We start from the raw sequence: 70,012 nt of genomic DNA, 5'->3' as shown, positions 1-70,012 counted from the left end.
AGAGAGAGAGAGAGAGAGTGAAAGTAAAGAGAAATGATATTAATCGATATTTATATATCACAAGATAATTTATTGATCAGATACATTTTCTAGTACAACAGCTTGACCATCTTCATATCTATCTCCACTGATAATTTATTTTAGATGATATATATATGCTACCATTCACATCATTATTTCATAGAACATGCGGTATGGAACAACATCACTCAATCTTCATAGTTCACACACTCCTATAAATGCATAATTACCCATGCAAATAATTGATTATGAAGCATATTATATATAGATATAGTTGCTAATTTGATTTAGCAAGAATATAATTATAATTAGCAACTAGGGTAGGGAACACCACAGGCACTAGCAACCTTTCTAGCACCAGGAGAGGACACAAACTGCTTGAGGGCTGGATCCTTGAGATATCCACAAAGACAAGGCTTCTGCTCCTTCAATTTGCTGCAGCAGGTAGTTGATGGCGGTGAAGAGGACGAGATTGCTGGTAGGCATGGGCTCAACTGCGCTGGGTTGCAGGTCACCGCTTGTGACACTTTTGCTTCAGCTAATAACATTACCACCACCACCATAGTTACGAGGAGAGACGCCTTCTTCATCTTCAATAATTTTGTTATTGCTATTTTTTCTTTTCTTTTCTTTCAATGTCCAAGAAATGATGCATCAGGGCAGGAGTCTGTACAAGAATTTATAGAAGGGCGAGGGTGATAGGAGCTCGTGGGGTCTATAAGTCGAGTATGCGTGGCCAGAATTTCGGGTCCTATCCTTCCAACGAAGTCGTACGGAGGGGTGGAATTATGATTTCTTAAGAGGGGGGGGGGGGGGGTCAAATAAAAAGACAACTGATGGGCTGAGTTTCAAAATTAATAAACTCGGAAACATCAAAGAAAAAAATATATATGATTTTTTGGGTGGGGATGCTTAATTGAATTGAAAATTTTCAAAAAAAATTAGTTTTCAACCCGAACTGGTTTGAAAGATTCATGACCCAATGCATGATTTTAATTATATTTTTAATTGAATTGAACAATATATTTATTTAATAAAATCTAGTTGATTTTATCAGGTTTTTAATGATTCAACTAAACTCGATTTAAATTAATTGGATTAAAATTAAAAAAAATAATATTATTTTAATAAAAATATTTGACGCAGTAGCTCATGGATTGAAATTATAATCTAATGATTTAGATAATTTTTTAAGTTAGTTTCTCAAATCAATCTAACCAATGTATAGTTTGTTATCTAAATCTAATTTATTCTTTTCGATAAGTATATATATAACTATATTGATAGAAATTAGATATATATAACTAGTTATTTCAGACATAAACCTCGTAGTCTTAGCAACCATATATATTTTTTATTATTTAGAATAACGTCTTTTCTTTAATAAAAACAAATAAAAGTAACTATATTGATAGAAATTAGAGTATATCATTGATAATGAATAGAAGCACCATTAAAATCCTCCAATTAAAACACCTTTATGCTAGAGAGATGAGGAAAATACATGTGAGGCTAGATGTATTCAAACCAGCACATCAAAGCACTTGTAACTAGAAAGCAGCCATCACCATGGAAGTTGCTTGCTTTTTTGTTTTCTTTTCTTACATGATACAATAATTGAATCAATTTCTCTGCACTGAGATTGAGTTTAGCTTCTAACAAAAGATGACATCCACGTCAGAATTAAGATTTTTTGTGAGATTCTAAGACTTAATTTGAGCACCAATTAATTAATTATAGAGGCCACGATCATAGTAAAAGGCGATTAAGGTATGGGAGATTATAGCATGACTAGGATTAGACGAGACCGAGACATCATCAACAAGGAATGATACAGTCTTGTTGATTTTTCGTATTTATTAGAGGTAAAAAAAAAAAAAAAACACTCCGACCAATTCTTGGGTATAATACATGAATATGAAATTGTCTATCATGTACATGTGTATGACTATTCGAACTTTTGTCCTTGCATGTGTTGATTATTGTCGCATTCCTCACTAAATTAAGACCTTAATTCTGGCACATTTTGCGGATTCCAAGTTCTCAATCTTTTCTTTCTTTCTTTCTAATCCACGAATATATAGTTAGACCGATTGACAAATTGTCCCCTGGAAAGTTAGGCAGTGCAGTTTTCTTAGGTTGATCATGCATCAGGACTAGAAGTCAAGAGACTCAATAAAATACAGTGTTGCATGTGTTATTAAACTGAGCCGATCGATCTAGGATTTTGCTCGGGATGGATTTAATAAAAAAATAATAATTTGGTCAAACTCGAACAATTTAATGATCAAACTCGGACAATTTAATAGATTAATTCACAATCTAGTTAACAAACTTGTGTAGTCTTTTGCTGAGGATATAGTTTGAATTGAATATAGAACTCGTTTGACCAGGAAGACTTGATATATTCAATTTAATCATTCAAGTCATATATATATTTATAATAATATGTTAATTTATCATCCAAGATTTGAATCCTAAAAAATAATTTAAAAAAGAATTGTGAATATACATTTACAATTTAAAAAAAATTCACTTTTAGAACTTGAAAATCTGCACAACCATACCCTGATTTTTAAAGGGATTTTTATCAAACACTTTTAAAAACAATCACTACCATACTTTAAACACCTTACATAATAACAATGATTAACTTGATTATCACCATCTTCAATTATCATTATATTTTCTACCCTACCAACAAGCCTCAACACTCACTACTATATGTCTACAAATAATCTAACTAGGGCCCCGTTTGTTTGCAGGAAAGTTGTTTCCTTTTGGAAAGTGAATTCCGGGAAAAATGAATTCCTGGAAAGTGAATTCTGGGAAAGTACTTTCCGATGTTTGGTAGTGTTATGGAAAATGAACTGGAAAACACTTTCCAGTGTTTGGTTATGTTATGGAAAATGAGCTGGAAAATAACTTATTAATGTTTTATTTTTCTCAAGTTTATTAAAATAATGAGGAACAAATCTTACAAATTAAAAAGTTGAATGAGAATGAAATTGAAAAAAAATATAATTTCATAAATTATCTCAAATAAAATAAATAATAATCAAAATAATAGAGATCAAATCTAAAAAATTAAAAAAAATAAAAGGTGAAGAAATTAAAATAATAATAATTAATATTTCATAAATTATTTCAAATAAAATAAGTAACAGTCAAAAGAATGAGGACCAAATTTGATAGATAAAAAATTTCAATAAAAAATGATAAGGAAAAAGCAAATAGCAATTATAAAAATAAGGACCAAAATTAATATAAAAATTAAATTTTAAGAGATAGAATTGAAAAATAAATATTCAAAACAAATTATATATAGCAATCAAAAGTTTGAGGATCAAATTTGATATAATCAGCAAATAATGACATTTCTAAATTTTTCACAACTTCTGGAAAGTGTTTTCCGCCCAAATTTTTCAGGAAAACACTTTCCTGAAAACCAAGCCAAATTTTCCTTTGACTGGAAAGTGTTTTCCGTTGACCAACTTTTCTAATGGCAAACAAACACAGAAAAGTTTGGAAAGTGGTTTCCCGGAAATCACTTTCCGGAAAACAAACACAGCCAAAAGGGAAAACACTTTCCTGAAAACCAAACCAAATTCGAAAAGTGTTTCCGTTGACTGGAAAGTGTTTTTTGTTGATCGAAAAGTGTTTCCGTTGACTGGAAAATGTTTTCCGTTGACCGAAAAGTGTTTCCGTTGACTGGAAAGTGTTTTCCGTTGACCGGAAAGTGTTTTCCGTTGACCAACTTTCCTAATGACAAACAAACACAGGAAAGTTTGGAAAGTGGTTTCCCGGAAAATGAATTCCAGCAAACAAACGGGGCCTAGAAGTAGCTTTGTGTTCAGCATTGCGGTGGCTTAATTAATTATAAACCACCACAATACTAGATCAATTAGGATTAACCAAATTAATTTTTTTTATTCAAACTAAAACCTGATTGAAATCTTGTTTTAGATCATAAATTTTTCAAATCAATCCATTACATTGAGTTGTGCCAAGCTTTAGTTGGATTTTGATTGAAAAATAGTAGGTCTTTTAGCTATAGAGTCGGTTCAAATCAATTGTTTTCATTGAAACGATGTTATATTTGGATTATTTTTGGCTATATCAACTATATTTCTATAAATCCATCTAGATAAATTAATCTTGACTAAGTCAATATTTTTCTATTTAAATTAAAAACCGATTAAAATGTAATTTTAAATCATAGATTTTTCGCCGCATCAAATTTAATAACCAACCAGGTAAATAATAACACGGATCACGAATGATAGAAGTTTATCGGGGTTTTTATTTTTAGATTATTTCAGAGGTGGGATTATGGTGGTCGTTCTCACTTAGACATAACTATCTAATATTATTTAGTGATTGAGGTTAACAAAAGTCAAGATGGCCGAGTTGGTCTAAGGCGCCAGTTTCAGGTACTGGTCCGAAAGGGCATGGGTTCGAATCCCATTCTTGACATACCCTTTTTTATTACTCTCTCGAGTATTTATACTACGCGATTACTCATCTCTCAGGTTTCAATTCAAGATTGATTTTTATTTTTATTTTTATTATTATTATTATTTTAAGAATTAAAAATTGAATTAAAGAAAAAAGAAATTATATCTTCAACTATGGAAATCCCTTGCCGTTTAGCTTGAGACAATGTGTTCTACACTGCAAGATATATCTTTTTCCCCGTGAACTAAAGTGGAGAAGCAGAATCATCAAATACATGATGAACCTTCCTAGTTATTACACGATTTCCTTTTCTTTTGACAACCAATATTAGACATTTCCCTTTTTTTTTTTTTTTTTTATCAAACTGTTAGTGAAATAGATAATAATAACAATAATAAAATTATGTGAGTTCTTTTTTTTTTTAGATTAATATGGGTATCTAATTCAGTTTGCGTACATATCGACTTGAAGTTAACGACTAAGTAAGTCTCTAGTGACTCTAAAGTTTGTGAAACTCCAACTAGTAACTTCTAATAAATAAATTTAAGATCTAATTAATTAAACTATACCTCTCAGAATTAACTCTGTTAAATATTAATATTATATTAAATATTGATAGTACACAAAATTTACCTTAAATTGATAAAAAAATAAAAAATGAAGATTAATGTTGTGGAGAGTCAGCGTCAGGTAGATGAAGGGTGGTGACCGATGGGTGATTTTCGAAGCCAAGAGCCCTTTATGTTGGGGAAATGTTGAAATGTCACCTTCATTTGTTATTTATTTGACCTCCATTTATGTCGGGGATAGAGACATATTGGTCTATTATAATTTGCTTCTCGAAAAAAAAAAAAACAATGAACTAAGGCTGGGGTTATAATATATTTTTAACATGACACATGTTTTTAACATATTACATGGGGTTATATATTGTTTTTAATGCACACTGCAATTATAAATTTAGTTTTGAAATAAATAATTCTAAAACTTTTGATTAATGGGTGTTTTTGTCTTTTTAATTTTTTAGAATTAATTTTTTAGAATAGTGTAATTACTTTAATATTTTTAGAGACAAAAATAATACAACTCTTTTATAAAGATTTTTTTTTTGTCATTTTATATTGGTTTTGTTGTGGATTTAGAAGTTGTTTGGGGGTATTATTGTAATATTCACATATTAAATATTATTTTAAAAAACCAGCATATAAATGGCCCCGTGTTGTTCAAGTGGTGAGTGTGGGGCAATCCAGCCAGAAAATGCCGCTTTTCATTGTGGCGTTTGGTAGATCGAGACTCCCTGAACATAGTAGTGTGGTGCATATACCTAATGTGCAGCTGGTTTGGTGTCAAAAGCCATTGTGTTTTCTTTTTTTCTTCTCCTCTTTCTCATCCTCGTATTTTGTGTCAGCTCCTGTAAAATTTTAGAACAGCCCTTGCAATTGTTTTTTTCTTCACTTCTGATCCTTATGCTTATGATTATTATGTTTTTAATAAGCTATAAAATTATAAATGATTTTCAATTTCACCCCTATTAGTTTTTAATCTATAAATAATCTTTCAAATTACAAATATTTTTCGATTTTACCCTCTCCCATTTTTAAATATATGAATAATCAATCAAATTACAAATCTTTTCTAATTTCACCCACTATGATTTTTTTAATCTTTCAAATTTCATCCTCCTTTGGGTATTTTTTCTATCAAATTTCATTCTTATTCTTTTTCTTGTAATTGGTTTTTCTTTTGCAAGTTTTTTTAATTGATATTTTTTAACTAACTTCATCCTTCAAAATCATGTTGGTTGAGAATTGAGTTTTTTGATTGAACTCGAATCCAAAATTTCACGGGTTGCGAGTTTTAGAGATTATATCAGGTTTAGAAGGTTTGCACCATGTTTGCTTGTTTTTTTTCGTTTGCTTAAACTATTTTATTTTCATTTTCATCGTTCAATATTTATTCAATTAGAGACTATGTCCCATTCTTTTTATTCATTTGCTTTATGTAGAATTGTTTGCTGGTCTTGAAAATAATTTTGATTATCTTGGGTCTTTTTATTTGTCTTTCTTCGTTGGTTTTCTTTCTAATTCCTTAAGTTGATTTTTCATTTTTAATTCTATTCTTCAATATTTTTTAAAACATTTTATAAATTTATAATTGTTTTTCAATTTCACCACCCTTTAATTTTTTAATCTTTCAAATTTAGTCCAATTTTTTTTATTTGAGGCTCCATTATTTTTATTTATTTGCTTTCTGTGAGATTTTTCACTGATTTTGAAAATAACTTGGTTTTTCTCAAGTTGTTCTTGGTTGGATTTATTTTGTCTAATCAATATTAAATTGGTTCGGAATTGAACTTATTGATTCAGTCCGAGTCTAGGATTTAATGGGTTGCAAGTTTAAGACTTTAGCTTATGTTTAGAAGGTTCGCCCGAATTTACTTGGTTTATTTTTCTTTTCATTTTTTACGATGATGTTTTTTTTTCAATTTCATCATTCAACATTTATATAATTAGTGATTAGATTCTGTTTTTTCTTTATCTACCTTTTATGTGATTTTATATGAGTTTTCAAAATGACCCAAGTTGTCTTGGGTATTTTTATTTGTTGTTTTTTGGTTGGATTTACTTTGACAAGTTTTCTAAATTGATATTTTTTATGCTTTGTCCTTTAGCATTAGGTTGTTTTGGAATTTAGCTGTGGTGTTTTCTAATTTGCTTTCTATTCGGTTGTCTCATTCGCAAATCTGGATCACAGGGTTTGGTTTGCTTGGGTTTTTTTTTATTTAATTGACCCTCTTTTCAATTTCATCTTTCGATGTTGGATTTATTTGAGATTCAATTTTAAATTTTTTTTATTTTTTTTATTTGCTTATCATTATCTCATGACCTAACTTACATCTTTGACATGCTCGGTCAAGTTGATCCAAGATGTTTTTTTCTCGGTAGGGTCTACACCCTGAGTTGCATTTTTTAAAAACTTTTTGAAACATGCTTATGTCACTCGAGTATCTTTTTCTTTTACTAATAAAAAAAGTATTATGGCCCGTGAAAAAGTAAATTTTTAATGTTTATATTTCATTCTAGCAAATAGGTGCTTAAATAAGAATGGAGTTTTGATTGATATAAAAACAGAGGGTTGGAAAATGACCCTATGACAAAAAAAAAAAAAAAAAAAACTCCAAATTACAGGTTTGATACATGTTATGGCAATTTTTCTAGTACAAATATTTTTTTAACAAACAAAATATAATTTTTTTCTTTTCAATTTCAAGACAATTTTCTTTTTTTGTTTTTTGTTAATGGTAGAGCATCTTTAAGGTTGCTTGTACATGTATAGATTGAGTCTCTCAATTGGGTTTTTGGTCATCCACATTAAGGTTAATGCATTTTGAGAAAAAGAAATTCTACTTTTTTGAATTCAAACTTAAAATGGTAATTGATGGATTATTGCATTTCATACTGAAATTCATTTCCTTTTAAGGCCTATGACTAAAAGGTCTAAGAGAAAGAAGACCTAACATAAAGGTTCAACAAAAATCAAAACTCGTGAAAAAAGGCTCCGGTAAGATGCCAGATCCAATCCTTTTAGGTTTGACTACATGTATGTGGGTCTGGCAAGATGTCAAACTCAACGTTCTTGTTTCTAGGATCACTTTGGATCTAAGCACCCAACATGGAAATTTAGGATCATTATCTCCCTACACCCTAGCCATGTAAAACAAGTCATCTTAGAGTTGTATGTATGTCAATCAATATTAATGTTGATTATAAAGGTTGATCCCATCGACATTAATATCATATGCAGAATGACGTGTGGTCGCTTTCTATAGGCACGTGGTACTCCCATCAACATTAATATCATATAAGGAGATATTTACATCAACATTAATGTTGAAGCAAGGGTCTCCCTCTCCACTTGGATGTGAAGAAAGAAGCAAGGGTCTCCCTCTCCACTTGGATGTGAAGAAAGAAAAGACATACTACCCCTTGAATAAGAGGAAGAAAGTTCAAGATACAAATGTTATAAATATTCTCTAAACAATCCACATAAAAGGTTCACAATCTTCACTTTCTTGTAACATATTCTTAGCATTTATCATCTATAAACTAAGAATAAACATTCTTACTTTTAGAATTTAATGCTCATTTACTATAATTTTTTATTAAAAAAATCATTGACTTAATCATTAGAGGGTTCTTAAATCCCATAAAAAAAGAAATGTTTTACAGGAATTCAGATCTTTGTCACCAACCTTCCATTATCCAAAAACTTAAGTTCCTAGCATTATGGATTCTAAAGTGTCATCAATAACATATACACCGAATAAGTTCAACATCTAAACCAATACCTCAAGAATCAAGTTGCAACAAATTGTAACCTCGAGGGATACTGTAGCTCAACTGGTCAGACCATGAATTTGGTCCCAGAGGTCGCCAGTTCAAGTGTCACAAATCTCAAGGTTACTAGAGACTTACATTAGGTTGTTTTTTGGTTTTGTTCAACATCTAAACCAATACCTTTAATGTGATTTTTTATGAGTTTTCAAAATGACCCGAGTTATCTTGGGTATTTTTTTTGTTGTTTTTTGGTTTGATTTACTTTGACAAGTTTTCTAAATTGATATTTTTTTATGTTTTATCCTTTAGCATTAGGTTGTTTTGGAATTGAGTTGTATGGTGTTTCTTGGTTTGCCTTCAATTCAGTTATCTCATTCGCATAATCTAGATCACAAAGTTTGGTTTGCTTGGAATTTTTTTTAATTGACCATCTTTTCATTTTTATCCTTCGATATTGGATTTGTTTGGAATTCAACTTTGGATTTTTTATTTGATTTTCTTTCTATTTGCTTATCATTATGTCTTGACTTGGCTTGCATCTTTGACATGCTCGGTCAAGTTGATCCTTGACGTTTTTTTTCTTGGAAGGGTCTATACCTTGAGTTGCATTTTCAAAAAAACTTTTTTAAAATATGCTTATGTCACTCCAGCGTTCTTTTCTTTTACTAATAAAAAAAGTATTATGGCCTGAAAAAAAAACATGTAAAATTTTTAATGTTTATATTTCATTTGCTAGGTGATTAAATAAAAGGGGAGTTTTGATTGATATAAAAACTAGGGGTGTTCACGGTTCGGTTCGGTTCGGTTTTTATCAAAAAAAGTAACCAAACCGAAATTTTTTTTTTTTTAAAAAAAAAACCGAAACCGAACCGAAACCGGTTCAAACCGACCGGTTTCGGTTCGGTTCGGTTCGGTTTTTTAGAGAAAAAACCGGTTCAAACCGGTTTGGCTCGGTTTTTCCGGTTTGGCTCGGTTTTGGCTCGGTTTGGCTCGGTTTTTTCCGGTTTGGCTCGGTTTTTTCGGTTTGGCTCGGTTTTGGCTCGGTTTGGCTCGGTTTTGGCTCGGTTTGACTCGGTTTTTTTTCCGGGTTTTTTTCCGGTTCGATTCGGTTCGGTTCGGTTTTTCCGGTTCCAGGCTTAAAAAACCGAAACCGAACCGAACCGGTCGGTTTTTTTCAAAATTTTAATCGGTTTAATCGGTTTTTTTTTTTTTCGGTTCGGTTTTTTTGGTTATTTTTTTTCCGGTTTTCTCGGTTTAATCGGTTTTTTCGGTTTTTTTGAACACCCCTAATAAAAACAGAGGGTTGAAAAATGACCCTATCACAAGCATCCATATTTGACACAAAAAAAAAACTCCAAATTCTAGGTCCAGTACATGTTATGGCAATTTTTCTAGTAAAAATATTTTTTTTAACAAACAAAATACTATTTTTTCCTTTTCAATTTCAAGACAATTTCTTTTTTGTTTTTTTGTCAATGGTAAAGCATCTTTAAGGTTGCTTTTACATGTACAGATTGAGTCTCTCTGTTGGGTTTTTGGTCATCCACAACAAGGTTAATTCATCTTCAGAAAAAGAAATTCTACTTTTTTGAATTCAAACTTGAAATGGTAACTAAAATCCATTTCATTTTAAAGCCTATGACTAAATGGTCTAAGAGAAAGAAAACCTAAAATAAAGGTTCAACAAAAATCAAAACTCATGAAAAAAGGCTCTGGTAAGATGCTAGACCCAATCTTCTTGGATTTGATTACGTGTATGTGGATCTGACAAGATGTCAAACTCAACGTCCTTGTTTCTAGGATCACTTTGGATCTAAGCACCCAACATGGAAATCTAAGATCATCATCTATGTTGATTATAAAGGTTGATCCCATCAACATTAATATAATATGCAGAATGACATGGAGTCGCTTTTTATAGGCACGTGGTACTCTCATCAACATTAATATCATGTAAGGAGATATTTATATCAACATTAATGTTGATGCAAGGATCTTCCTCCCCACTTAGATGTGAAGAAAGAAAAGACAACCACTCGAATAAAAAGAAGAAAGTTCAAGATACAAAAGTTATAAATACTCTCTGAACAACCCACATAAAAGGTTCACAATCTTCACTCTCTTATAACATATTCTTAGCATTTATCATATATAAACTAAGAACAAACATTCTTGCTCTTAAAATTTAATGATTATTTACCACAATTTTTTACTAAAAAATCATTAACTTAATTATTAAAAAGTTTTTAAATCCAAAAAAAAAAAAGTTTTATTGGAATTCAGACATTTGTCATCAACCCTCCATTATCCAAAAACTCAAAAACTTAAGTTCTAGCGTTATGGATTCTACAGCATCATCAATAACATATACACCGAATAAGTTCAGCATCTGAACCAATACCTCAAGAATCAAGTTGCAACACATTGTTCCACTACTAGGTGGCTTGAAACAAAGGAATTTGTAGTCATGCGCTTGAGTTTTTTTGCTCTAAATTATTAAACAAAAGGGCTTAAAAAAAGGACCAAGGAGAAAACCAAGGAATGCATTTGGTTTGTAGTATTGCATCGGCCCAGAGACGCTTAGATTAAAACTATCTAATTTGAATGTTGCATAAAAAATAAAAGTAGCATTTTCTTGTCTTAAACGTAGTGTTATTAAACCATGTTTAGCCTAACAGATCAGCTCCATACCTACTCTGAGTATGGTTTAAAAAAAATTATTTGAAAATTGATCATGTATAATCCAATAAAGTTGAAAATTGATCATGTATAATCTAATAAAAAATCCAAGTTGATAAGGTATGATCTGATTAAAAATTTGTTGATTTTTTTTTTAAAAAATCAAATTAATTAATTTGTCCAATCACCCAAATTATGTCTAAGCGCCTCTCCTGTTGATCCTCAGGAAGTCTGACGACAGAAAAGGCTATAAATATTTGTAATAAATTAGTTCATTGCCCGTAAAGTAATTACTTATTCTTATCTAAATAAAACGAAAACCTAATTATTGAAAACAAATCATCATATTATGATTTATATGAAGGACACGAAGGGAAAAAAAAGGCAAAGTGATTACTAATAACTGAACAAACTATCTTAAGAAAATATTCAGACACCTTCAAATGCTTTAATTAACGTAAAATGGAGGGGTTTTTTAATTTTACTTCTTTCTTTCACCACACAATCATCTTCTTCAATCAAAATGCTAACCCTATTGCTTAATTTTTGGGGAAGTCTAAGAATACTAGCATTGGCAGAAGGCTCTCTCTTTATTATAATGTCATACTCTTGACAAGAAAAGAACATTTTCTAATAGAGTTCATGACTGACCAAAAACAAGAACGCCTGTCAAAGATGACATTTTTCCAAGGAAGGGTACATTTCAATTTATTCACTAGGCATGTAACATAGCAGGAAGTAGAAATATTGGTGACTAAAAAATATTATGGATTATTTTCTTCCTTTCTGCAGCTACTGGTTGTAGAAACATTCACACTTCAATTGCAATCTACCTTTCATCCTGTTTCACCTATACAACGTAAATTCCTTGAAAAGAAGAAAAAAATTCTATGTTGAAAAGGTCACCCAACTCAAAACCTCGTATATTGGGGAATAAAATCAAAGACCTAGTGCGGGAGATGGAAAACAAGGAAACCCGCAACACACCATCCCATGGGTTCACGTAATTTATTGGCTAGGGTTTGTTTCATCTAGGCCCTTTGTTTTACCTCTAAGCATTTCCGAGAAATTACCTCTCATGATACGCCTGAATCTTGTGTCTTCCGCTTGAAGGGGTGGCACAGCCTTCGGAGAGTCAGGCTGTGGTGATACAGGCTCCGAAGCTTCTTTCTTCCCTAACAGCCCACTGTCTCCAAAGAAACTACTGACTGATGAGGCTAGCCCAAGATGAGCACCCATCGCTTTACTAAGAGCATCTAAAGCTCCACCAGATCTTTCCTTCATTATTATCTCTAGGGCTTCTTTGTGAGCTGGATCTAATGCATCCGGGTCTTTTAACAGGTTTTGTATTGCAGGAAGGAGAAATTCCCTTACACTATTTGCAGAAAGATCTGGAACAAACAAATGAGATTAAACATTTAACACTGACGCATAAAAAATTAAGATTTGGGAAGCAAACTTGTTTAATGTGCAAGAAGCATTCCAGAAGAGAAGGATAATTTATACACATCAGATATAGATGCATCCAAATCATACTGAGTCTACAAAAGGCACATCCATTAACTAGCTGAGGGTAGCAAAAACCACTAAAATAATCAGACTGTGTAATGAGTGCTTGTGAAAACACTAAAGGTATTTTAGTCAGAGATTAATAGAAGTCCTTTGCTAGTTTAGAAGTCACTTGTTATAGTAAATATGAACTTGGGGCGGAGAAAAAAATTGTGGACACTGAAGGTGAATGGACAAACCTGTAGCATCCAGGGCACGGATTGATTCACAGAATGCATTAGCTCTCTCACGGCGACGCATCACATCACTTACAGAAGCTGGCAAGGCTGTAAACTGAAATATCTTGGAAAGGAGATGTTGGAATGTCAAAGAAACAACTGGCATAAGTTAACAACATGTTCATTTAACGTTGGGAGCTAATAGATGCTGGTAAATTGGTGAAAACACAATAAATAATCTCAGCTTGCTGAATAAATATATTTAAACTTAAATTTTTATCTTCTAGTGAAGGTTGAGGATATAATCTCTAAGTTTGTCTGTTGTATGTGGTACTGCCACCAATAAAGCACGGACCACAGCAATAGTAGCTTCATGGGATCCATCTTCAAGAAACGCATCCATTTGGACGCGTATCTTGTCAACAATCTGAAAGATGGCAAATAGTTAACTTACAAAACTTTCTCCTTCAAGATTACTAAAATCACTTCCTGGAAAAGAAAAAAAAAACACACACACACACACACATACCATGTCATTTTTGAAATGCTGTGCAACAGCTCCAAATGCTTCTATGCTGGCATACTTAACATTCAGGTTTGGGTCAGAGCCAAGAGTGATCAGCGCGGGCAAAACGTGAGTGGAAGCAACTTTCGCATCAATATATGGCATCTATTAAATGAATGGGAAAAAAATGTTTAAAACTAGGCTTGGGGTAGCAGGATATGATGATTACAGAGGAACATGCAACTTACAATGGCTTTCAAAAGGTTGGCAGCATTGATTTTCATATCTATGTTGGAGCTGACAACCATTTCCCATAAAATATTGAAAATGATACTGTGGTGCTTCTCAAATGTGCTGCATCATGAAGAAACTGGTATTTATCACTCAAAATTGAAACTGAAGGTAAGTGATACAGTATTACACATAACGGTCTACAAAGTACAAACCAAAGAAACCGAACAGCATCAATAATCTCAGCAGTGTGCTTTGTTGACTGACTCTCTTTCAGGGTGCCATCAACTAGCAGCCCTCTCAAGTAGTTTGCTAACTGTTCATGCTGGCTGGGGGCACCTAAAACACCAGCCAAAAGCAGTGGCAATACGCACATAGTAGCAAGTCTCTCAGCAACAGCAGTTCTTGGCCTCAAACCTGCAATAAAGCAGAAATTAATAAAATACAATAATGTGAAAGGAATTCACTGAAATTTATTATCACACCTTTTATTCTTGGATGGTTGACAGAAGGGAAAAATGACAAATCAGCATTATCTCCAACCGATACCATGAATATGGGCAGCATTATGTGTACCAGATAAGAATCCCCAAAGTATTCACTTACAGCCAGCAAAAACTGCAAACCATTTTAGTTAGAAACAACAGGAAGCACTATACTTAACATCCAAGCACCAAAAAGAAGTCAAGATGACTTAATGAATTAATTCCAAGCAGGAAAAAGCTACCTTTGTAGTTCTAATTCTTAAACTATCTTCTTTCTGAGGTAACATGCAGGTGAGCTGTATCAGATCAGGAAAGCAATCGACATGCATCCAATCAAATGCTGGCCATTCAGCATGTTCCCTAGTATGACAGTAAAATATCTTCAAAGTGATTATGACCATAACTAGGCTCAGTATTATTAGAAGCTACCTTTACCAGGAAATAAACCAAAAAAAAATTATTAAAATTAAATGAAAAGAAAGAATAAAAGAAGAAGAAGAAGAAGAAGACCAGAGCTTACCTTGCATACGTTTCAAGCAAGGAGGTAGAGAACATCATGTCCTTTGACTCTGGGGCTGAAGATAAAGGGCAAGTCTCAACTGCTTTCTGGTGCACAGAGGAAAGCAATTCCACCAGCATTCTTAATAAAACATCAATATTCCAGCGCTCACGTTCCCCTAAAACATGTAGATGTGATTCCATAGAGCCTTCAACCCCGGAGAGAGGAGGACAATGCTGAAAATAGCAGAGAGAAAAATTAAGGAGAAATGTACCAAAAACAACAGAAGAACATCAAGAAGAAAATAACTGCTAGAAACAACCAAACCTGAGCAGAGCTCAAGATGTGGGAGAGCAGAACTCTTAAAATGTGTTCTAGTCTGTTTCCCCACTTTATAACTGCAGGAAGCAGTTCTTTCAATGCAGTATCCACCACCACTCCAGAGGGATCACATACCAATTGGAACATCAACTCCTCTACCTATCAACAAACAATATGAGATACTGAAAAAACTAAATGTTTCAATTTGTTTTACTTCAATATTTTCATTTTCTTCTCAGACATCATATTGTGGCGAGGAAAAGGCTCCATTGCCTAGACCATGTGCCATCAGCCTGTTCTAGAGCTTACATTGTAGCCAATTCGGTCAAATCAGAATTCTTCTCCATGATTGCCCCGAAGCTTATTTAGTGAGGCTGACCTTGAAATATTTGTCCACATTTGGGAATAGTGGAAGTAGCAAAGCCAAATTATGAGCAGCAGCTTCTCGTACAACAGTTGCAGAATCTTCTATCAGCTGTTGCACAATGGACAAAATTAGAGAATCACGAATCTCAGGGCGGACGAATTCTGCAAGCTCTCCACAAGATTGAGCCACAAGCAACCTACGCTCCTCATACATATGGTTTATCTGCAATCCATGTAAAATTGATCCTTAGAAAGCGGGGACAGAAATGAAATGAAAGATGAAAAGACATTTATGGCAAAATTGGAAATTCCCTGCAAAACAACACTGAACTCACTTGTTCCCAACACTGGGGAAGCAATTCCGTTTCTGTTCTCATCTCCCCTACATTCTTAGCAAGACTAACGCATGCCTGAAACAAACCTCAAAAGGCTCAGCATCATCTTCAAATTAGATATACATGTTGCTACAAAAGCTTAAAACTTCAACTTCAAGGAATTCGGTATGATAAAATTATGACCCTACATCCATTATTATTCGTCTCTGCTGCTCATCCGGACGTTTTATCAAATTAAACAGTGTGTGGGTCAAGGAGTCTCGTGTGCCACTATCTGGATGACACTCAATTGCACACATCATTAGGGGAAGAAGCTCCTGAGCAAATAAAACCAAGACAGTATATGAAAAAAAACTTCCCCACAGAACTCAGAGTCAGATGAAGAACAAATGAGTCTAAAGCGTACCTCTCGGTGATTGATCAAAACATAAGGAACAATCTTGGGCAAAGCATCAGCAAGGATCTCAATGGTTCGCAAGCCCTGCAAAGTAAATATATATTTCAGATATAGCATATAAATAAATTACTTCTAAAGAAAAGCATGGAAAAGAAAACCAGGGAAATTATTTTTTGGGTGGTGAGGGAGGTTAGTTTATCTAAGAAATTATGATATTAAAAAGGAAACCCCATTAGGATTCAGGAGAATTCATAGGCCGGAAGGTCTACATCTTATACACGAGGTGCCACCCAATTTAAAGTGAAAGAGAAAATCAACACATGGGAGAGAGTATAATGTCTGATAGGAAGAAGATGAACTTGCCATATTCTCAGAAGCAGCTTTATCACCCAAGTTGTCCGATTCTAGTTGTAACCTACCATCTTCTGATGGTGCTTCACCATTTTGTTTGGTGACTAATACACTGTTATCAACAAGGGCATTTTCATCTGAACAACTGTTCAATAAATCTTCCAAAACTTCCTCAGGTTTATTGGTTTCATTGATAGACAGTGGTAGAACATCTCCATTGCCCAAAACTCCTGCCACATCAACTGGTTGGGAGACTATAGTTTTATCTTCATCTATTTCAACCACTTTCTCTTCAGCCTGACAAGTCTCTTTCTCAGAAGTGGAGTTATCTATGGATTCGGAAGCATATGCTCCCTTTGCCTTCAATCCTGCTATTTCCATCTGCAATGACTTTATTTCTTCCTTGTACTTTTCCAAGGACTGCGATTGAACAGCATCGACATCACTAGCTAACACGTTCATTCCAGAACGGGATCCTTCAATGTGCATTTTTAATGAAGTGATTTCAGATCTGCAATCATTGATTTCCTTTCTTTGGCGCTCCCATGATTGCTTCAACTCTTGTATCTGAAAAAAGAGAGGGAGAGAGAAACTTAAAACACACACACACACACACACACACACACACACCCACACATGACAATAATGTTTTCCTTGCATGAAAATTACTTGGCTCTCCCTGTCCTTGAGATCCTTTTGCATGGCTTCTAAGGATTTAGTTAATCCACTAATTTGATTATCGGACAAATCTTTAGCTATCAGCAACTTCTCCTTTTCGTTATTCAGCCTTTCATTTGTTTTTAGTAATGACTCATTTTCTCGAAGCATAGCAATTTTCTCCTGCAACAAAAACAACAATGTCATTATTGTGCAGTTCAGAACATAAAATCCTACTTCGCAATAAGCATCAGAGCAAATTTGTTCCATAAGTTTTGTCCAAGATGTCTAATCTGAGATCTTCACATGAAAAAAGTATAACATACAGAGAAAAGAATAATATAACTTGTGTTTAAGTTTCAATACAAGCAACAAAAATAAGGATACATGCCTACAACAGATCAGAATGCTAGCGGGTCTTAGACTATAGAGAATCATATGCATACTGAGTTTAGTGATCTAGAAATGACTTTCAGGAATGGTTCTTTTTACTACTTTAGCCATTTTTGCAGGCAGTGACTAAGCATCAGAAAAACCAAAGGAGTAGAGCATGATTCACACATTCAGGTCAGTAATCTTGTGAACTTATAGAGCTCTAAAGTAGAAATGATAATTTTTTTCATATTTTATTTCAGGTGGTCTTCCAGTAGCATTTCACATGATAAGAAAATGCATTACGAAAAGCAAAGCATTGGAAAAAAAAAAAAAGTTATCATTTCATCAAGCCTAATGAAGCATCATCATAAGGTAGCCATTAGCTTCATATATAGACATTTGCCAAAGATATCTTCAAGCATATGTAAACAATAAGTAGCTTATCAAACATGTACAAGAAGAAATACCTCGGCAGCCTCTGAAGTGGACGAAAGGTATTGATAATAATAATGGCGCAAGGCATCTGGGACACATGCAGGTGTATTCTGCCAAACATCTAAATTCTGATCTGTAACCTGAGGTGGAAAAAGTTATCTGACTATGATAATATTTCAAAATAGTTGTACACAAGCGCCCACAAACAAGGGACACACATCCACCTGATTGCAGGTTGTATATTAGCTAAGAGCTACAAGCATTTCTATGCATGGAAAAAAAAATTAAGGTATTGTTTTTCTGATGCAGCCTTCAACAGCAATGAACAGACGAAATGATATTACCCTGTCCAATATGAATTTTACCCCAGGTTCTTTTTTGTCCTTTTGAACTAACTTTCACATGCCAAACTTCAAGAGTTTCCCAACACTGGACTACAATATATGAAATCAATGCAAAGAGCAAGCAAACAGTGACGAGGTAGATTGATCAAGCAGGCTAATCCAAATAACAGTCAGTATGACAGATGTTTGTTTTCAAAGCTACCTTAATACCTAAGCCTACATCATCTTATTCATTCTTAGTTTGCCAAATGCACTAAGGTACTTATCAAAATAAACTTTACATGTCTCAAGACTTTTTTTTTTATCCTTATAAGTTTGCATTATGTTTCACCCCCTTGGATCAGCAGGACAGTAAACGATTGCTGCTGCAACAATAAATTCAATTCAAGGCTTTTATAATGATTTGTGCACTTCTATCAGCAGAATACCCTACAAATTCTAATGCAGTCCCCTACAATCAATTGTTTCTGTCTAATGATGAATCAAATAGAACATAGCATACAACGATCATAAAATAATTTAGAAGGAAAAAGCTTGTATACAGCAACAGAAAAGACTAAACACTGCATTAAATGTCTTACATAATACATACTTCTTCATAAAATGTCATAGCAGCAAGCCGGTACCCTGCTAAAAGTAAATATTCCTTTACAGCACAGTTAAGATCTCTACGCTCATTATCTTTCAAAGGGCCCAAGTCAGAGAGGGAAGCATTCTTCTTTTGTCGCACAACGTCTGGTCCCGGATTAACAGAAAAATTTGACTTCGACTCTGGAAATTCATCCAAGATGAAATATTTATAAAATGACAAAAGAAGTGGCTAAGCAATGAACATTGTTTATGCATGGTAAGTCCCGTAATGCAGCAATATTTACAGTTACATAAGTGATTCCAGACAGGACAACAATTTTACATAATAAATGAAAGCCAAAAGGAAGAAGAGGATGGCCAATTAATCAAAAGATAGTGCAATAAAATATACGAAAATGCCTCGCACAAAAAAGAGTGAGAGATTAATATCGAGCAGATGGAAGAGTTTACCACTCAATTCAGCCAGTGACAAATCTGATTTCTTCTGTAATTCAGTCTTCAACTTAGAAATATCCTCTTGTGCTAAACGAAGCTCGTAAGCAGTAAGTGCTAATTTTTCTTCCATAGCTTCTTTCTCTTCTAACAAACTCTGAGGATCTGCAACTGCTTTTCAACAACAAAGGGGGCAGAAAAGAACATTGCTTACATTCTGTATTCAATATACCATCAATAAAAAATGCAGTAACTCATTGCTGAATAACTCAATCCTAATACTATCTACATGCATTCTACACATTTCTCAAATTATCGAGAAAATAACGCAATAATCATTCATTTCTTTACAATATCATATACCAAACATGACCTAATTAACTTTTTCATTCAAATCCAAATCGGAAAAAAAATCAACAAAAATTTATCAAAATCAGTAACTAACAAGATAAAAGAAGAGTGAGAGAAAACCTCGAAGAGAGTTGAAGCGAGAGATCTGATCAGGAGGGAAGTGAGAAGGGTCAGAGAAGAATTCTTTGAGACGAATAGCGTGATCGTCTCTTCCATCATCTAGTAATTCTTGTAACAATTCAAATGCTGTTAATATGTATTTCTCTTCTAACAAGAAATTCACCACACAATTGCACAGCGACGATCTCTCCACTTCCATTTCTTTTCTTTTCGATTTAATTTAATAAATTTAATTTAATTTTTAATTTCTGTTTTTTGTTATAAAAGATTGAGACGACTCCATTTGATCGAGATCTGTTACGAGAGGGGAGGGACTTCTTGTTTTTGGGAGAGATAGAGAGGGAAGGGAAGGGGTGATACAGTGCTTCGCGGGTGGCTTGGAGGTTTGGGTTTTGAGGTGTTGATTTTGATGTCTTGGGAGTTGGGAGATTGAGAGGATGGTTTGGATCTGTTTGGGTTGGCCTGTGTGTGTGCTGTGCATGAAAGTTGAGTCACCTACTGGAAAGTCAACGGTGAAGTCTTCTTCTGTGATTCGTTACGCTGATGACACCCAATGGGGATGCAACTAAAAATAAAACAGAAGGTACTGTCCACTGTCTGTTAATGAAATATAATAGTAGGATTTTTTTTTTCATGGGAAAAATATAGTGAACTTAATTTATTTTTTTAATTGTAAAGTTGCTTTTGGATTCGCTTACAACTTTTTTGAGGTTAAATTCTTTTTCGAACGATCTTAGAATCACACTTTTTATATTAATCTGTGCATTGAAATAGTATTTTTAATTATTACATCACCTCTTTGAAATTAACAGAAGAAATTATTTATTAAAGTTATTTATGGAGTGATGTACAATAAAATCTATTAATAAATTGTAATTTCATAAATAAATTTTGATTTTTATTGTGTCTATTGCAATCTATTTGTGTTATTTTATATTATCACCTTATATTTTTTTAATTGATTTTTTTTTATTAAATTTTAAATATGTTATTTATCTTGTTATTGGTGTTTGGTGTGACAAGTGGTATTGGTCATGATTAAAGCATTGCACAATTGACAAATTTTAGTTAATCTAAAATAAATGGACGAAGGATTGGAGGTTGAGATGAGAAGTATGACATTGGTTTGGTTTAACTAAATTTATTTAGAAAGATCAATTCTCCAAACTTTATAATGTAAAGAAAATATATTTTTTTAATATTAGGAATATATCTTATATATAAATTTTTAATTTTTAATAAAAAAATAAACAAATTAATTTTTTTAGTGTTTTTAATATTTAGGCCAAATATTCATGATTTTAAAAAACTTATTATTATATATAAGTTTATCATCCCAAATATCAAATATAAAAAGGTAAAAAAATGGTATGAAAGACCTAAAATTAATTGTAAATTGGTCTTCTAAAAATCTGAAAAATTATTAAAATTAGACTAAAACCATGTTTGTTAAAACACAATAATTTATTTTAATCAAACTATTTTAATTAAGATATCAACTAAAACAAAATATTTATTCATCATTTACCAACTGAATAATCCAACAATACCAATAATTCACTTAAATCTTGTTAGTTTCATGAACTTTATTCAAATCGCATACTAATTCAAACCAATCAACACAAACCCAAGTATAATCCATGAATCAATATTCAATGTTCAAATCAACATAAACTCAAGCACAACGCATTAACCAACATTTAATTTTCAATTAGCAATCATTACCTTAAAAATAAACTTACAATCCAACATAAATTAGAAAATCATCTTAAATAAAAAAACACATATCAATTCAAATCAATAATGTCCAAACAATCCAAAAATTATACACAACAATGAGCATTTTGCCCAAAATTTCACAACATTTTAACAATTTGTCAAAAGGTGATTTGAGGTTATGGGTTGACCTTTCGAGGTTATTTGTGTGTTTGGGTCTACTGGAATCAAGCTAAAGGGGTTGTTGGAACAGTAACAGTGCATGTACCCACACGTCACCACCATTGTCGGCTCGTGGTTTCACACGTTGCTGCTGCTGGAGAAGAGTGAGTTGGTGGATCCAAAGCTCTTTTGTGTCCTCTTCACTTCTAGATCGATGGCGAGGCAAACAGATATTTGAATAAAATGATATTTTTAGTTGAAGGTTCAATCCTCTCTCACTTCTTCTTCTTACTCTCTATCTCTATTAGTTTTCACCGCCACCAATTACTACAAGGAGGGAGGCAAGCATGATGGTTTGGAGACTGGTTGACAACATCCAACGATCTTTTTTAATAAAATGTTGGTGGTTTTGTTGTTGTTAAGAAGAACAACATTGATAAAGGTTTAAACTTTGGAATTTCTTCTCCTAACTGCAATTTATGCTACCTTTTTGTCATCATTTCTACTATCGTGGAGGGATTGTGATTGCTGAAGGTTATAAATAACATCGGTTGGTTTGTTGAGGTGGTGTACGATGTAGGAGGTGATCTTTGGTGTGTAAAGGTAGTGATGAGGCTATGATTTTCTACTATAAAAAACTAAAAGGGTTATCTTTTTTTCTCTAAAAAATCTTGAATTTTCTTTTTTTATGTTTTTTTTTTAGAGTAACGGGGGGTACAATTTTATTTTGTTTAAAGAGAGAGATTGACAGGTTGTCTTTTTATTTTACAAGAGGTTAAAGATGAATATGAAAATTAAACATTCTTGGAAATGATGGAGAGAGATGGATTTTTTTATATATGTTTGTAAGAGAAGAAGAATGTGTGTTTTGCAAGTGAGTGGAAAAATGTGGGAGACATTTTTATTTTTTTGGCTTTTTGAGGGAGAGAGGGTTGCGAGGGTCATAGGCTTTTGTGGCCTTTCTTAGTTTGTTTTTGGTAATTTATAGGAGATTAAGTGTTTTGGTATGTACAAGGGATGTTGGTGTGTACGGGGAAGGACAAGGAAAAATGTTTTTGGTGTGGGGTCTTTTTTTGTAGCTAATGCTTTCACCCCCTCCCCTTTTTTTTGTGTGTGTGTGTGTGTGTGTTTATAACAACTTATTTATATTATTTAAAATATTATTTTCACATTTAATCTTTAAAACCTTCCACAATCATCTACTATTTTCTTGGTTTCTCTAAAAACTTCTACCACCTTATAGCTTCTAATTTTTAAAAGTTCCCTATCTTGCCATTCAAATTTCTTTTTTCTAAATTGGTCTTTATATGTGTGTGATTAATTTGTTTGACTACCCTTTTATTGTGTAGCCTGAACCTTGTGCAACAAATGAAGATCTGTTGAGTTGACTATTTCTTGAAATGTGACAAACTCGCGTAGCCATGATGTTGCCTTCTAGTCGAATGGTGCCCTCCAATTATGGTATTCTTGCACCATTGCCCACTCATTATTTATTTTGATGGAAAAGCGGTGCTCCATTACTCTAACTTTCTAAAGGCGTTTATCAAATCATTTATTGTCAATAACCATTTGAAATTTTCCCTTTGGTTATGTGCATCTTTTCAACATTTATTAAAATATTCTTATGTGATAACATATTTATTAAGTATCATAGTCATCTTAAAAGGGTAAACCAGCTCTTATTCATGAAGGTTCCCCCCTATCGTTACTCTCAACTACCGATGGAGTTCACTAAGTCATCTAATGTCATATGCTATTTTTATTTTTTATTAGTTTTTTTGTCAAGAACTTTGAAAAAATAGTCAATTAAGAGTTTTCAAGAAATTATTTTTCATGTTTAGAACCATTTCATAAATTTTAATGATTGCCTTTGCATGTTCTATGATTGGTATGAAATCACTAAGATGTAATTTTAAAAGTATTTATTTGGCCGAGGCCCACACGTCTTTCAATAATGAGATGCAATTTTTTATTGATAATTGGCAAGGTATAGGTTGAGAAGGAAGTGTTAGCTCAAAGTTAGGCTATCCATGGCTCAAATGAATTTCTTATATTTTGAAAATAAAAATTTACCCGATATAAACTTAAAACAATTTTGGTAATGGGGGAAAGACAACGTCATTTGGTTTGTTGAGGTGGTGTACGATGTAGGGGGTGATCTTTTGTGTGTATAAACAATGATAAGGTTGTGATTTTCAACTAAAAAAAAAATGGAAGGGTTGACCCTTTTTCTCTTAAAAAACTTGGTTTTTTCTTTTTTAGTCTTTATGTTTATCCTAGAGAGTGAAAGGGGGTTCACAATTTTGTTTTGTTTAAATAGAGAAATTAACAGGTTGGCTTCTTGTTTTCCAAGAGGTTGAAGATAAAGATGAAATGTTCTTGGAAATAATGAAGAGAGAGGGGCTTTTTTTACATGTTTTCAAAAGAAGGAGAATGTGTGTGTGTGCAGGTGAGTGGGAAAAACATGGGAGATATTTTTTTTTTTTGGCTTTTTTAGGGAGAAAAGGGTTGTCGAGGGAGAAAGGGGTTGTGGGGGTCACATGTTTTGTGACTTTTTTGTTTGTTTTTGGTGGTTTATAGGAGATAGAGTGTTTTGATATGTATATCGGGTGTTGACGTGTATGATGAAAGAAGAGGAAAAATGTTTTTGGTATGGGGCTTTTTTTTTTGTAGCTAATGCTCTCAGTCCCTTTTTTTTTTATGTATAACTCACACCTATTTATACTATTCAAAATATTCTTTTCATAATTAATCTCTAAAATCTTTCACACCTATCAATTATTTTTTTTTATTTCTCTAAAAGCCTCTACCACTTTCTAACTTTTATTTTTTTTAAATCCCTCTCTTGCAATTCCAAACTTTATATATATATATATATATATATATATATATATATATATATATATTGGTCCTTATTATTTTTTCACTAAAAAAATCTTATTTGTTTAATTGATTTATTTTTTGAAATCATCAATACGAAAACAATAAGCGAAATGGTCAAAATTACGAAATGACTAGAAATTAGCCAAATCATGTTGAAAACATTTTTTTTAGAATTTTGATATTTTTTGTATTATTTCTAAAAAAAGATTAAAAAATTAGGTTATGACATAATCAATTACAATTTTACATATTACTTTTCCACCCTATAGGTGTATTTTTTCATGATGAACAGTTTGTACACAATATATATTATTTTATTTACATTCTAACATCATGAAAGAAAGCTAAAAAATTAAAAAAAACAAGGGAGCAACCCTTATTTTAAACATTATGAGAGAAGTTGGGTCTCATTCCAAACGTTTCTCCTACAGCTCCTAAACAATAAAAATTAGAGTTCATACCACTAATTAACATTTAACCATTAAAATCCCTATACATCTCAAAACTCCAATTAATATCCATACATGTTTCAAAAATAAGTTAATATTACAATCCACAATTTAATATTCATGTCATCACATTCAATCCTCACTTAGAACTCTTACATTTTCAAATTCCAATTTAATGCCTAAAACATCACAAACTAATAATATTCAACATGCAATTTCTCACACTTATATAATTCAATTTCTTTCATTTATTAGGGTTGTCATAACAACCTTAAATTTTCATAAGTTAGAGTTATTGTAACAAGCTTAATTCTCTATTTTTTGAGCTGTCATAAAAGTTCAATTCATGATTTTAGGCTACCATAACAACCTTTTTTTTCTACTCATTTCATTTTTCACATGTCATGGATGTTGTAACAACCCTAACGCCCATCATTTAGGATGTCTTAACAATTAAAATGCTCCAATAGTTCATATAACACACACCTACAATCTATCTAAATTCATGTTTTCTTTACCCCTCATCATTTGACAACATATCCAACTTAACAACACATATAACCGCACATTTATATTTTCTTTTTATATCAAAATCCATAAATGAATAACATTTTTGAGACTTTAATATTCATAGAGAAACCAAACAACAATATTGATTCAATTCTTTTTATTTTAATCCAAATGTTAATAGCCGAATTTAATCCCAAACAGACTAATGACTTAGCCTAACATGAACTAATTTAATTTAACATGTCAATTTTTTCCAAACTTGTATACTTAAATTTCATACAATCTAATTTAACAAATTCACATAGTACACTTTTCAACTTTGATATCTAGCAATCATGCTCACACATACAATTTTAACAAGTTCCCATCTTCTTTACATATCATTCAAACCGTAAACCAACAATCCTATTTCAATTAAATTTCTAAAACTTTCACAATGATTCATAAGTATTCAATATCGTAAAATCTCACGTCCACAACTTTTCCAACACATACATGCATGCGGTAATTTACATACTCAAGCCAAAAATTTATCCCAAACACAATTTCTCATGCCTATACATTTAATAAACATATAACATCATAGAACTTAAACCAATTTTTCACACATTCTAATCACTCTCATTCATACAATATAACACACTTATCAACTTCCATAAATGCCAACTATATACTAAACCAATAATTTTACTTCAATTCACCTTCAAAACCCTCACATTAATTTATAGAACATTTAATAACATAATTACACAATTTCATTTTTCCTAATTCCCCCCTTATGGCCGACACTACTTAAACCATTCATTTATTGTTTTTATTCAAAATTTTCTTTGAAATGATAGTTGTCCCAACATATCACATGGAATTTTATTCAATTCCCATCAAACCACATTTCTTGCCATTTTCCAAAGGCCCCCCCACCCCCCGGGCCGGCCCTAAGCATGCTAGTTTTCCATTGATTTATTTCATTTTCTCTTACTAAATAACCAAGGATTTTCAGCACTATTAAAAAAAATTATTTCTACTTTATCAATTTAAGTATAAGAGAATTTTTTAATGGGACTTATTTTATAAGAGAAGGAGGACTACCGGTACACGACCACCTTAAAAAGGAAATCTTCAAATCCCATTAAACAGCGAAAAACCCAAATCTATTTAAAGTTTACATCACCCTTCACTTTCCTCCCACATGGTTGTTCTTCTTCAGAGCTTTGGATAAATTGTTTGCCGGATGATGTTATTGAGGTGGCTGCTCACAGCTCATGCATGATTCTATTTACGCTAAGGATGTGTTTAAGATTGTGATAGTGGTTGCGGTTTAAATTATTTTTCGTTAAAAAATACATCAAAATAATTTTTTTTTTATTTTTTAAAAGTTATTTTTTATATTAGTATATCAAAATAATCTAAAAATATAAAAAATAATTTTTTTTTTTTTAAAAAAACACATTTTGCACGGCAATCCAAACATAACCTAACAAAAACAACCGAGCAACCATGTCTTTGCTCTTGCCAGTCGCGTGGATTATTAGCATTGCATAAACGAGGAGGGTTATTTGCCTTTGATGCGTGGACAGGCTCGACTGTGTCCGCACATAGAATATGCCACTGTCTTCGTGGTGGAGACGAAATATTTTGGTCATCAGCTTGCTTGTCCATTTTCCCCGTTTAACTTTTATAGCAGCAAGGGCACATTTATTTATTTATTTATTTATTTATTATAATTATAATCCCCTTCCTTGCCATGTAATAGATCGAAATTACAAGAACTTCCAAGGTGTCATTTTCGATCAATTCTTCTATGAAACAAACACCAAATCTACAGCTACAGCTAGTTAATTTTCACATGTTAACTGCAATGGTAGAGCATCTTGCATTTTTCTTTTTCTTTTTCTTTTTCTTTTTTAATGCAATGATATTAGGCAGTGAACATAAACAAATTGCCAAATTGAGTACTTTTTTTCCCGAGAAGGGAGCAATTTTATTCTCTTAATTCTCAAATTGGTAATTTCAATAATTTAATTCGGTTCAATTCAAAATAAGAGAAGACATTTTCCATTTTTTAATTTGTTTTGAGCTTTAGGAGATGGAATAAATATTAAAATGAGTTGAATCCTTTATTAAATTTTTTTATCCTTTCTCCACAATCTATGGATTCCCAGATATTATTTCAAGATATGCCCCAACTAAGAGATACATCCTTTCTTATTATTATGTTAACAACCATATAAATTTTTAATAATTTTAATATTTATATTTAAAAAATATATATATATATATATCCTTTATACTAAAAAAAAAAGTGCTCTGAAAACTTCAATCTCTGCTCCTGGCAAGAAATGGACTAATGATAGAGATGATCTTTGCCCCCTTTTCTTTTAAGAACAAAATTGTGAGTCATTGCATATTATTTATTTATTTATTTATTTGAAAAAAATTCTTTTCGTTATCAAATCACAAGTTAATTTAAATTAACTATTTTTATTACCCAACTAAATAAAACCTGAGTTTATAATTTTAAATCCCAACTAAATCAAGCAGATATTTTACCATGTTAGCTAAAAATTTAGCTGGAGTGATTTTAAAATTTTTTCATGTTATTTTACGAGGCTAAGTTCAACAACAACTATTTTTTTTTTTACCATATTAATTAAAAAAAATTAGCTTGAGTCAGATTTTTTTAAAAAAAAATCACGTCATTTTGCGAATGAGTTTAACAACAATTTTTTTTTTTTACACGTGACAGAAAAAAGTTGTAATTTGTCCTGTCCTCCTAGGAAATTCACCAATTCTGGGGTCCACAGTATTAATAATCATCAGGTGGCACCGGCAGCGATTCCTCCAATACCAGCCAACCATCCGGATTCAATTCTTCTTTCTCTCCATTGCCGTTTTCTTTGGCATAATAAACATTCCTTCTCAACTCCAAAAACAACCCCCCTCTCTCTCGCTCTCTAACACTGTCAAGCAAGCACAGTTCAAGCTTCAGCTTACAAATTAAACACGGACTAGACATATATGTAGCAGACTTTGAGGACGTATGATTGGTTGTCTATTAAGACTCCTTGAATTTTCTCAGTAGTTGTACTCTTATGTGCATGCTTTTTTGTTTTTTTTTTCTATTTGAATATTAGTAGCAATTTGACTTTGATTGTACAAGCTTTTGTCTGAGAAAATGTTCCTTTTTTCCCTTGATGGAACAGTGACGAAATGGATAGGAGAGTGTTTGATGACAGGAGGAGAATTGGGACAGTGAAAGCAGCTGTTAATATGTATGGAGAAAGAATTCTTGAAAGTAGTAGCTCTTCACTGAAGAAACCAGCTCAGATGGATTTGCCTGAGGTATGATAAATTTGACACAAATCGAGAACCGCTAAACCCCATTTCTTTGTTAATTCTAAGCACTTTAAGTTAGTTTAAAATGTTTGTTAGTAAATATTGTATTTTTGAATCCATTTAGAAGTCTTCCTCAAGAGCTAAGGATCTGCGCTTTGCTGAGAGAGACTTGGTTAGATATAAAGAGAGTAGAAGGGCTGCAGAGTCGGCAAAAGGCAAAGCAGAATCAAGACTCTCAGAGGCGAAAAGAAAAGTGAAAGATCTTGCTTTACAGATTGAGCAATCTAACTTGAAGGTAAAAGCTCAGATGAGAGACATGGACATGCTAAAGAAGTTGATTAAGCACGAAGACAAGGCTTTGGTTGTTGGGAGTGCTGAAAGCCATCAATATGCTGAAGTGATAAGGGAGTTGGAAGGTGTGAAGCAAGAACTGAGTAAACTTGAGATTGAGATGGTTTCTGTTTTGGAAGAGAAAACGCGGATAGAGAAGGAAATAGCAAGCTCAAATTCTAAATTGTCGTCTAATATGAACCATGTGGAAGCAATCAGGAAGAAAATTGACGAGGCAAATGAAGAGCAAATGCCAGTTGAGTTGACACGGATTGAGGCCTTGAAAGAGTTTGGAGAAATTCAAGCTCAAAGAGAGAAGGAAGCAAGTGAATTCTCGTCTGCAATGGTGGAAAGTAAGAAGAAAATGAAGAATGCCAAAGAGGAAGACAGCAGCTCGAAAGATCTTGAGTCTAAATTGGCTGTTACATTATATGATGCCAATTTGTTACAAAATGAACTAAAGCTTGCTAAAAATATGGACATAAAGGGAAGAAATGACGGTATGAAGCATCTGGGAGACAGTTTCCGGAAAGGCAAGCAATTGGAGGATTCCCCTGCATTGAAGTCCATAACAGAAGAATTGCACGCAGCTAAGAAAGAATTGGCTTCGATTAGGGAAGAGGGTTTTCAGTTCATGACCTCACTGGATATCATAAGGAATGAGCTGAGGCATGTAACAGAAGAAACAGCTCGATTGGAGAAAGAGAAGGAGAAGGCTGATATAACTGCTCAAAATCTGAACTCAAAGCTGCTGAGAGCAAAATCTAAATTGGAAACTGCATGTGCAGTTGAGGAGAAGGCAAAATCAATTTTATTCAGTCTGTCTGTGACACTTGAACAGTTGAAGACCGAAACGGAGTTAGCAAGGAAAGAGAAGAAGCTCATCAGTGAAGAAACTGCAAACATTAAGTCAGAAATCCACAAAACTGAATCTCAAATGGACTTGACTGAGGGAAAATTGCAGGCGGCAATTCGGGAGCTTCAAGCAGTCAAAACATCAGAGTCTTTAGCTCTTGAGAATCTGCGAAACGGTATTGAAAATACCATGAGATCTAGAGCTTCTGCTTCTCAACATAGTTCATCGATTACCATCTTAAAGTTTGAATATGAGTATTTAACTGGACATACAGCCAAGGCTGAAGAAATTGCAGACAAAAAGGTTGCAGGAGCTCATGCATGGATTGAAGCACTGAAAGCCAGCGAAAAGGAGATATTGATGAAAATTGAACTAGCTCATAGAGATATCAGAGAGACAAGGGTAGAGGAGGAGCAAGAGATATATAGAACTGAGAGTTCACTAACTGCTAAAAGAATGGTAGAGGGAGAGCTAAGAAAGTGGAGACAAACGAGCAAAAAAAACACAGAAGCTGAGAAGCAGCAACAGCCATTGCCAAGGAAATCCATGGAAGCTAATGGTAATCAGACTCCATCAAGACGTTCCAAGCTCCGAAATTCTGGTTCTCCAGCAGTTCGAATGACTCCTCGATCAACTTCAATCACTATCAAGAAGAAAGGAACAGTGGAGCCAAATTTAGCCAAGTTTTTCATTGGAAAGAGTTGACAAGGATCCATAAGATGCTTCAAAGTTTTTATGACCATGTGGCATGTGAAGTTACCTTTTTCCTCCTTGTCATTATGTTTCAATTGAAGAAGAAAAAAAATCAAAAGTTCCTAATAAGTGCTAGTCTTCCTAGTTTCATTTGTCTTCACTTCCTTCACTTTCATGCACTGGAAACTAGCAACTGCGGGAGGCATTCTTCACTCTTCAATGGAAGATTGAATGTCTCAAACAAGGCAGTCATGTTTTGGATGTTCTTGTGCATAAATCTAAACCATAGATGCTATTTTTCTTGAGTTGTATTAGCATGCTTTTGCTGTGTCCAAATGCATTTCTGGATCTGGGATGCATCATCCGACATTTAAAATTGCTCTTATACTGCAGTGCAGCTGATGATTTACTGCTGAAATCCTCTACACAAAAATGATCAAGTGCACCTTCCTTATGGCATAAGCGTAAAGCCAATTCACCCTTGCATTGTTTGTCCAGTGTTATTAGGTTCTCATTCAATCTGTGTTGACCCAAAGGAGAGCTGAGGAGCACATCAGGCTATCAAGATATCAAATTTTGGAAGAGTCTTATTGTTATGTTGCCGAAAGTACACATTCTGCAAATGAAATGACACAACTATACAATTACAGATTGCATTTGCATAACATGCTCCTTGACAGAATTAGAAATGAAGGTATCTACAAATTCCTGAAATTAGACAAGAGTTCCTCCAACGATCGTTGAAAACATGGACATCCAAACTATATACAGATGCTTGATTGGCAGATTATTCATCATGTTCTCTGTTTTGTCTTGTGTTAGACAATGACAAGGTGTTTTTTTTAAGGGGTTTCAGACAAGATGTTAACAAGGTTTTTACGAGATCCTATGAAATATTAGAATATCTGCTGAACGGTAATAGCTTGCCTCCTTGTTTGTTGTAGGATACATCCTCAAAACTATGACAATGAAGGCTTTGAACATAAGAAAAATAGATGGTTGTTAATGGAAATTAGTACCCAATAGATTAAAGATGAACAAAAAAACAAAATATTGTAACATAGGTTTGTCAAGATAAATTGAAGGGTCCAGGCATAAGAACGATTCCCTGTTGCATGCTGCTATATATAATGAATCTTTTTTCTCCAGAGAGTGACATGAACATTACAGCAAAAAATGGAGGTGAATACATGGAATCCATATTTATTTTTTATTTTATTTTTATTAATGGGAATATTCGGATCAATTTATACATACTTCGATTAATTCATGAATCTTGAAAGTAATAATTATATAAATATCTAATAACTCAAAAATAACTATCAACATATATGTAATAGTGGAAGAAGTGTCTTTATAAATAAATTGAGAGGAACTTTGCTTCCAATGTGCCCTATTTTCTTTCTGGAAGCACTAGGAAAGACAGATTAAGGCCTGACAAAATGATAGTTCCATAAAAAGTCGCAGTTCAAGCTGGACAGCATGTTTCCTTGTAAAATACAAGAAGGGTCAATAAATTATATATATATATTGGTTTGATCAGGTGTGAAGGCAGATATTTGGTTGGTCGCTATCTCACGTAATATTATATTAACATTAAAATAATAAAAGAAACTAAATGGGTAGTGATTTTACCGTAGCCAATTTACTATTGCTATAAACTTTATGTGGAAGGTTTCAACAGTAAAATTATGATTTTACTTTATCAACAGAACACAATTGATCTGGGTATGGTAGTCTTTTTATTCTTGTAAAATAATTAATGTATCCTTTAAAGCAAAAAATAATGAATTGGCGGGTAGGGGCATTTTTAGACTTTCAATTTTACAAGCACAATAAAATCACCACAATACCTTTAAATTCATATTATCTTTACCCTAGGTCAAGGTTTTTTTTTTTTTTTTTCAACATGTTTTTTTAATTTTTTATCAAGTCTAATTTAGAAAATTTAGTATTTTTAGCATGTATAAAATATTATTTAATGTTAAAAAGTGGGTTACGCATAAAGATCACATGGACACATGTAAGTGCTCCTGTGCTCTTGGGACGACAAGTACAGTTTCTTCCGGCAACAAAACTCCGGCTTCCTTGATGGTGTTTTAATCCTCAAGACAGCTCCTCTATTCCTGGACAGCGTGTGTAACCAAAGGATATTGAGTTTTGTGCTTGCGTTCATTTCATTTTTTTTTCTTTCTTGTTTCCTCTATCCTCCTTAATCTTAGTGCCTTCCCTTGCATATTTTCAAAACAATTCTTCGATTTTTTTTTCTTTCAGATTTGATCCCTGTTCTTTTTATTTCTATTTGTTTTATTTTAAATATTTTAATCACGGTTTTAGCCCTTGAGTTTGAGAGAGGAGAGAGAAACTCACTAGAAAATTGTAAAAGAGAGAAAGTTATTGGTTACTCATATTTCAACAACAAAAAAATCATTTTTAGTGTCAATAGGTTTCATTTAATTAGAAGAGTTCTATTGAGATATTTTTGACCCTTTATATTGCCAAAAAAATAGATCAAGGTTGAGAAAGATTTTCTTTTTCAATTTGATTTTTTTTTTTGGCCAATTTAGACTTGTTTTGAGTTGATAGGTTGATTTTTTGAGACTATAAGACTATAAGAATGTCATTTTATTAAATTCTACTAAATTTATAATTGGTTTCTATATAAGATTATAATTATTTTCCTATAAAATTAGGGAGCAGAGCACTTTATTTTTTATAGGCCTTTGTGATTTGTCTTTGTTTTTATTCTAAAGTCTTATTTATTGGTTTTCCTGAGTGATTTGTTTTATGATTTTATGATTATATAAAAAATTTCAAAAAGTTTAAGTGTCTTATTCTTATTTTTTTTAATATGTCCACAACATGATCATCAAAAAGATATTTTATTTAAATTTGCTTTTATGACTCTAATATTTTTTTTTGCTTTAAAAACTAAATATTCTAATGAAAAAATCACAAAATAAAAAATGTATTAATAGCATGAAGAAATTTTGATTAAATATATGCATTTTATACTTATTTTAGATTGTCCAGAGTCTTTTGGATATTTATTCTAATTGTATTTGATTTTTATTAAACTAAATGCATTACTTAAGAAAACTATATTTTTTAGTTGATAAAAATTGATTAATAAGAAAAATTACAATTGCATTAGCAAATTATTTTGTTTTTAGAGAATTTAAATTATTATTTTTCTTATTAAACAATTACTGGCATATAATAAAAACAAAAGTGGATTGCTCCCCGGTACACAAGATTAGATATCTTAATTTGCACCTATTTCTTAGCTTCTCGATTTAATCTTTAATTTGTGTCAACATCTCTTTCTTGTATTTTTTGTGCATATATTTCTTGAATTATTTGACTTAACACACAGATCACCTTTTCAGCCTAAAACAAATATTCTTGATGTTAAAAAAACACATGACAATGCTTGCATATTTATTTTAATTGAAAAATAACCATTTCTTTGGCTCACGACAAAGCAGAAGGTAAGTCTACTACACTTAAAAAATTGAAAAAGATTATAGAGCTTCATTGTTCATATGAGCAATGAAGCTCATCCTCTTCTTGGATGAGAATGTCAGTTCTGAAATTGGTGAATTAGGAGCATTGTTGGCTTACTTTCAAGCTAGGTCAGACTTGGTAGACCGAATTAAAGCAACTCGGATGAAGGATGAGTGGGTATGTAAGATTTGGGATGAGTTGGAGTAAGGAAAGGCTTTGGGTTTCGTTGTTAGTAAAGATGGTGTGTTGAGATTTGGTTCCAAGTTATGTGTGCCTAAGGTGGATGATTTGAAAAGAGATGTGGTAGTGGAAGCACACCAAACTGCCTATATTGTACATCCTAGTTCTAGCAAGATGTATAGAGACTTGAGAGAGTGTTACTAGTGGAATGACATGAAGAAGGATATTGCTGAGTTTGTATCTCGATGCTTGACCTATCAAAGGGTTAAGGGTGATCATCAGAAGCCACCAGGGATTTTATAGCCATTGTTGATTCCTGAATGGAAATGAGAGGGGATCACTATGGATTTTGTGTCGAGTTTGCCTTAGAGTCAAGAGGGTTATGATTTGGTTTAGGTAATAGTTGACCATTTGACCAATTCATCTCATGTCTTGCTAGTAATGGTGATATATAGGTTTGCAAAAGCTGTCAGAAATCTTTGTTAACGAGATCGTGACTTTGCATGGTATGCCTAACTCAATTGTGCCTGATAGAGGTCAATGGTTCACTTCTCGATTTTGGTTGGAGTTTTAGGAAGCCTTGGGGACTAATGTTCAGTTAAGTTCTGTTTTTCATCCTCAAACTAATGAATAGTTTGAGAGGACTATACAAATTTTGAAGGATATGTTGAGAGCTCGTGTGATTGATTTTGGGGTCAGATAGAGCAAGTACTTATCTTTGGTTGAGTCTTCTTATAACAATAGTTATCAAGCAAACATGGTATGTCTCCGTATAAGGCTTTGTATGGACAAAAGTGTAGATTACCTGTATGTTGGTATGAGGTTGGAGAGAGGAGATTGATGGGTCCCAAGTTAATACAAATTACTTCGGATAAGATTAAAGTGATTTGAGATAAGCTTCAAATAGCTCAGAGTAGGCAAAATAATTATGCGAATAAGAGAAGGCGTAGTTTGGAGTTTTTAGTGGGTGAAAACGTGTTCTTGAAAGTCCATCCGATTAAAGGAATATTTAGATTTGGAAAGAAGAGAAAGTTGGGCCCCAAGTTTATAGGGCCTTCTGATATTTTGGAAAGAGTAGTGGCATACCGACTTGCTTTTCCACCTAATCTATCCTCCATAGATCTAGTGTTTCATGTTTCGATGTTAAAGAAGTACTTGCTTAATTCATCTCATGTGCTAGAAGTTCTATCGCTTAAGCTGAGGGATGATATGTCATACAAAGTCCACCCGGTAGAGATAGTGGATTGACAAGTTAGAAAGCTTTGATCAAAGAAAATTGCATCGGTTAAAGTTGTGTGGAGTAAACACCCACACAAAGAAGCGATGTGGGAGCTTGAGGAGGAAATGCTCAACAAATATTCATACTTGTTTGAACTTACTAGTAAGACTTTAGTTCTTAAAGTTTAATTTGAGGATGAATTTTGTATAATGGGGGGAGTGTTTTAAGACCCAAACTTGTAGTCCAAACATAAGCCCAAATCAGCCTAAACCCACCTAAACTAACCTAGGTATTTAAAGAAAAGGTTGCAAGAGAAATTTCTTTTCCTCTCTCTTTTCTTTCCTCTTTGCCATGATCTCTCCCTTAAAAACATAGAGGGATTTCGATTTTAGCTTGAATTTTAGTTTAAGAAAGATTGAAGGAACAAGTAATTGATTTTCTTCTAATGTTATTTTCAATAATGGTTTGATTATAAAAGGATTAAAGAAGAGATTAGGGTTTTGTTATGATTTTGATGATTGAATGATTTAAGAAAGTTAATTGAAGTATTAGGGTGTGGCTTTAAATGAACTGTTTTGATGGCTTGAATGATGGGTTTTAAAAGAGCAAGTCACCTGTTTTTGGATTTTGCAGATCGAGGACTGGTAGGTCAGGATTCTGGAAATCCTAACCAACTAGTTGATGGATTCACTTGTTACTACTGGTCAACTAGTTGGTCTAAACCAGGTGACTGATTTGTTTGTGTAGTGGTCAATCGGTTGACTCGACAATAGAGTTTTATCGGGTCTGTTGGGTTTGATCAGTTTGGGTTATCTTTGGATTTGATCAGGTGAAATAGTTTGGCAATATATTTACATTTTGGTCTCTAAGATTAGAGTTTTAATTTTTAATGATACTTTGTTTCGAGTCGTTATTAAGTTTTTTGTGTATCTATTATAGGTTCTACCGACGTTCCTCCTAACAATCTTTAGTAGTCTCTAGTTCTACATTTGTTGCCTTTTGTTTTTGTTTTCTAGGTGAGTGGGATAATTTTTAATATACATGTAATATAAATAATATATGTATGTTGATATTAGGATGAATACAATTGATTATTTCTTGAATATCGATATATATATATATATATATATATATATATATATATATGTTCCTTTATTTTGTATTACTCATTCATTCTTGATTTTGCACTCGCATTTTGTTACGTCAAATTATATTTGATATGACTTTTATTTGTTTTGGATATTCATGTCAATAACTATTATGTCTTGATATTGGTAAGCTTGTTAGAAACTCCATATTAATTGAGAGTAGTTAGTCTTTGTGCATATTGTATCTATATACCTAGCTAGTGAGAGAGACACTAGTTTGTGGCGATTGATCCTCTCACAGTGGCCACCTTTGGGTATCATCTGGTCACCTTCAGGTATCATCTGATTTCTAACATGTATTTAATTACCTTATGTTAATATGCTTAGTTCCATTCTCTTATTTCTATATTATCACAATTGATGACTTATATTCATAAATAGCTAAAATATATATTAAATGTTTTTTCATCACTGAATTAGTTAAACTCACCCCTCCATTTAAATTATTTTCACGTTCTTAGTTTTCGTTAACAAATTGATCTTGACCGAGAGTTCCTGTTTTCTTAATTTTTTTTGTTAGTATGCCTTGCTTACTTCCCCGAGGTTTTCTTTTTAGTTTTATTCGATGTTTTAGATGCTTTACTATTACACTATTTTATTTAAAGTTTGGATTTTGACCATGTAATAAATAAATGGATTATCGTTTTTGTTTTAAATAATGATGAGAAGTTTTGATCTATGATTGATTTTATTGCCTGGAACAATATCACATTTTGGAAGATTATGAAATGTTGTATGATTTTATATGGTTTTGGTTTTATGATATGTATGTTCTAAGGCTTAGCGCAAGTAGGGTGTCCCCATGTCACTGCTCCTGTGTTGCCGGTCATGGACCCGAGGTTAGGGTCGCACCAAGTAGACTAGGTCACGTAGGGATGACAATTTAATCTAAACCCGATGGATACCGACCCAAATGAGTGAGTTTATGTTTTGATAGTTATTTTACCCAATGAATAATGGATTCAAACCCAACTCTCTCTCTCTCTCTCTCTCTCTCTCTCTCTCTATATATATATATATATATATATATATATATTATTTTATGTTGAATAATAAATAATTGTCATACAATGGATATCCATATAGATACTCGAAAACTTGATGGATAAGGTATGAATATCTAACACCTGATGTGTTATGGGTAGGGTATGGATATTAAAAAAAACCAACTCATTGGTACCCTTTACCATCATTAAGGTCACGTTAAGACAACTCTCACATGGTTTAATTTTAAACCCGAATTAGGTAAGAAGTTGGGTCAGAAGGCTTTTCTTCTTAATATCATTTTTTTTTCCTCAATTGCATCCTCAATATTTTTTTACTTGTCGGTTGGATTGCCTTTGAATCAGCTAAGTCGAGTAGGTTATGTCAGACAAATTTTCACATAAGTTAATTAGGCAAGAACTTGGGATCAAGAGGTTTCAAGGTTGACCTGCCGATCTAATTTTAATATCAATATCAGATAGTTCTTTATGACCTATATAGTTTTTTCATCACATTTAAAATTATTTTGATACAACCCACGGTGTAGCAGGTGCCTCTACACTAGCATCTGACAAACAACAAAACACTCATTATTTAAGTTGGTTATGCTTGCTTTTATCATATGCCACCTTCTTTTATTAACACAAGCTAAAATTGGTGGGAAAATATTATAGTTGTAAATGTCATTACACTGTTCACTGGAACTTTGTAATGACACCTTCATTCCTCCCATAAAAAAAAAAAAAAACTTATAACTACTATAGCTATTATAGGTCATTAAGGTCTTTTCACCTGACGTATTAGTCATTTTCAAATTGATTAGGGATCATTATACCTTTGCCCATTTCAAAAGCATAGTGAAAACACTTAGATACCTTTCAAGGCAAAATTTTCTATGTTGGCATCTAGGGGCAATTTTGTACTTTCAAATTAGTTTTTTCATTATTATCATATAAGATGAAGGATAATTTTGTGTTTGGAAAAATATAAAAAATCAAAAGTACACTGAAACAACCAAAATTTCATTAGATGTCAAAAAAAACTACAATTGGTCTTAAGGGGTATTTTCATCTTTTCTCGAAGATTTTTATTTTTATTTTAACATGTCAGATAGTGGGTAATTTAGTATTTGTCTAAATATATAAAAACAAAAAAGGTGAGTAAGGATCCTTCCAATGTCCAAAAATGCCTTTTTGTCATGTCTTTGGAAGCACTATCATGTCCTCTTTCTTTTAGTGCGGCACGCGTTGCCGATGATGGTCTAGTTTGTCGCTAGTAAGCTTTTTTTTCTTTTTTTTCCCTTCATTTTCTCTCTCCTCCCCTAAAAATTATAGTTTGACCCTCTTTGTTGTTGATATTCAACTCTATTCCTTATTCTTTTAATTTTTAATTTTTGGTCTTGGCTCTTTTATAGAAGTTTTATTTGTTTTCAATTTTATCATTTAATCCCAATTTAGCAAACTTTATATACTCCAATTTGGTCCTCATTTTTTGGATTTTTAATTTTGTTTCTTGGCCCTTTTGTAAGAGTTTTATTGATTTTTAATTTCATCCTACAATTCCAATTGATTGTATTATATTTTTCAATTTGGTCCTCATTGTTTTGATTTCTAATTTTTTTTCTTGAATCTTTTGTAAAAGTTATTATTCTTTTTAATTTCACCCTTCAATCAAAACATTATTTTTTATTTTTTATGTCAATTTTGATCCTTATTCTTTTGATTATTCTTTTTAATTTCAACATTCAATCAAATATAAAATTTATTTTGTTTTTCAATTTTAATCATCATTCTTAGAATGAATATTTTTTTAATCTTTTTATATAATTGATTTTTTTTTCAATTTTATTCTTCAATATTTGATTGATTAGGAATTAAACTTCATGATTTTTTCATACTGGGTACTTTTGTTCTAATGACCCTAATGACCCAGGTAACGGGTTTAAAATGTATTTATTTTTTTTTAAAAAGGAAAGGGCTTTTATAATCCTTTTGATCTTTTTTATCAGGTTATTTTATTCTCATGATCTAGGCCGCGAGTTTGGTGGAATATCCAGGGTTGACTCGACTCTGCTTATCATGATTATAAGTTTGTCATGTTAATTGTGGTTGACCAAAACTATTTTTTTATTTTTTTTTTGCTCCATTTCAGTAATTAAATATCATTTCTTAAAAATAAAAAAAAATAGTTCCGTCCCATGGCAAATCGCGGGTATAAGGCTAGTAGTCTGTAACCAATTTAATGATAAGTTGCTATGAAGCGAAATCCAGTCCAAAGTTTGATCTGACCTCTACTGGACCCCAAACTTTCTCAGAATCGCCAAAACGTGTGCAGACCTTTTCTTTTGGTTCTCAAGGAGACAGCCCAGCCGGCAATGGACGCCAACCCTAGCTGGGGAAGTCATAAAAAACTTCTTTCCTCCACCGGTCACAGCAAGACAAAACCAACCAACCCTGTATAGCTTGAAAGTCAAACCGTCTTACCAAATTATACTGGTTTGCCCATCAAGTGGCTTTTTTATGCACCTAATAACGCCATCAATCACGCTAAGAACTGGATTCGTAGACAAATAGTTTGTAAGTGTCAACCTCACTGATGTTTAAGGAATTCAAGCCACAGCTTGCCCCATCAGCTTCGAAGATGTTAAAGATTAGAAAACACCAACAACTTGACTGGTCATGGTTTTTTGACAGGTAATGAGTAACCATGATGAATTGTCTGCAAGTATAATTCTGGTATTGAAAGCATGCTACAAATAAGGCCTATTCGATTAATGTTGTCTAGCAATAATTCAAACTTAAAGTTTTGCGTTTAGAGAAAGCAAATGTGGTGGGCACATGTTTTGGTTTTTAACTTCAATACTAGGGAACAGCAGGGCTGCATTGACCGGTTTCTCCCAGTCTGCTCTTCAACTACAGTGGCTACTTCCTTACAGGGTCATATAAGGTCCAGCAGCAAACACAAAGCACTAAAGCAGTAAAGAGCCTCTCTTTTCTTTCCGTATATGATCTCCTTGAGCTCACACGATGATCCCACAACCACAGACATTTCTCCTTTGAACTCCATTCCACATTTGCCTTTATGTAGAGATGGTTCTGCAATTTGTTTCTCTAGTTTTCTTTATTGTCCACTATATTACTTTTGCTGGTTCTGTTAATGATGAAGGTCTTGCTCTTCTATCCTTCAAGCAATCAATAGAAGACTCCACAGCTCGCAGTCTGGACAACTGGAACTCATCAGATGCGAACCCGTGTTCGTGGTATGGAGTTACATGCAGAGAAGAGAAGGTCTTTTTTCTCAGGCTTCCAAACAAAGGACTAGCTGGGATGCTGCAACTTGATACTGGTAAGCTTGTTGCCTTGAGTCATGTTAATCTCAGGAGTAACTACCTCTCTGGAAGCTTGCCAGTCGAGCTCTTTAATGCAGCAGGGTTAAAATCCTTGATACTCTCAGGAAACTCATTTTCAGGGACAGTTCCTGAAGAGATAAGGAACCTCAAGTACCTACAGACCCTAGATCTTTCTCAAAATTCTTTCAATGGGTCATTACCTTCATATCTTATTCAATGCAAGAGACTGAAAAATCTTGTACTCAGTCGAAACTTTTTCGCCGGCTTTCTACCAGATGAGTTAGGTAACAATTTGGTTATGCTTCAGACACTGAATCTTTCACATAACAGCTTCAGGGGTTTGATCCCTGGCAGCCTAGGCAACTTGTCAAGCTTGCGAGGAGTGCTTGATCTATCTCACAATCGTTTTGATGGCCCTATTCCAGCAAGCTTAGGAAATCTTCCTGAGTTAGTTTATATCAATCTCACCTACAACAATCTTAGCGGTGCAATACCACAAACTGATGCTCTGGTGAATGTAGGTCCAACTGCTTTTATTGGCAACCCTCTTCTCTGTGGGCCTCCTCTGAAAAATCAATGTCCTTCAAGCACTTCCCATCCAAATATTGATCCTAAGCCCTTAGCAGTAGGAGACAGCTCAGGCAAGCCAGGGAGAGGAAAATGGTGCTGGGTCGTGATCGCATCTGTTGCCAGCACAATGGTAGGAATTTGCCTAGTTGCGTTATCTTTCTGTTACTGGTACAAGAAGGTTTATGGTTGTAAAGAAAGCATACGTACTCAGGGCCGTAGTTTTGAAGAAAAGTCAATGGTTAGAAAGGAAATGTTCTGCTTCAGAACAGCAGACTTGGAATCTCTATCAGAAACTATGGAACAATACACCTTTGTCCCATTAGACTCAAAGGTCAGTTTTGATCTTGAACAACTTCTGAAAGCATCTGCTTTTCTGGTTGGAAAGAGCGGTATAGGGATTGTCTATAAAGTTGTTCTTGAAAAGGGGCTAACTGTGGCAGTGAGGAGACTGGAAGATGGAGGTTCTCAGAGGTTCAGGGAGTTTCAAACTGCAGTTGAAGCAATAGGCAAAATTAGACATCCAAACATTGTCAGCCTTCTAGCTTATTGCTGGTGCATCAACGAGAAGTTGCTTATCTATGATTACGTGTCCAATGGTGACCTTGCCACTGCAATTCATGGTAAGTACCAGCCCGACTCCTCATGTAAGAAACTAAAAAAAAACTAGTTAGCTACCGTGTTGATAATGTTGTTTTCCATGAAAAATCACAATCAATTGTCACGTTAACTGCTTTGAATCTCTTTTTAACTTGATAATGTTGTTTTCCATGAAAAATCACAATCAATTGTCACATTAACTGCTTTGAATCTCTTTTTTAACTGCTCTGAATCTTTCTTCAAAATATGTCCAGGAAGAACAGGAATGACATACTTTAAACCTCTTTCATGGTCCATTCGACTTAGAATCATGAAAGGATTAGCAAAGGGTCTAGCTTTTCTACATGAATGCAGTCCCAAAAGGTATGTCCATGGAAATTTAAAGACTAGCAATATACTGCTCGGGGAGAACATGGAGCCCCACATCTCCGATTTCGGACTCAACTGCTTTGCTTATACAAGTGAAGAATCCATACCAGTTCAAGGGGAACAAATGACAAGCGGAACACCACAACAGGGTTCTCCATATGCTTTGACACCAACACATTCAAGCATGTCGGGGTCTTGTTATGAAGCTCCCGAGTCCTCAAAAGTCATAAAACCATCACAGAAATGGGATGTTTACTCATTTGGGGTAATTCTATTGGAGATCATTTCTGGGAAGTCACCAATTATGCAGATGAGTCTGTCAGGAATGGATCTAGTCCGATGGATTCAGCTTAGCATTGAAGTGAAGCCACCATCCGAAGTACTAGATCCCTTCTTAGCTCGTGATTCGGACAAGGAACATGAGATGATTGCAGTACTTAAGATTGCTCTAGCCTGTGTTCATGCGAGCCCTGACAAGAGACCCTCCATGAAGAATGTGAGTGAAAATCTGGAAAGATTGGTCTCATCGACTTAAAATCAGTTTTCATCGAGGGAAATTAATCTATACACCCTCCTCAGAAAAATCAAATCAATGGGTGCGTTGTTCCTAAGGATTGAACTACTAATTTGCCACAAATATTTCTCCTCCTGTTTGGATGTTGTCTTACATTGAGCTCCTATTCACCACCATGTACATCTGAATCTTGCAGTATTTGTTGTGTTAAATTAAATAATTCGTACAGAATTTTTATTATTACTCTCCATGATTTTGTTATATTGTGGTTTGTACTCCTAAATCCTAATTACTGGAATTTCTTCCTCCTATTACCCTATCCGCGTCTCAACAAAAACATGCCATCTATTTCTACGCTTTAAAAGGTGAAAAGTGTCATTAAACTATCTGGAGTCAGTAATTGAACTGGGTTTCGATTGAAGTTAAACAGCCTTAATTCTAATCTAGAGAAGCACATAATTTCTGCAAACAAGTAATGGAACTTTAGCATACAATCATGTTTTAGATAAGAAAACCTGCAAAATATGACAAGGATCATCGGAGGGTAATCTGAAATGTGTTTGTAATAAGCATAAATGAATGATAACCATCCTCAAAATGGGACCGCTAGAGAAAAAAAAAAATTGAAACACTTACATGCTTAGCACTAATCACCAAGAATTGCATTCAATGAAGTAGAAGTGCTGCATTTCTTAAAAAAAAACATTCCTAGAAAATACGGCAAACATGCTTATCTTTAAGGCAGTGAAGAAATGAAACAACTATTAACGGGCAGTAAACCACAATGGAAACTGAAACGAAATTCCTCTAAAGCACAACGATGGGATTTAGTTCTATCCATATAACCTTCAACAACATCCTTAGTAAGGTGAAAATTTTGATCTACACTGCTCAAACGCTGGCATTATTGCAGTGATGGTCAAAATGCATGACATGTTCCAAGACTTTGCATTCACGAATCCCACCAAACAACGAATGAATAATAAGAATAAAAAGCATAGTCATGCTTGTAGCTAAAGAACTTGAGCTGATTTATTGAGAACCAAGGAATAACCTCTATACAAGAGCGCAAACACACACACCGGAAACTGAATTTCATCACAAGAAAATAAAAATCTAGTTCCCTTGTTTCAAAGAATAAAAGAACAACGACAAATTAACCAACATGATTAAATTATTGTATGATAAAACCGACAGAAAAGATAAAAGTATGATTAAATTTTAAATAAACAGATACACTGATTGTTCAAGCGTAGAATATTATTGTATGGATTTAGTTGTTTAACCTTAAGCACCTAATTTCAAACAACATTATTACCATCATACAAACAAGGAAATATTAAAAAAAGGGTGAGAAGATTGGATCATCACTTCTATTACAGATTAATAAAATATTATACTACCAAAACTTAGAATCCATGAAGGAAAATCCAAGTCACCAAAAACAGTTGTCCCCATGTTGTTTTACTATAGATTATGCTCATCATGGCTTGATATTCTTGGCTGTTGCTGCTTAATGCTATCTGTATTTAACCGTGCAATAGCCTCTGATAACAAGATTGTTGTGGCAGGGGTCATGGTTTGATACTGAGAAGGCAGTGTCGGAGGCGGAGGCTGAGACTTGTATATTTGGGCATGAACATGATCATTATCAATTTGTTTACTACAGTTACCAATCTCCTTGGAAGCAGCACATAAAGGCTGGGATTGGAGATTCATTTGAGGAGGTCCTCCACATTGTTGCTTATTTTCATTACAAGGTACAGTAACAGGCGAACTTGTTCTTGGGATTGTTCTATAAACTTGTGAGGTTAAATCAGCTACAGGGTAAGCCACTTGAGCAGGGAGCATGGTAGAATCATGATGATGCACTGGAGGATGGCTAGAAGCAACAGTTGCAGTGTTCATCAAACCTCTTTGCCCGGGTAAATTGTGTGGCTGCGCAACAGGCACTAGGTATATCGGCTGAGGTTGGTTGGTCTGATAATAAACCTGCTGCTGAGGCACTGGAGAACTCATCACATAGTAAGAAGACATTGGCGCTATACCACTTGAGTCCTGGGGTATATAATGTGGGCCACCTGTTTGAATGAATTGCAGTTGTTGTGGCTGATCATATTGTAAAGACACTGGATACCCAGAAACAGAAACTGTTTTATGCATCTCAACCCCCATGGGAGGAGGAGGATCAGGGATTTTACTCTCTGATTCAAATGGATTTATAAGAGAAGCTTTACTCTCCACTGAAGAAACAGCCCCAACTGGATCTTGATACGTCACAAACTGTGAATCCTGACAAACCGCAGTTCCCAGACCATGATCACTGCAATAACCAAAGTTGCAACAACCATTACATTCATTTACACCCAAATGAACATAACTTTAACCTCTAAAATATCCAATTTTACTCCCTTCAAAGATGTTCATTAAAAAAAAGAACAGCAGCAAACCTTGGAAACTCGTACACAAGATAAAACATTAAAAACTAAAAACTACTAACAATTAACAACAGATTATATTGATCACCATCAAAAGAAAATAACTTTACCACAAAAAGACAACATTTGCATTCTTTTCAAAATTTTCCAAAAAACAGATAATTGACAGATTCAAGAAACTCATTCCCGAAACATAAAAATAAAACACTTACTACATAATACCAAGTAATGGATTATATAGCAATCAACGATGCAATCATCTAACTTAACTACATTTCCACTAAGAAGAACAGAACTTTTAACATCCTAAGAATCTCGATTTCCATACTTTTCAAAATTATCCAACAACAAATGCAAAACTAACCTTAAAACTCAAAAGAGAACATAAAAATCGAAACTTTTATAAAAAACAAATACCTAGAAACTCCTTCTGGGGTAGGCAATTTAACCTTATTATCCACCAAACTAGTCCCATTATCCTCAACAAAACCACCTTTAACACCCAAATTAGACAACGAAACCGAAGACGAAGAAGACCCAAAAGAAGAAGAAGTTTCCAAAACCATAGACTCAGCACCACAGAACCCACCACCATTATTACCATTACCCTCAAGATGCACAATCTTTGCATTCTTCAATGCATCAACAAACCAAGTCTCAGTCTTCGGGTGATTTAACTGAGTTGTCGCCTTCAACTCGGGCTGACTCAAAAAGGGTTTGGTTGGAAACACAAATAATCTAATACGTGAAGGTGTACGGTTGTTTTGGTGCTCATCAAGCATGATAAGGACATCTTCATCGGTAGAAAGCGAAATGAGAGAATCAAGATTGTGATGTGGAAGTTGGTATTTCAGAGTGATTGGCGTGGTTATTTTCAGAGTTGTAGATAAGTGAGTGATTAAGGATGAGAGTGTGAGACCGTTGGCGGTGGTGTTTGTGGTGGCGGTGCCGGTGCTCGTACCGGTGGGGATGGAGATGAGGCGGGTGTCACCACCTGAATAGAAGAGGGATTTGGTGTGGGGTTGTGGGATTATTTGGCCACCGTAACTGCACATTAGGCGAAGTTTTGGTGTGGTAGCTGGTGGTTGAGGTTGAGGTTGTGGTTGTGGCAGTGGCTGGGGGTCCATGGTGTGGCGGTGCACCGGAGATGGCGGTGGTGATCTAGCCTAGGGAGTAGAAGCTGGGATCGGGTCACGTGTTAGCGTTTGTTATACACTGTTATACGTGTTGAATGCCTGACGCGGCAAGCACAGATATGCAGCGTTAAATTAGATATTAAATATTAAATATTATACTTTGATCCTATCACTTAAACTTTTCCAGTGTAATCTTTAATTACTATAGAAAAGATTCAATGGCTCTCTCTCGTTTCTTTTTGGATTTGTAAGATATTGTAATTTATAAGTAATTTTGGTACAGAAATATAAAAGAAAAGGATGTAGAAAAATAACCTTTTTTTATAATAAGGATTAGTTGATTTGGGACCAGGTTTTAGATGATGGAGATTTAAGAAAAATTATAAAAATATTTAATTTATTAAGGGTTTTTATTCATAATAATAATAATAATAAGGGATAGGTTGTGTGTACTTTGTAGGTTTTTGTCCAGGAAATGGGTTGGACTTGTATTTGATAACTAGGGATAATATATTTTTCAAGTGAAATGATTTTGGATTACGTAGAAGAATAATTCACAACTATATATCTTAATTAATTAAAAAAAACAGAATTTTACTATTTCCCTCCTTTTAAAACACCATTTATTGGAATAATTTTTTTTCAAATTATTTTTTTTTCAATTTCAATTATATCTTTTAATATTAAATTTATTGAGAATTGAGTTTTCTAAATTTTTTTAATTTATTTTTATGAGATAATTTTAGTTTTATGATCTAGACAGCAGGGGTTAACTTAGTTGACTCGAATTTTTTTTATTTTTTATTGATTGTTTTTTAATTTTATTTTTTATCATTTGATTAATTAAGAATTAGATTTCATGATTTATTTTTAAAAAAATTAATGAGATTATTCTTATTTTATTATTCAAGTTCACTCGAGTTATTTTTTTATGAGATGAGAGGATATGAAGGTTGAACATTTCATTGAAAACAAAAAAAAAAACTTTAAAAAAGAGTAATTATTATTATTATTATTATTATTATTATCTTTATAGTAAATATATCTTTACATTTGAAACTCAATATCCTTTTCTTTTAAGTAGACTATCCACATATATTTGAACTAAAACATTTGTTAAATATTAATTTCGTATGACAATTCCTAAAATTCAAACCTTAAATCATAAGCTATTATGTAATTTAGCTTCCTACATTTAGTTTATTTTTGTTGTTTCAACTATTTTTGAATCAGTTTACATGTCAACTGAGTTTGAATGTAATTTTACTTGGTTGTAAGGAATTTTTTTAAAGGTATCAGATGATTTTATAGATTACTTTACTTGATAATAAACTTTAAATCATGATTTTTTAGAGCTTTTAATTCAACGACAGTCCATCTTATTTTTCTCAAAAGAGACTAAGAGCGTGTTTGTCAGTGTGGTTGCGGGTGTTTTTCAAATAACTTTTCGTGCCAAAATGAATGCCAATGATGTTTTTTCATTTTTTAAAAATTATTTTTGACATCAGCACATCAAAACGATCTAAGATGTACAAACCATATTAAATTTTAGCAAAAAAAAAAAATTCAAATTTTTTGGGAACGCAGGTTAAACCGCGTTCCCAAACACTGCCTAAATGGTTTGTGATTGTTTTTAAAAGTTTTTTTTTAAAATATATTAAAATAATATTTTTTTAATTTTAAAAAAATTATTTTTAATATTAGTATATCAAAATAATATTATTAAAAACTGAATTTTGCAAGATAATAAAAAAATAAAAATTCACAGATGTTTTGTAAAGGAATGTAATGGCATTGACATCATTCACTTTGCAGACATTGTATCTCAGCATTCCCACTTCCTCCCATGGAATATTATGGATTTTTTAATGCAGGAAGTTGTATACAGTCCAGTGTCTGTGTTCTGAAAGTCAACTGGGCAGATGCAGACATGTGATTAACTTGCAGATAATAACAATGGGATTTTTCATTCTCAAGGACAGAGAGGATATAATACGAATTCTTATCATTAAATAAAAATCATTTGATATAAAATTTAATTATTTTAATAATTTAAATTGATGTCAATAATATTTCTCTCTCTATTACTGAAATTCAACAATCTCTTTCTTTCTTTTTTTTAATCAGGAACTAAAAAATAACAAAAATAAATTTTTATATCAAAATTAAATTTAAATAACATTGAGGCACCAAAATCGTATAATTTACGTTATTTTTAAAGTTAGAGTATGAACATGTATATTTCTCAAAACTTCTAGCTTATGTTTGGTTTTTTTTTTCTTTTCATTTCAGTCTTTATTTTTTCAATTTCATCATTGACTAAGAAATCAAAAGCAATTGACCTTAAATTATAATCAAATCACCTAAAATAAAACTTTAATGGCCAAAATAAATTGTTAAAAAATAAATAGTGTTATCGACAATGTTTTGTGAAAAAATAAATAGTACTAGTTGCATAATATTCACCTCACACATTTTAGTTTTTAAGTTAATTATGCCCTAGTTGTCTCAAACAAGTAAGTTAACACAAATTGTCATTTAAAATATTATCTTTTTATTTTATTTTTTATATTTTAAAAGTGTTTATTTAATTAAAAAAAATTTATTTTTTTTCTTGAAATTAGGGTATTTTTTTTTTTTTTTTTTGTATTTCCGAATGATTTTTGCCATGTTTATGTGACACTTGTAAGCAAGTACCAATTATATACGTGGACAGAAACTTGAAGTTATAACAGTTTAGAGACTGTTTAGGAAATCATGTTTCTAAAAATTTTTAATTTTTTTTTAAAAGTATTTTTATATTATCAAATTGTTTTGATGTACTTATATTAAAAATAATTTTTTAAAAAATAAAAAAAATATTATTTTAATATATTTTTAAATAAAAAACATTTTAAATCATAATAACTACCGCAATTTAAAAAAAAATCGATTCTCCTTTTGAATCGTTTTGAAAGTCGGCAGTAAATGATTTCAGGTGCAACCTTCAAGAGCTTGACATTAAATGTCAACTGAGTGAACAGAAGAGGCAGTTGGCATTGCCTTTGTCTGCAGCTAATTATCAGTCATTGTACTTTGGATGCATTGACTTTGTTTCGATCGCTTGTCCATCCCTTGAAAATATAGCAATCCTTGAATGTGTTGTGCTACGAAGATTTCATGTTACCATCAAATGTCCATCTATGAAAAATCTGGAGATAAGTCGATGCAACTTCGAGTACCCGTTGGATCTCCACGTCCACAGAGCCTCTCTTAGTTCAGGGTTTAGCACCCTTTTTCATGTTACTGTTTCAGCTGAACATCTTCAAGCTTTGTCAATGAAGTTAGATTCTACTTCGTGGTGGCGAGAAAGCATATTCTTCAAAGTTCTACCGCGGGATTTAATGTCTCTCCAAGATGTAACTATCAAATTTCTTCGCTTTGATTCTTTCTCTAATGCGGATGTCTGCAATCGCATATTGAGAATTGCAAGATATGCTAAAGTAATACAAATGAGCTTCGAAATTATTGAGGTAAACAATCATTTTTCTGACGCCTTCTTTTATCACAGTTGCTAGATTACACACCTCCCCTCCTGTTAAAAAAGTATGAGTTGACCTTGGCAATCATGCAGGTTCTGTCGAAGAAAGATCGTCTGCCAATTTGAGTCTCTTGTTTTTTATCCGACATCTATTACAAAATCCATGTTCTTTTTTTTCTCCCCCAGCTTGTTGAGCTACTACCCTTGGCTGTGGAGAATTATCAGTCGCAGCATGGAAATTCTGAAACGCTACTCTCTGGTGATCAATTGATGAAACTGAAGATAAAGCTTCTAAAAAATGAGTAAAATAAGCCTTTTATTGCACTCATGTAAGTGGCATTTCGGTTAATTTGATTTGCAATTGGTTTATTGTCTCAGAAATCCTAGCCATTTGATTACCTTTGGTAATCCATACAGCAAATCTTTCTTTCTACCTCTCTGTGCTACTGCGTCTGCTTTATTAGTCAACTTTGCCAATGCGTGCATGCAATTCACTCACAGATTATACGAACTCGATGCCCGCATAGCGGAGTGCAACTCAAGCTAAATCTGCTTAAACAAAGGATGGATTCTGGAAATTAGCCTGCAAGAATCCCTTGTGAACAAAATAACACTAATGGAGTAACAACTATATTAATCTTCTTTTCCTTTTTGTTTCCCCGTAGTGAACACAAGTAGGATGGGCTCCGGGAGTCGGATGTCCAAATATATATCGTATCAGCTCTTGGACAGTGGGCTAGAAAAGGTAAATGCAACTGTCGTTCACGATTCCTATGTTCTCAGCAATGAACGATTCCTTGTTTTTGGACTAGTAATCTTCCTGTCCAGTGTTAACATACAGAATATGAACTTGTGATCATCATGGTTAGGCTTAACCTCTTAATACACCTTCACCATGTTGTCATGCATACGCAGTACCTATATACTGCAGCATTAATAATCAAACTGAAATGCCCTGTAGTGTTTCACTCTTCACATTGAGCTCTTGGTTAAACCTTGCAAATTCTTCAAGCAGGAGCTGTCTTAAGAGACTGCAGACCTCGGGGACCTCCACATATGAGGATGTCTCTTAGAATGATATAGAGAGATCATTCAATGCCATTTTTTCACAAATAAGATCAAATTCAGAGAAGAATTTATAAAGTTAATCTCTATATACCGATTTAGCTTCATGACACTCCACTGTCAGTAATTTCAAAGTTTGGGTAAGCCAATTAATAAATCCTCAAAAAACAGAATTTATAAGTGCCCAAACCTGTTCAAGCTGTCATCAATACATTAGAGTGCATTAAGTGGAGATCAATGATACAAAATCAAACAATGCAAGTAAATTCGAAATGCTATAGAAACAGAACAGAGTTACAGCAGGGGAAAAAATTTCTAAGATGATTAGTTTCTTTGTCATGAAAGTACAATTATTCTTCATTTTGAAAATTGAAGAATTTCTCATGTTTCTTCACTTCATTGTGCATCCTTAAATATTGAAATGTAACTGGCCAGATATCACTTCTATTTCTTCACAATGGCTAGCTGTTTTCATTCATCCATATATCCAGAGACAGGGAGGTCTAAACTACCCCAGGAAATACAAAGCTACCTATTTAAAGCTTTTGTTTCAGACAAGCTCTGAAGGGCTAAAAAAAGAGTGAATTGCCAAGGTACCCAATTAAAGAACTACACATTAACAGAAGAAATGTCCACTTTCCTGGGACGATGCACCACATTTTTGTTTCCAGGAAAGGCGTTGCGGGACATGTCTACCAGGGCCTTGAAACTATATGGTTCGTGCATGGATTTCTCTGATAAGACTTTTCTGTTCAGATGAAAACTCTCCTTCAGCAGTCCATGCATGAAATTACCATAATTAACCTGATAGTGATAACAGAGCAGCAGAAGATGCCAAAGGTCAGTATCCCACCATGGAGAAATTTCATTATGAGGAAAATATTCAAGTTGCACTACCCAAACATACAACAATGTGCTCCAAAATGATAAAGAAGTCAATTATACCTCAGTTTTTCCCAGTTTGTGTTCTATTTATAAGAAAAGAAAGTCAAAATCTAGAAAAAGTAGATTAAAAGAAACCAGGATTCTTCCCCTCCCTTCTTTCAGAAAAAAACTTCACATTTGTTGGTTTTCTTTAGTACTTCATAATTGCAAACCAACTCATGCCATAGAGATCAGTGTAACTGCTGACATTTGCATGATGATTTTCCACCAGATTTTCTCAAACTCCTAAGCTTTTCAAATAATACAATTCCAAGTAATGTTCTACCATCAAGGCACAACAGGACATGCCCCAAGCAAAGTACTGCATTCTATAAAACTCAGCATCCCTACAAATCCTGTTACTCCGGAAAGTGCTAAGCTTTCTCAAACAATTAGGTCACTTCATCTCCCTTCCTAGTTCCCACATCAATGAATGGTAAACTATTTCAAAGTTCCATGCCCTGAAAACAGAATCATCCAACATGTGCTAAAATTGACACAATAACAAGCCACCAGTTCCAATGTTGAAATTCAAATCTGATAAAGGAATTTCTTGCACATAGAGGTTTGCTTGTTCTAATAACCACTAACGCATGGAAAAACAATATATACAGGAGAAAACATAGCAACAAGTTCATAAGAGAACATGGAACACGTCAAACACAAGTGATAAAAAAAGTCAGGCAAAACACGATAAGCAACAGCATTTCCCATTGTGATGAGCCTTGCACAAAAATAAAAACAAATATGCAGTTCAGCATGCATGTTTGGACAACTTCATCCAAAGCCAATGGGAGCCATCATGGCCCCTATTACCTACATGTAGTAGCTGCCACATCAACCACTAGAAAAGCAGAGTCCTTAAGGCTCAAATTTTCTCCAAAACCACTTATCTTATATATGCTTCACTGCACTTTCAACTCCCTCATCAACAAAAGAAAAAATTGCTCTAAACCACAGAAATTAGAAGGTTCTACATAAGCCAAATCTTAATTAACAAACTCTTCTCCTTCATCAATAGAAAGGATATCTGCCAACGCAAATTACTGATCCACCATGACAACAAATTTCACATTTATTACTTCCCAACCAACACTTATCAGCCAAGATTAAGCCTTCGAAACACCAAACCTTGTCCTTTCAACACATATCCGAAAAGAAAACATCAAGATAGAAACTTCTATTTCTATTCCAAAATTTGTCAACAGAAAAATAAAAGAGAGACTAGAATTCATCTGAGTTCGCAGTTAAAAGCCTCAAAACATCAAGCTTTATATATAAACTAAAAAAAAAAAAAAAGGCAGATCAAGCCCTACATTTTCTAACATTTCCATCTCATTGTTTCCAATGCAGACTGCCAATCAGTAAGTAAATCAAGAAAAACACAACTAAACAAAGAAAAATCATGAATTCAAAAAAACACACCAGCCCCATAAAAGAAATACCATTCAATGACAAAAGAAAAACCCACCAACAAGATGCGTTAAAAAGAAAAAAGACTAACACCATGTTGGCGGGTGCCAGCATTGATGCGTTGGATCCAAAGAGAACGTATGTCCCTCTTCTTGTTGCGGCGATGGAGCAGGACTAAGAATTTAGAGAAGACGACAAACAGAATGAGAGAAGGTCGGTGAACCAGACGAAAGGAATAAGGAGAGAAAAAGGACTTGCTTAAAAGGACAGAATAATCTCTCTTTTTTCATTACTTCATTCTTGCAACGGCCCTTATATATAGGCACCGTAGAAGGCGGGAGTAAATTACTAAATTCTAGTGCCTTCTTAGAAAGAAGAATTACAATTATTAAAAAAGTACGGGTACTAGGGTTGGTCAAACGGTGTGTTTTGCTTGTAACAGTAATTTCTTCCTTTGTTGATTTCCCTCTATTTAAATCTTCAAACCGAATCCACCTGTAACAAGCGATCTCTGTAAGAATACTACAAGGCCTTCTCAACTCTTTCTCTAGCTATCCTTATACAGTTCTTTGCTCTCCCTCTAAACCTTTTTGCTAGTTTGAATATTTTATTCTTGTTCATTTTTTCTTCTCTTCTCTTCTTGCTTGTGTTGTTGCTGATGATGATGTTGGAAATGTGTGGTTTTTCTCACCGTGTTTGTGGGGTTGTAGTTTAGGCGTTGTTTTTAAGTCTTTTTTGTGATAGAGGGCCTTGCAAGTTTCAACCATAATTTTAAATTTTTTTAAAAATAAAAAAAAAAGTCAAAAATGCAAGTGACTTGACCTGATTGACTTAACAATATTTAATAAAAAATTTAGTTATAATTCATGGATTATAAATCAAAATAATAACATTTTAATTTAAAAAAAAAATAAAATTAACCCGATCAAGACCCAGTAATCTAGATAAAACTCGTGACCCGAGCAGGTTTGATCAACCACCAATCCAGAGTTTAAAAACTATGATTTCAACGACACCCTTCAACAAAATGTAAAGCTAAGATTAAAATATAACCATGTAAAAATTACAAGGACTTATAACTGAAGTGCCTTTAGAAACCAGTTTGATTCAGCCATGAAGCTGCAGTAGATTTTGGGACTCACACTTTTTTGTATTAAACCAATCAAAAAGAAGCTTTAATTTGTGTGTTTCATATGAACCTTGCTGACTCATAGGAAGCTTCCTATACCATGTTGACACTTTCTGGGACATTCTATTTTAGTTTGTCTTTGCAGTATTGTGTTGTTTTGTCGGTGGATGACTACAATGCCTCTGTGGGATTATGGATCTCTTTCTTGCTTTAAGAATTTTAAAAGCATCTTTCAGGTTAGTGTTTCTTTTCTAAAAAGGTTGTTTCTTTCTGTTTTGTTCTTAGTCTTTAGCTGTTAAATTGGATTATCTTATGTGGGTTTGCTTTGTTGTTTTTGATGTTGCTGGCTTTGTACTTGGTGTAGCAGAATTTGACTGATTTGTCACTAAATTTGACTTCTTTTGGGTTTCTCTACTAACAGAAAAATATATGTAAGAGACATTTATCTTGCAGTTCTGTGAAATTAGGAGTGGGTTAATTTGGACTTGTGTGGTGAGAGATCACATCATTGTTGATGCAGCAATTTGAGTTTGAGGGTTTTGGAGTTTTGAGGGGAATGAGGAAGTCTCTACTTATGCTTGCTCTATCTGTGTTAAAACTTGAAATCTGCAATCAAAAGCAAATTAAAATTTAATGTAATAAAACCACTGAAATGATGAAAACATTGAAAAACTCAAGCTACTTGCTATTCACTGCTATTAATTGGAGAGGTTTCAGTATGCTTGCTGTTAATTGTCTGAATAGGGATTAAGGGAAGGCCTTAGTTGAATCCTTCCTCAAAATATTATGTATTTTCTGATGAATTGCCGATGGTCCATTACAGCTTCATACTTGGGCATTTATTTTATGCCGTGTGGGTCTTGGTCGTTATTTTGTTTGATTAGAAACAGCCATTCTTGGAGGAATACTAGATCATGAACTTGTAACATGCTCTCTTGATTACAATGCTTGTAAGTCTCAGTTAGGTTTAATACATCATAAGTTGAATCTTCGTTTTGACCCTTGCCTTGTTTGGTGAAGTAAAATGAAAAGGATAAAGTGTTGTGTGATGTACATGTAGCATTCAGTTAATTTTACTACATATGGTTGTACTGTAGATTTACTGTCTAGGCTTTAGTTGAGTAGTCAAAGTGACAAATGAGGAGCTGGAGCCCATTGATATGAGAAGTAGCTCTTTAAATTGGTGCATTGGGTTAATCTGCTATCTCCAATTACTCAGAGATGCTTCCACATCTTCGTTGAAATGTTAGATTTTGCTAGAGGTTTTCAGAACTCGTACCCTATATCTTTATTTTGCAATAGTGGACATCTGCATAGAAGCAAGTTGGAAGCCCTTAGGAAACAGTTCAATGAATTTTCTATATCATGGGGATTTCGTGCATTGCAGTTTAGATCCAATCTCTAGTTTCTCAGAGATGCTCCTGAATGAATATCCATGTCTATGGTTAATCACTTCAGTTTTGGAGAGGTGGCAGTCCTAAATCTGGTTTTAAGATGCCGGTGACAGATAATTGCGTTAAGTTAATAGCTCAATGAGAGGATAAGGGAGGATTAGTGTAGCGGTTGTGTGCACACCATGTGCCAACTCTTATGGTGATAAAACAGCGTGCATTTCAGATAAGGGAGGATAGGTGTAAAGTCTAGAATGAAAAATCTGGGTGCAGCTGTTGCACTTCTTGACAAAAGAGAGTATACCCAGTGCACAGAAGTTGTTAATGAAGGAATTGAGCTGCCACATATAATGGCCATTAAAAAGAGCAGATAAGCTACATGCCAGCTATACGTTTTACCGTATCCAGTACATTGTGAGCTATATTTAGTTTTGGGAAACGGGAAGCAAGGTTGTGTTAGCAACTGCTTGTAATTTATGGGAAGTTTGATTATCTATACCAAGATACCAATAAGCTATCTGCACAGGACTATGCATATATTAGTTGATGGTACTACTTTAATAGTTAATTTAATTCTAACAATGACAAAGTATGATATGGTTTTTCCCATGAACTTCCATTTACTTGTATTCCATGACCTTGTATTCCATGACCTAGCTGGTGATGCATTCTATTACTAGACTCCCAAGTTGAATGGCATCTGAACATAGAGGACTACTGATAAAGAAGGTCCAAAAACTTATCTTCAGATTCTGAACTCGTGTTGCAAATCTTACTCCTATGTTGCAGTTTGAGATGATGGAATCCTTCATGAAAAATCCCGTTGGTTGTCCTCCAAGTTATTAATAAAAAGATCTTAAAGTTCATTGGTTACTGTCAATAAGTTAATCCACTATATTTTTATCTGCCAGTGATTTGGATAATGCTTTAATGAATAACATTATGGTGATGGCATTTCTGAGTAGCATTTTCTGGAAACAAGTAAGAAAGTGCCACTTCTTAGGGAACTAAGGTTGGTGAGTTTATGGAATGCTGATAATCCAAGTATTGGATGGATATCAGCCTTGACATTTCTTGGTTTGATGCTGTGATTAATAGTTTTTTTTTATTATTATTATTATTATGTACTGTGTCTACAGTTTTGGGTTCTGATTAAAAGTTCTATAATTATTATATATGATGTTTTATCCTGGTATAAAACTGGGTAGAGTATGCAGTTAGGGTAGAATGCTTTGCTTGCTTTCAAACACTTGGTATGAACTCACAATCTGCTCATAAGTGAATCCAAATGAGGCCAATTTATTGAACTTATTAAATTTTATGATCACTGGGATCTTCATTTATTTACCCTGATTATTGGTTTGTTGGGATTATCTAGGATGCGACAGTCAACAGGCTGGAGATTAATGCAAATACTTGTCAGTCATTTTCACCAATTGACCTTCCACTATTAGAGAACACGAGCGAAGAGGTATAGTTGTTACTTTTAGATCTTCATTTAGGTATGAAGGTCTCTCTAATAATGTGAAGTTTTGGGTTTGTGTTGGGAATGCTAATGGTTTTATTTTTCTGATTCTTTTGAGTTTTGAAAAAGCTGTTGGACTTGAGTTTCTCTTTTTTATAATCATTAGAACTTTCATGATTATAGAGAACCGTTATATCAATTCAATTTTGCTGTGCATATTTAAGCATCATTATAGCATGCCTATGTAGTGCTATTTTTTGTTTAGTAATGAAGAGAGTCTTCTCAAAATCCATGATCTAGAACAGATAATTCTGCCGCAAGTGTATTTATGATGTGAATCTTTGAGAAGTAATCTTGCTGCATGCATAACTTGGGTTTCTTGCTTTAGTCTTTACTGTTCGTATGGATGGTGATTTATGTTTCTTGAGTTGCAGATGCATTGAGAAAGGTGCTTATACCTTTCTTGAAATTCATAAACAGTAAAATAAAGGCATAATATTAATAACTTACTGATAATTTTTACTCTAATACCTGTGGTCATATTTCACCGAACAAACCTTATGTTACTTTCCTAATGTCCCTTTATTTGGAGCTCAGAGTCTGATTTTAGATAACGCTAAATGGTTTCATGCAGTGCAAGGTGAAGGAGGTCCAGATGAGGGAGGTCCGACTTGGTTCTGGTACACATACTGTGAGGTCCCATGGAGCTACAGTTGCAAAGACACACATGCATGATTGGCTCATGGTTGTGCTTCTTGTCGTGATAGAGGTCATCCTCTATCTTACACCTCCATTTTACCGATATGTTGGGAAGGATATGATGACAGATCTTAGATATCCTTTGTTAGATAATACAGTGCCTGCTTGGGCTGTCCCGGTAAGTATCCTGGCTTCTTTCACTAAATAAAAACATACACTGCAAGTGAACCAAGTGAGTAACAACAACATTGATGGAACCCTTTCTCTTTTCTGATGATTAGATGTATGCTGTTCTTTTGCCTGTGGTGATATTCCTTGTCGTCTACTATCGTAGGAGAGACGTCTATGATCTTCATCACGCCATACTTGGTGATCATACCCTGTCCTCTCCTTACTGTTTATTTGTTAAAGATTTCTTTTATCCAATCTGCTGGAAGAAGTCGCATAATGCATTATGTGTGTTCACTTTAGCAGGCCTCTTATTCTCCATTCTAGTGACAGCTGTCATTACAGATTCAATAAAAAATGCAGTTGGTCGGCCTCGACCTGATTTCTTTTGGCGTTGTTTTCCTGATGGAAAGGATGTATGCTTCTATGGACCTGCAGTTATTTGATACTTTCTACTGTGAGGGTTGATTTAGGTTCACCTCCTTTCCACATGTCATCACCTTCATGGTAACAGAAATTAATTCCTGAAACCTTATTGATCTACAGGTTTATGATCACTTGGGAAATGTGATATGTCATGGTGAGAAAAGTATCATAAAGGAAGGGCATAAGAGTTTTCCCAGCGGGCACACTTCCTGTAAGTTAACCATTACAGATAATTGCTTCACAAAACAATTAAGAAATTAGTAACCACAAAGTTACTTTACACTTAGTCATGAAGAAATATTTTAATATCTGCATTGAAATATGGGCATTTTGCTTAGGTAAGCTGCAGAAATTGAACACTTAATACCAAAGCTATTTGGCTCGATGCTTTTGGTAGTCGTTTTAGCTTAGAGGAATAATGATTTCCATTTCTAGGTTCCTTCGCTGGTCTGGGTTTCCTATCACTCTACTTATCTGGAAAACTAAAAGCATTTGACTGTAAGGGCCATGTTGCAAAACTATGCATTGTCTTCTTACCAATACTAGCTGCATGTCTTGTTGCCATTTCCCGAGTGGACGACTACTGGCATCATTGGCAGGATGTCTTTGCAGGAGGTCTCTTAGGTGTGTGCCTTTTCATTGTTTATTTGCTCATTTAGATGAAACTTCCTCATTGTCTATTGGATGATTACCTTGGCTAACTATTGCAGAGGCGCCTTTTGCAGGACTTGTGGTCGCTACATTTTGCTATTTGCAATTCTTCCCCCCACCATATCATCCTCAAGGTATATTTGTTGGCAAATTTTATATGGCTCCTTCACTTTTTGTTTGACATTAGAGTCCAGGAAGGATGTTGGTCGGAGCATTGTTGATTTACTTCGCTAGAGAATACTTTCTTTGAAGTATATTCTCCTTGTGCAGGAATATGATTTTGATTAGGCACCTAGGTTACAACTAAAGAAATTCATTTAATGTACCTATTTGAGTATACGGATCTAAAACCAGAAAATAGCAGCAGCTGTACAGCCTGCATTTATGAGCAAGAGCATCTAATGCTGGAACCAAAAAACCATAACCAGCTATGCCAATCTGGTTGCTGTTCGAAAGCATGCTGTCATATCCACGGCATAGCTAATTCCCAAGTTATCTTGTTATCGACATGGAACTTAGCGTATTCTAAGTGAGCACGCAACATTTCTAGTTGCATCCTGCTCAGTGATGATCTTAATTCTTTGCAAGTGTCGGTCATCAAAGCTGACTTCCTTAATGAATTGGCATTCTGTTTTCTTCTCTGCGGTGTCATGCTCATTCAATCTTCTGCATGCAGGTTGGGGACCTTATGCTTACTTTCAGGAACGTGAGTCACGTGCCAGTGCACAAGCAGATGCTACTGTAAATCCACTCAATGCATGGCCAATGGATTCGCATGTTGAGAACCAGGGAGATGATAAAAATGGATTCTTAGGGCTAAATCTTGCAGGTGACTTGACTACGACTGTTGAAGATGTGGAATCAGGGAGGAGGTAATTATTGATAGATGCATAATTACCAGCCAAAGTTGCTGAAAACAATGTGTCCATATTTCTCGTTTCCTGTAGTGTTCTGTAGTTTGCTTTCTGGGGCTTGTAGTTGTAGCAGGACTGCCGTCCTGCTTTGTCTTTCATTAACGAACTCATCCATTCCTTAAATTAAACAAAAACATAGCACGTGCTAAATGTAAATTGGTCAAAATTACGAGTAATATATACCTTTTTCATCTTTGCTTCTGTAACATCCATTGTTATCACACCCGGTATGAGACACTCCCGGTCAAAAACCTGGTGATCCGGTAAAATCCGGTTGTAACTCGTTGATTTTTTTTTTCTTGTTTTTTTTTTACTAAAACGACACCGCTTTGAATTTTTTTTAAAATAAGAATTGATCCAGCCGACCTGGTTAAAATCCGGAACCCGGGTCTTGAACCGGGCCGGGTTTTAAAACTATGGGCCTAAGATTCTACTAATTACGATCACGTGACTTGCACAAGCCGATTGTGAAGAGTAGCATCTGAACCGTCCACGTCTTCATCTATTAACGGCACTGATGAAATTCTCCAATAACCAAAACCCAGATTAGTCTTAGATACCGAGGCACAAATTTTAATCCAGAGAAATTTCAATGGCAGAACCAAAAGGAGACCCAAAAAGTCCATCATCATCAGGTATTTTATTTCACAATAAAGATTAATTTTGTAGATTTTCTAGATGGGCTTTGCTTGAAACAGATTTTTGATGTAAAAATTTTCATTTTTTGGTGGTTTTGATGCAGCAGAAAAGGATGTAAAAGCAGAACCAAATGTGATGGAAAAGGAGTTAGAAGCAATGACTCATAGTGGAAAATCTCCACACCATCATCAAGAAACGCACGGAAGAAGTGATGATATTGATGAGGATACTCCGATTGATGAAATTAAAGGACCAGGTGTGTTTGGACGAATCAAGGAAGAGATCGAGGCCCTTGTTGGGGCAATTCATTCTAAGAAGGACAAGAGTGACCAATCATCTTCTTAGAGAGGATTTTGATTTCCGCTTTTTACTTTTAATATTTGGAAGAAAAAACTTTATCTTGTCTCTGTTTATTTGTTTCTTGGTACAAGCTTCACTTTTTGAAGAAGAAATTTTGGTTTCTGTTTGATTTCTTGTGTTGGGCTTTTTGCTGTTTTTTAGCTGGCTTTATTTAGCTGCTGTTGGCTGCATTGACCCTGGTTTTGGATTTAAAGATAACCTCAAACTGTGATCATGGAAATGGTAAGATGTGATGCTAAGAACTTCAAAGCCTGCTTTGAAGCTTCTAATGCTGGAGTGGAAAAGGCTTGTAGACTGCTATGACAATTTGGTTGGTGTTTGAGAGCATATTGCATATCTACTGCATAACCAGTTCCCATGACATGGGAACTAATCCAATGTATTCTCAAGTGAGCATGCAACATTTTCATGTTGTATTCTGCTCATAGGTGATCATAATTCCTTACAATTTCCAGTAATCAAAGCTGGCCGTTATTATGGATTGACACTCTGTTTGCTTATGTGATTATAATAGTGTTTATTATCAGATGTCCGGTATGTATTTTGGGGACCTTGTGCTTACTTTGAGCAGTTTCATGCTTTGCACTTGCTTCTGTAAATTGGTAAAAGTTTCGAGTAATGCAGACATCTCGATACCCTTTTCGTTCTCGAATCTTGATGCTATAATGTTTCTGCACCTGTGAATCGATTCTCAAACTTGAAGCATGTTATTCAAAGGTTTAGTTTGCAAGAAACGGGCTATGGCTTTCGAGATCCAAGGTATTTTGCCCACAGATTGAAAGAAAGTCTAGCAGGATTATAACAAAGACAGGCTACATAAGTTTGCTAAAGCATTTGTCAATTGTATTTATTTCAATTCCATGACCTCGGAGGCAGGCTTGTCTTCTCTTGACAATTTCCTATTTTACATATTTGAGATACCATACAATCATGTTTGATTGTCATTCCGGCGAATTCCAGAGGATGATGAGAGGCCCTTTGAATTAGTAAAACTCTTTTGTTGCAAATTATTTTCAATTTGTAGCTCAAGTCAATGAATTTGAAAGAAAAATGAGTGTGCAGATCTAAACAAAAATTGAATTTTTCTATTTTGTTCTAACCCAAAATAATAATACAAAATGTAAACAGGTAATCAACAGTGAAACAACAAGAAAAATAAACACAAACCCCAAAAATCACATCTCTTTTCTTGCTAGAATCCGACTCCGAGAAGTAAGAATCCAAACTAAAAACAATTATTGGACTGGGTTGTGGGGTAGTGCTTAACTGCTTATACACACATATTACAAAGAAAACTAAAAGTCCTGTGATGTTCAAGTAGACAATCCATTGTGGATTGTAATAATGGAGCCACATAGTAATATCAATAGAAGTTTGGTTGCATGTCTTTTTCAGTTTGGGCATGTAGCCAACGACAATAAATTAAAGGTGGCTCTGAAAATATGGGATGATAACTTCTCTTTTTCTCTTGTATTATACTATTTAACTTTTGATGTCGGTTGTTATTTTAAAAATAAAATAAATATAAGGTTATTTCAACATGTTTTTTTACATAAAAAATTTGAAATTTAAATTAAAAAGCTGATACAAATATTTAATTAAATAAATCGATAATGATCTATATAAATAAATAAATAAATAAATAAAAATTATTAACAATAAATTAAAGCGAAACTAAAAAAAATAAGAAATAGATGTAGATCAAGATATTTGATCCCGTAAAATGATACATTTACCTAGTTTTATTTATTGAATTTGATTATTAAAATTAATGAAAGATAACAGAAATAGAAATTTATTAATTGAGTAAAGTAAAAGAAAAGAAAATTATACAATGCCTAACATATTAGAAATATTATTTAAAAGTAAATATTTTTTTTAAAAAATTTATCTATATAAAATAAAAGATTATAGATGAATCAGGATAATATTTTCAAAAATCAAATACACAAAAAATATTTTTTTCAAAAAAGACCTGCAAAACTTGTTGTCTAGATCATGAGACCGAGAAAACCATTAAAATTTTTTTGAAAATAATCACAAAACCAATCTTTTTTAAAACAAATTAATGTAAAACGATGAAAAAAATAAGCAAAACAAAATATATCGAACCGTATTAACTTTTCAAATCCATGACATGAATCATTAGATTAAAATTACCATAAATAAAAAAAACCAAAAAATCTAATCTCCATCAAATTAAACACCAAAATATAAAACCAAGAAAAAAAAAACAACTACACAATAAGATATACACTCTAAGATAAGATAATTATTGTGGGATTTTCTTGTCAAATTAGATGCTAACAATCAGACGAAGCTTCGTATTTGGAATGATCTCCCTGTAAGGTTATCCTCTCTTCTGTTTACTGACTCTATAGATATTTATTTTTGTAGAAGTTCTTAGTTTCTGCCTTTTATTTTCCTTGTATCAAAAAGAGAAAAAGACTACCCTACGTCATGTATAGAAGAATTAATACACTTGAAATTAATTCAAAAATAATTAAAGGAAAGTGAGGGAATAAATAATTTTGTTTTAAGAATGTGAAGTGTTTATTGGGGAGTTCGATAAAGATTACATTTCAAAATATTTTTCACTTAAAAATATATTAAAATAATATTTTTTATTATTCATATTTATTTTTTACTTTAATACATCAAAATGATTTAAAAACATTAAAATTTAATTTTATAAGAAAATAATTAAATTTTAAACAAATAATATTTTGACCGCTGACAAATACTCTCAAAGTATGGTTTTTTATTTTATATATTTTTTGGTACATATGAATGGATTTTTAAAAAAGAAAAGTGCATGTAAAGTTTGACTTAAAAACAAACAAACATCATCCACAGCTTCTCTTCTCGAAGCTGACTATCATAAGTTGAATATTGCCAATTAAGAATAAATTTTTTGGCCATTTCCTATTATTTTCTATGCCATTATATGAAGGACTCCTTGACCCTTTCATCGAATTTCCTTGCAACATTACGGCTCCCACATGCTTTGGTCACAGTTTTAAAATACAATACAGATTGTTCTGCGGCAAGATCCGGATTATATATCACGAAAATTAATTCAAGATAATTTAATTTTTAATTTTTTTTAAAATAATATGATTTTAATAAAAAAAAATTAATTTTCAATTGAATTTTACTCGGGCCGGATAAATCTCCAGTCAATCTGTCAAGTTTATTTAGATTTTATAACTAATTCAATTACTGATTTTTCCAGAGACAACTTATATATTAATTATAAAATGAGCTCATGTTCTTTGACACGTAAATTAAGAAACAGTAACGAATCGCGACTTAATTTGAGTAAAAAATAAAAGTCAAAAGAAGAGATTTATTTATTTTTACTTGGTAGAATATTTTACCAAATTATCAATTATGCAGACGTTTCTTCACCATATATATAATATTTAACTAATTTTTCCAATTACTTTTTACAATTCAAGAGAAAAATATTAGTAAAGCTATAATTAGTTTGACAGGATAAGTATTGTTTTTTTTTATGTTGAAATTAGGGCTAAACACTTAATTAAATTAAATGTGACAGAGTTGACCAATCAGATTATAATACAAATTATAGTAAAAACTCACTAGAGGATTATTAAGGAAAATAGAAAATCTATCAAAACAACTCCTGGTTAAATCATAATTAGTTAGCTAATTTATCATTAAATTTGTTTTTACGTAGACATGAGTCACCTAAATATCCTAATTTTTATGCTAATAAATCTCTAGCCTGCCTGCCTGCCTGATTAGATTTTAATTTTTTTGTTAATAATAACCTTATCTTTAGTAATTAAATCAACCGCACGAATCGGATTCCAACAAAATTTTACGGAATCCTTTGGACCACATAATTGTCATAAATTATTGCCCTTCAACAAAAGTCAAAACAAACAACCTTTAATATTGGACCACATAATTGTCATAAATTCAACTTGATGATGATCTCAACAGCCTTTTTTTGACCTTCCTCCATATGTTTCATGTGCTATGACGAATTTTCGATGTTCAGTTTCACACGCCATCCGGATATTTCATGAGCCCTTCCCCTCCTTGTATAAATTATACTCTTTTCTCACCATTCCACAGCACAAACTCACGACTCCCTCCTCCTCCTATCAAGAAAGAAGAAGAAAATCCACAACTCCCTTCTCTTTCTCTCAAGCACCAAACATGGAACTAGCTCCTAGCTTCTTTAATGGTTCCTGGAAGAGATACTGGAGAAGAAAGCGATACCAGCGACTCGACGGTGCGATCACAGCCCGAAAGAACACGAACGTAGCAAGATTTGGAGGCAGCCCACGAAGGACATGGAAGATAAAAGCAGTGCCCAAGTTACGAATCTTAAAGAATATTGCTTCTCCAACTAAGCTGTTGAGGAAGCTCAAGAATGCTTATATTAGCATGATCCTTAGCGTTGCTGGTAATGCCGATGGAACGCATGTTTTTGGAGACAAAAGGGTTCCGAGAGGGAGGCAAGTTAAAGCTGCTTACCCGAGTGAAGCTTTTGAGAAACGATTGGTCTATGAGATTTATAAGAATCTGCTTGCGACTAGAGAATTATCTACAATGTAGAGTAATATTCAAGTGGAAACCTACCTCTAATTCGTTCAATATATATTTTGTATGTCCATATTTTCTCAAGGTTGATAAAAAATAATAATTAACCTTTCTGCTAGGGAAATGTTCAAACTAGACATGCCATTATTACGAGGCTGCTCATGTTCAAGGTATCGAAACTTTCGTCAAAGACCCTGGAAATGTTGACATTATAACCATACCAACAACAAAAAAAAAAACAAAGAAATAAAATTGAGCAATATCTTTTTAATTTATTTTTCTATCGTACAGTAAGCTGTTGTTCTAACAACAAAATCACTTCCAAGATCACAACACTTGATTTTATATAAAAAAATAATAATATATCTATCATATACATATTATTTTATCTTTATTTATAAATATATTTTATATCAATGTATTTAAATGTCTGTTTAGATTTGTTTTGTGTGTTAGAAAACATTACCCCATTATTATAATTGAACCTCCACGGGTTCAACATAACCCGTAGAAGATATCAAGTCTGAAATTTTATTCAATATCAATCCTAAATAAAGCTCCCCAAATGTGCTCAACCATAGTTGATATAATGTTATTTTTCTTAAAATTTGAATAAAATAATATCATCATATCAAGAAAAAAGTTATTATAATACAAACAAACATAAAATAACATAAATGCATAAATGCATACTGTGGGCACAGTATAACTACATACCAAACATAAAAATGATAGTCAGCGATACATTATTGCTAATAAAAAACTTGAATATTTCAAAAAACAAAACAAAATATAATAATGGGAACAATTCATGTGATTTCTAAGAGGACAAAATATTTAACTCTTAGCAGGTAAATGCGTATTCGGGTCAAGTCGATCACAAGAGGGACACAATTGTAACTTCAGTACATCAAACTAAGGGGCAGTATCGTAACTCAAACCATCTAGAAATTTCATTTTAAAGAAAAAGAAGAGGAGGAAGAAGAAGAAAAAATTGGGGAGAATAGAGAATTATTGGGTTTTAATTTATTTTTAAATCATTGATGGAAGTTTTATTGGCAATTTTGTCGACAATTTGACAAGTAAAAAATACTAACATAAATTTTTCATAGTAATTTTTATTGGTAAATAGTGACGGAATAATTTTTGTCGGCAATTGTGTTATTTGTTTTTCAATTTTGTAGTAGTGTTATAAAATAATAATATAAATCATAATTTGATGTTTTATCTAATAGTTTAAGTTTTTAAATTAAAATTATTTTTCATATAATGTTAGAGTTTTAATGACTAAATAATTATATTAAAAATAATATAAATCATATTTTAGAACTCGTCTAGTTGCTTAATTTGTTGAGTTTAGATGGTTCTTGGAATTTAGCGAACAATTTAAGTTTTTATGATTTTTTTTATTTTCTATTTTTTTAGTCTTCTTTGCTCATCATTTTTTTTTTTTTTGCTCACTTATTTTCCTTGCTCATTTTATTTTCTTTTTTAAGGACAACAACTAAAATAAAATATAGGAATATGCTAAAAAATATGAAATAGTTATAATTAACAAAAATAGTAAATTACTCTAAGGATCATTTTCTCATTTTACAAACAAGTTTTTAAATATTATACTTTATAACCTAAATTTTTAAAAACAATTAATATTTTACATCTTCAATAGTTAACACGAGAATAAAATTAAAAAAAAAATATTATTATTATATTTGAATTGATGATTACAGTCCGTTAAGCATTAAAATAACATGAGAATTGTACACGTGTCCGTGTCACTTCTTAACGCTCACAAATCTTTCATGATTCTATCCTGTTCGTTTGATTTCTCAGTCCCCACCAAATATATTTTCATGAAGCAATCAAGATCGTGATTATTAAAAAACATGAACAATGGAAATAAATTCAATTCCAATGCCTATGACAGTCATCACAACAACAACAAGAAGATGCTTATCCACCAAAGACCGCCGCTCAAAGGTGGAAGGTCGTGGTCGTAGGATCTGCATACTCGCCACTGGTGCTGCCTGGATCTTCTAATTGTCCGAGTATCACAGCTTGTTGTGGATAGAGGGGTTATGGAGGCTGAGATCCAAGATGCAGAAAAGCTCGTGCGTTGGAAAGAAACACAAATATGACCTTATACTATGAAACTGTTTTCTTAGATTGGGAGAGACAGTTCTGTTTTCAATAGATAGATGGTAGATGAGTTGCTCTACGCCATGGGCAGGTTTTTTTTTTTTTTTAATGTAAAAAAGAGATTCCATGCAAAACTTGGGATAAAAAAAAAATTCAGAGAATTGAATTATTAAGTCAATCAAGTTTAATATCCTTATCAACATTATAATAAAGAAACAGTAACGAATCGCGACTTAATTTGAGTAAAAAATAAAAGTCAAAAGAAGAGATTTATTTTTTTTACTTGGAAGGATATTTTACCAAATTATGCATACGTTTCTTCACCATATATATAATATTTAACTAATTTTTCCTATACGTATAAACATCACATATACAAAATTACTTTTTATCCGTAAAAAATTCAAGAGATAAATATCAGTAAAGCTACAAGTTTGACAGGATATGTATTGTTAATTCTTGCCCTTCAACAAAAGTCAAAACACACAACCTTTAATATTGGACCACATAATTGTCATAAATTCAACTTGATGATGATCTCAACAGCCTTTTTTTGACCTTCCTCAATATGTTTCATGTGCTATGACGAATTTTCGACGTTCAGTTTCACACGCCATCCGGATATTTCATGAGCCCTCCCCAGCTCCTTGTATACATTATACTCTTTTCTCAACATTCCACAGCACAAACTCACGACTCCCTCCTCCTCCTATCAAGAAAGAAGAAGAAAATCCACAACTCCCTTCTCTTTCTCTCAAGCACCAAACATGGAACTAGCTCCTAGCTTCTTTAATGGTTCCTGGAAGAGATACTGGAGAAGAAAGCGATACCAGCGACTCGACGGTGCGATCACAGCCCGAAAGAACACGAACGTAGCAAGATTTGGAGGCAGCCCACGAAGGACATGGAAGATAAAAGCAGTGCCCAAGTTACGAATCTTAAAGAATATTGCTTCTCCAACTAAGCTGTTGAGGAAGCTCAAGAATGCTTATATTAGCATGATCCTTAGCGTTGCTGGTAATGCCGATGGAACGCATGTTTTTGGAGACAAAAGGGTTCCGAGAGGGAGGCAAGTTAAAGCTGCTTACCCGAGTGAAGCTTTTGAGAAACGATTGGTCTATGAGATTTATAAGAATCTGCTTGCGACTAGAGAATTATCTACAATGTAGAGTAATATTCAAGTGGAAACCTACCTCTAATTCGTTCAATATATATTTTGTATGTCCATATTTTCTCAAGGTTGATAAAAAATAATAATTGAATATTGTAAATTTCGACATTTAATTATACGTTGACTACTTATGCATATAATTGAAATACTTATATATAGTCAAGGTAACTGAAAAAGAAGAATTGATTGGTGTCTTAAAAAATAATCTCTCCCATATTTCATTCATTCTGTTACTTTTTTTTTTTTTTTTTTTGTAACCAATACAAACCACTTTGTGTTTTCATTGATCAATTTTTATATGAGCAATATATCAAATAATTAGTTACAAAAAAATAACAGAAAAGAAGACACAAAGTGATTGATAACTTGATTATGGGAGAGATTCAGCTTCTTTGTC

The 70,012-nt window shown here is 33.3% G+C and overlaps 9 protein-coding genes, 1 long non-coding RNA gene and 1 other non-coding gene across 19 annotated transcripts; 7 read left to right on the top strand and 4 right to left on the bottom strand.

The window, feature by feature from the left end:
* Positions 1–18: 18 nt before the first annotated feature.
* On the bottom strand, positions 19–699 carry LOC7477446 (non-specific lipid-transfer protein 2). Its single transcript, XM_002305802.4, has one exon. The coding sequence runs from the start codon at positions 609–611 to the stop codon at positions 330–332; it is 282 nt and encodes a 93-aa protein (XP_002305838.1). The 5' UTR covers positions 612–699; the 3' UTR covers positions 19–329.
* Positions 700–4,416: 3,717 nt separating this feature from the next.
* Positions 4,417–4,497, top strand: TRNAL-CAG (transfer RNA leucine (anticodon CAG)). The gene has a single exon. It is a non-coding gene; the product is annotated as a tRNA-Leu (tRNA).
* Positions 4,498–12,142: 7,645 nt separating this feature from the next.
* On the bottom strand, positions 12,143–20,499 carry LOC7477447 (uncharacterized). 2 transcript variants are annotated; one of them, XM_002305803.4, is made up of 20 exons: positions 20,018–20,499; positions 19,565–19,717; positions 19,116–19,294; positions 18,212–18,319; positions 17,382–17,552; positions 16,725–17,279; positions 16,371–16,445; positions 16,153–16,281; positions 15,965–16,039; positions 15,643–15,852; positions 15,270–15,422; positions 14,964–15,178; positions 14,686–14,803; positions 14,444–14,576; positions 14,174–14,375; positions 13,976–14,081; positions 13,752–13,892; positions 13,526–13,649; positions 13,244–13,360; positions 12,143–12,886 (listed from the first exon to the last, which is right to left on the bottom strand). In XM_002305803.4, exons 1-20 carry the CDS (start codon positions 20,214–20,216, stop codon positions 12,504–12,506), a joined length of 3,546 nt encoding a protein of 1,181 aa, XP_002305839.3. In that variant the 5' UTR covers positions 20,217–20,499; the 3' UTR covers positions 12,143–12,503. The 2 variants fall into 2 exon arrangements, with proteins under 2 accessions (XP_002305839.3, XP_024455617.1); XM_024599849.2 differs by lacking the exons at positions 19,565–19,717; positions 20,018–20,499 and having other exon boundaries at positions 19,105–19,253.
* An 8,094-nt stretch (positions 20,500–28,593) lies between these two features.
* On the top strand, positions 28,594–31,257 carry LOC7477448 (protein PLASTID MOVEMENT IMPAIRED 15). Of its 3 annotated transcripts, none has more exons than XM_024599169.2 (3): positions 28,594–28,775; positions 28,941–29,079; positions 29,201–31,257. In XM_024599169.2, exons 2-3 carry the CDS (start codon positions 28,948–28,950, stop codon positions 30,962–30,964), a joined length of 1,896 nt encoding a protein of 631 aa, XP_024454937.1. In that variant the 5' UTR covers positions 28,594–28,775; positions 28,941–28,947; the 3' UTR covers positions 30,965–31,257. The 3 variants fall into 3 exon arrangements, with proteins under 3 accessions (XP_024454937.1, XP_002305176.1, XP_024454936.1); XM_002305140.3 differs by having other exon boundaries at positions 29,198–31,257; XM_024599168.2 differs by having other exon boundaries at positions 28,594–28,784; positions 29,198–31,257.
* A 9,028-nt stretch (positions 31,258–40,285) lies between these two features.
* Positions 40,286–43,632, top strand: LOC7456839 (receptor protein kinase-like protein ZAR1). Of its 2 annotated transcripts, XM_024599802.2 has the most exons (3): positions 40,286–41,335; positions 41,459–42,529; positions 42,761–43,632. In XM_024599802.2, the coding sequence occupies exons 1-3, from the start codon at positions 41,080–41,082 to the stop codon at positions 43,408–43,410; spliced, it is 1,977 nt and encodes a 658-aa protein (XP_024455570.1). In that variant the 5' UTR covers positions 40,286–41,079; the 3' UTR covers positions 43,411–43,632. The 2 variants fall into 2 exon arrangements, with proteins under 2 accessions (XP_024455570.1, XP_024455569.1); XM_024599801.2 differs by having other exon boundaries at positions 40,286–42,529.
* A 944-nt stretch (positions 43,633–44,576) lies between these two features.
* LOC7456840 (uncharacterized) lies at positions 44,577–47,085 on the bottom strand. The gene is made up of 2 exons (XM_002305804.4): positions 46,245–47,085; positions 44,577–45,712 (listed from the first exon to the last, which is right to left on the bottom strand). Exons 1-2 carry the CDS (start codon positions 46,952–46,954, stop codon positions 44,857–44,859), a joined length of 1,566 nt encoding a protein of 521 aa, XP_002305840.1. The 5' UTR covers positions 46,955–47,085; the 3' UTR covers positions 44,577–44,856.
* A 4,757-nt stretch (positions 47,086–51,842) lies between these two features.
* On the bottom strand, positions 51,843–54,596 carry LOC18097604 (uncharacterized). The gene is made up of 2 exons (XR_002981461.2): positions 53,977–54,596; positions 51,843–52,352 (listed from the first exon to the last, which is right to left on the bottom strand). It is a non-coding gene; the product is annotated as an uncharacterized LOC18097604 (long non-coding RNA).
* A 315-nt stretch (positions 54,597–54,911) lies between these two features.
* Positions 54,912–60,934, top strand: LOC7477450 (lipid phosphate phosphatase 2). 4 transcript variants are annotated; one of them, XM_052452526.1, is made up of 9 exons: positions 54,912–55,250; positions 57,784–57,876; positions 58,511–58,747; positions 58,851–58,938; positions 59,041–59,153; positions 59,284–59,374; positions 59,599–59,787; positions 59,889–59,948; positions 60,491–60,934. In XM_052452526.1, exons 1-9 carry the CDS (start codon positions 55,182–55,184, stop codon positions 60,688–60,690), a joined length of 1,140 nt encoding a protein of 379 aa, XP_052308486.1. In that variant the 5' UTR covers positions 54,912–55,181; the 3' UTR covers positions 60,691–60,934. The 4 variants fall into 4 exon arrangements, with proteins under 4 accessions (XP_052308486.1, XP_024455561.2, XP_024455558.2 ...); XM_024599790.2 differs by having other exon boundaries at positions 54,914–55,250; positions 58,505–58,747; XM_024599792.2 differs by having other exon boundaries at positions 54,917–55,250; positions 58,505–58,747; positions 59,044–59,153.
* Positions 60,935–61,202: 268 nt separating this feature from the next.
* On the top strand, positions 61,203–61,836 carry LOC7456841 (uncharacterized). 2 transcript variants are annotated; one of them, XM_002305905.4, is made up of 2 exons: positions 61,203–61,363; positions 61,474–61,836. In XM_002305905.4, the coding sequence occupies exons 1-2, from the start codon at positions 61,321–61,323 to the stop codon at positions 61,710–61,712; spliced, it is 282 nt and encodes a 93-aa protein (XP_002305941.2). In that variant the 5' UTR covers positions 61,203–61,320; the 3' UTR covers positions 61,713–61,836. The 2 variants fall into 2 exon arrangements, with proteins under 2 accessions (XP_002305941.2, XP_002305179.1); XM_002305143.4 differs by having other exon boundaries at positions 61,207–61,363; positions 61,471–61,836.
* Positions 61,837–65,918: 4,082 nt separating this feature from the next.
* Positions 65,919–66,320, top strand: LOC7456842 (uncharacterized). Its single transcript, XM_002305144.3, has one exon. The coding sequence runs from the start codon at positions 65,919–65,921 to the stop codon at positions 66,318–66,320; it is 402 nt and encodes a 133-aa protein (XP_002305180.1).
* Positions 66,321–69,211: 2,891 nt separating this feature from the next.
* On the top strand, positions 69,212–69,613 carry LOC127905217 (uncharacterized). The gene has a single exon (XM_052452283.1). It carries the CDS (start codon positions 69,212–69,214, stop codon positions 69,611–69,613), a length of 402 nt encoding a protein of 133 aa, XP_052308243.1.
* The last annotated feature ends 399 nt before the right edge of the window (positions 69,614–70,012 follow it).

Source organism: Populus trichocarpa, chromosome 4 (genome assembly GCF_000002775.5).
Source record: "Populus trichocarpa isolate Nisqually-1 chromosome 4, P.trichocarpa_v4.1, whole genome shotgun sequence".
NCBI lineage: Eukaryota > Viridiplantae > Streptophyta > Magnoliopsida > Malpighiales > Salicaceae > Populus > Populus trichocarpa.
Note: the sequence above shows the minus strand (reverse complement) of the source record. Positions and strands in the feature narration are given on the sequence as shown.

Bases quoted from the DNA above. Each gene is read 5' to 3' on its own strand.
- LOC7456842 (XM_002305144.3), top strand. From the start codon at position 65,919: ATGGAACTAGCTCCTAGCTTCTTTAATGGTTCCTGGAAGAGATACTGG.
- LOC7456841 (XM_002305143.4), top strand. From the start codon at position 61,321: ATGGCAGAACCAAAAGGAGACCCAAAAAGTCCATCATCATCAG. The intron at 61,364-61,470 runs GTATTTTATTTC...GTTTTGATGCAG, and splicing joins AAAAAGTCCATCATCATCAG to CAGAAAAGGATGTAAAAGCA.
- LOC7456840 (XM_002305804.4), bottom strand. From the start codon at position 46,954: ATGGACCCCCAGCCACTGCCACAACCACAACCTCAACCTCAACCACCA. The intron at 45,713-46,244 runs GTATTTGTTTTT...TGGTTATTGCAG, and splicing joins ACCCCAGAAGGAGTTTCTAG to TGATCATGGTCTGGGAACTG.
- LOC7477450 (XM_024599790.2), top strand. From the start codon at position 55,182: ATGACTACAATGCCTCTGTGGGATTATGGATCTCTTTCTTGCTTTAAG. The intron at 57,877-58,504 runs GTATAGTTGTTA...GGTTTCATGCAG, and splicing joins TAGAGAACACGAGCGAAGAG to TGCAAGGTGAAGGAGGTCCA. The intron at 58,748-58,850 runs GTAAGTATCCTG...TCTGATGATTAG, and splicing joins TGCCTGCTTGGGCTGTCCCG to ATGTATGCTGTTCTTTTGCC.
- LOC7456839 (XM_024599801.2), top strand. From the start codon at position 41,080: ATGGTTCTGCAATTTGTTTCTCTAGTTTTCTTTATTGTCCACTATATT. The intron at 42,530-42,760 runs GTAAGTACCAGC...AAATATGTCCAG, and splicing joins CCTTGCCACTGCAATTCATG to GAAGAACAGGAATGACATAC.
- LOC127905217 (XM_052452283.1), top strand. From the start codon at position 69,212: ATGGAACTAGCTCCTAGCTTCTTTAATGGTTCCTGGAAGAGATACTGG.
- LOC7477448 (XM_002305140.3), top strand. From the start codon at position 28,948: ATGGATAGGAGAGTGTTTGATGACAGGAGGAGAATTGGGACAGTGAAA. The intron at 29,080-29,197 runs GTATGATAAATT...GAATCCATTTAG, and splicing joins CTCAGATGGATTTGCCTGAG to AAGTCTTCCTCAAGAGCTAA.
- LOC7477447 (XM_002305803.4), bottom strand. From the start codon at position 20,216: ATGGAAGTGGAGAGATCGTCGCTGTGCAATTGTGTGGTGAATTTCTTG. The intron at 17,280-17,381 runs GTAATTTTCATG...CTCTTTTTTCAG, and splicing joins TCAAGGACAGGGAGAGCCAA to ATACAAGAGTTGAAGCAATC. The intron at 16,446-16,724 runs GCAAGTTCATCT...TTTACTTTGCAG, and splicing joins AAGCTGCTTCTGAGAATATG to GGCTTGCGAACCATTGAGAT.
- LOC7477446 (XM_002305802.4), bottom strand. From the start codon at position 611: ATGAAGAAGGCGTCTCTCCTCGTAACTATGGTGGTGGTGGTAATGTTA.